Raw genomic sequence first — 72,089 nt, forward strand, 5'->3', positions numbered from 1 at the left:
TGATTGTAAAATCCATGCTCCTCCTGCTCCATTGCATCCTGTTGTCGTTATTGGTCCCTTTGCAAAATGGGGTATTGAATTTATGACATGTAAACCTCACTTGGTCAAGGGGCATGGTTATGTCATTGTTATTGTTGACTACTTTACCAAGTGGGTCGAAGTGATGCCTACATTTAACAACACTAGCAAAAGTTTTGCATACATTTTCTTAAACCACATTATTTCTAGGTTTGGTGTTCCACAAACAATAGTCACGGATCACGGGAAGCATTTTCAGAATCATATGATGACCGAATTAACTGCCAAATTGGGAATTTCACATGAAAATTCCACTCCCTATTATCCTCAAGCTAACAGACAAGTTGAGCCTATCAATAAAGTTCTTAATACTATGCTTCAATGGATGATAAGGGTTCATAAATAAGGCTGATACTTGTTGTTGTTTTTCCACAACCTTGAGTCTAGCATAAAGTCTTAAAATCTCTGACACTACCAAACCAAGAATCACAATGATACCACTTTGCATAGTGGAAAATAAACAACAGTAAATCACACATGCACAAAATATAGACAACTTTTTATAGTTTTTAACCCAACTTCGTTGTGAATTAGAATATAGAATATCCTAATTATGGATCACTAGAAAGTGGTTGGAGCATTACAAAGCCTAGAGGGTAGAACATGGTAAGAAAATGTTCCCTGAGGATAGGTGACCATAGTCTTGTCTTGGTCTTCTCGAGCAATTTGGATCCTTTCCAAAATATTTAGGACTTGGGCAATGAATGTAAATGGGAAACGGTCTTTATGTGTTTCTTTATTAATATTACGATAGTAAACATATATTCACCATTGACCATTCTTCTTTGGTACAATAAAAAGAGGGGATACCCAGTAATTGTTAGAAATGGGATAGATAAAGTTGGTTTGTAACAATTTTTCCATCTCCTCTTTAAATATATCCCTCAGTGTCAGATGCATTCATTGTTGAGGCTAGTGAATGGGTCTTGAACCTTATTTTATATAGATATGACAAGTGGATATTTCAAGATGGATTCCCTTCATATAAGTGTATTCCCAATTGAAATCATCAATATGCCTCTATAGGACTTCAATCAATCATTCCTTTTGTTGTTCGATTAGCCCTCAATTGATTTTGAAGGTATTTCCAGGGACAATTTCTATAGTCTCTAGGGTTAGTTTTGTCTCTTTGTTGGTTGAGATGTTCTACCGATGGTTCATTCGATGCAAAAATAGAAGCCTAGACTTTTGGGTCCGTGATGTGAGTAAGATCATGTGTGTCAGATGAAGGTGTGGACGCATCTACGAGGTAACTAATTTCCTCATCTTCAGTTTTATCTCATTTGGCTAGATATTGGTTAAGAGTGAGGAACGAATGGGCAACTGCCTCCTATTAGATTCTTCATTATTAGCCCGAAATGGCATCTCAAGATATATATCAGGCTTGGTGTGAGGACATATAGTAAGTTATTATATTGATGTCCCATGGGAAATGGCCATGTTACTTGACATAAGAGGATGCATACTTTTTTGTACCAACAAGCCTAGTAACATGAAACATGGCCTATATCATCCCTTACCTATACCCACTTGTCGTTAGGAAAGCATCCATGAACTTTATGGGAGGTTTATCAACAACCATGAAGGGACATGACTACCTATTCGTAGTAGTTTATAGGTTCTAAAATATGTGTTCTAATTCCCTATAAAAATACTATTAATGGACAAGAAGCAATTAAATTATTCTACAAATATATCTTAGTGCACTTTGGGATACCAAGGAGGATTTTTTTCAAATAGGGACACAATATTTATTAATGCAATTTGGACTACATTGTGGGAGAAGATGGACATAATTGAAGAGGTCTACAAAATTCCATCCATAGAAAAATGTGTAGAGAGAAGTAGTGAATAGGAACTTGATGCGGCTTTTGAGGGGTTACAATCCAAAGCATCTAAATACATGGTATATATACAACATTATTATAATAGATCAATCGACACTTCTACTAATAAGGCCCCATTTGAAACTTTTTTTGGATATTTTCCACCTTCACCTTTCGATATTACATATGGGCAGCAAGGAACAAGGAGGGAGGATCTTACAGGGGAGGCCTTGAGGGATGAAAAAAGTTCAGAGAAGATAAGGAAAATCCATATAAAAGTACATGAGACATTGTAGAAGTCACAACAAAAATACAAGGCTAGGCATGACCGACGTAGAACATGGAATTCATTCAAGGTGAGAGATTGAGTATAGTTATAGTAAAATAATGAGAGGCCTGAGGGTCTTGATAAGAAAATCAATGTTCTATGGTATGGTTCCTTTGAGATAGTGAAAAAGGTGGGAGATAATGCTTTTACTTTGTCTACCCCCATACATGCACATTTACCCAATTGTGAATGTAGAGAAGCTGAAACTCTATGACCCTTCCATGTTAGATAAAGAAGAGGAATAAGTATTGCATTCAATAGAAGATTTGGCATCAGATGCTTAGGTAGATTTGAAAGAAGATATACTTTTTCAAAGAGATATAAAAATATAAGACAAGGTAAACATGACCTTTGGTAGATTGGGTTAAAATAACAGCTTTCAGGCAAGACTAAATGGGGCACTCAAGAGAAGGTGGAGAAAAGAATCCATCACCTCATTTAGTAGAATATTTTGGGGATAAAAATCCTCCCAAAATGGGGGAGGTGTGATCCATATTGGATCATTATAAAAATTTTCATCCATATCAATTATTTTAGAGTGGAAAACGTGGATGAATTAGCTCACATGACCATTTTTACTAGCATAAGCTAGTTTGACAGATTAGGGTCTGAAAATTTCTAAGAGCATTTTGATGCATTAGAAGACATTTTTAGGGGTAAAAATTTTCCACTAAAATTTTCCAGCTTGTTTTCCTATTCTACACATAGATACATTTCCAATGGTACAATAATCACTTCAATCAGAGTTCGTATGCACAAGTTATACCACTTGGATGTTGGCCTTCTTGTTTTCATCATCGTAATTTGAGGGGATGCCACCTTAGCCCCCATTAGTCATGTAAAATGGGATAGCCATGTGATACTAATGAATAATACTCTGGAAGGGTCCATATTGTAACTCTAGTTAAGATTTGAAGGAGTCAAACCTAACCACTAGCAGGCTATAAAGTTGTGTTAAAACTGAGCCATTAGGAGGAAAAGGGGTTCCATTCTTGTCAAATGCATCGTGTTCCATAAACAAGAAGAGTAGTCAAGAAGGATAGGGAGAGAGAAAAATGAAATGATTTGTGCACTATAGTATCCCATGGGCCATAGGCCTTGCTTCTTTTTACTTGCAAACAATTTCTATTCAAAGAAAGAAAGCAAAGCAACCTCACTTTTCAGCTGGGTTTTCTCCTAAAAGTATTCTCAGGTTATATCTTGTGTCAATTATGGTTTGTAAGTTTCTATTTATTTTTTCTCTATGTTATACATAATTATAATTTGTATTCATATGCAATCAACAATAATTTATAGACCTAAAAATCTAAAGAGAAATAAACCCTCATAGTGTAGATTTTAGATATTTAAATACAATTATCATGTATGTTGTGAAAAACCATACAATGGAATATCCATGGATATTTATGGATCATATTGGTATTAGAGCATGTTTCTTTGGGTATAGTGTGGATATTTTTATGGGATCTACATTAGCTAAGAAAAAAGTTACAAAACCCCAATCACGAATGATGAATCTATGACTAACGTTCTTGATCATGTAGAGGACATGTTTTCATGGCTAGAAGCACAAGTTGTAGATATAAACTGTAAAATGAACCTCCTAATGGAAGCCATTACTAATAAGGGTTGGATATTTGAAGAGGATGGGGGTTCTAATGTAGAGATATGATTACAAGGGAGATCAAGAGATTAAGAAGAAATCAAGGAGTTGAAGAAAAAACTAGAAAAGGATAAACTTAGTTCAAGTGTCATGAACCATTCATAGTCACTATTAAAAATGAAAGGGAAGTTCTATATCAAGCCATATTGAGGTGATATAAACTCTCTAAAACTAAATTACTAGTTTCAACAATTAGAAGTTTATTTTAGTTTTCATCATAGAGAGGAAGGATGAAAGATTTCATTTATGTGATTGAAATTAGAGGACCATGCCTTGACCCAATAGAAAAGACACATAGAGACCTTGAGGTTGGTGGGGGGGGAATCCTCCAGTGGCTATGTGGGAGAAATTTAATACTATCATAAAGTCACAATTTTACCCTATTAGGTATGTAGAGGACCAATGGATTCAATGGCACTAGTTCAAGCATAAATGGGGGAAGAGTCTATAGGAGTACACCACAGAATTTAGAAAGATGGCCATAATCATGGATATATCCCTAAAGAACCCATATGTAATCCTCAAGTATATGGGTGGTATACAAAACCTTATGTGGAATTTGGTGATATTGTTTAAGTTTAGATCAACGAAAGAGGCTTTTGTATAGGCACAATAACTAGAGAATATAAGCCTGAAAAAAGGGCAATCAAGTGGATCAAAGAAAAATGAGCAAGAGCATGCAGCTAATGGGAGTTGACTATGAGGAAAAATTTTCCCACGTGGCAAGTTATTCCTCCATTATATCAATTCTTGCATTAGTTATGCAAATTGGGGTGGAAAATTCACCAGATGGATGTGAAGAACGCCTTTCTCAATGGTTTTGCTGAGGAGGAAATTTACATAGAGCATACAGAAGGATTTGAGACATATGATCAATAATCACATGTGTGTAGACTCAAGAGAGCATTATATGGTCTCAAATAGGAACCTCAAGCATGGTACACTCAGATCGATATTTATCTCAGTGGATTGGGCTTCATAAATATTGAAGCATATGTGAACCTCTATCACATTGTGGTATATGGTAGGTCATTTATTCTTGTTTTGTATGTTGATGATTTAATATTGACACGTGATGACCAACTAATCCACTCTTGAAAATAGGATATTGAAAGGGAATTTGAGATTAAATACATGGGCTTAATGCATTACTTCCTCAGGCTGGAAGTATTGCAAGGTGATGTTGAATTTTTTGTATCTTAGGGGAAGTATGCCTATGAAATACTTTAGATATTTCACATGGATAGTTGTAATCCTATGGAAACACCTCTAGCTACAAACTACAGGAAGGAGAATTCCACTTCAAGTGAAGAGATTAATGTTACCATTTAGAAGTAGCTTGTGGGGTCTTTGATGTATCTTGTGAAAATAATATCCGACATGTGCTATGCAGTAAACTGGCTTACTCAAGATATGGTGACGCCTACCAAGTTGTATTGGAAGGCATCAAAGCTTGTATTATGATACCTTAAAGGTACTACCGAGTATGGATTAAGGTACAAGAGGATAGAGGGAGTGAAGTTCCAAGGCTTTACCGATGCAGATTGGGTAGGGATTCCATCAGACAATAAATGTAGTTTAGGTGCTATCTTCAATGTTGGGTTTGTAGTTATTTCTTGGTATAGCAGGAAGCATAGGTCTATGGCACTCAACTAAGCAGAGGTTGAATACATGGCTGCAAGTCAAGAAACATGTGAGGTCATATGGATGAGGAAAATACTTGTGGGTATTTTCAGTTAGGAGACGGATCCAACATTGATATATTGTGATAATCAGAGTTACATTAAGCTCTCTTATAATCTGGTATATCATGATAGGTACAATCACATTGATATATGGTATCATCATTTGTGAGACTTTGTGTAGATGAGAATTATGTTGCTACAATACATTCCAACTGAGGAGCAAGATGTTGACATCTTGAAAAAGGCATTTTCAAGAGGTAAATTTCAATTCCACATGTGCATGATAGGGGTGGTGAAAAATCCCTTTCTTGCTAAGAGGGAGTGTTAAAAAATGTAGCTAGAAAGGCTCAATTTGACTTTAGCCTTAGTCAAATTGAGTAAATTGAATTTCCAAATCAATAAGACAACTTGGAGGTAACTAACTAGTGTGACATGGCTCCTATCACCCAGTTAGATCAGTAAATTCAAGTTAGGGGCTTGGAGTTCAGTCATGAATGTGTTGATTTCTAAATTTTAGCAATCTAGTTCAATTATTTTCAATTTTGTTCAGTTAACTGACCTCCAACTATTGATAGAGTCAATTGAAGGTCAATTGTGCAGTGGGACAAGAGCCTAACTCAAAGATTTGTCTGCTAACTGATCAATCAATCCAAAATAGCTCATGCATGCATAGAATTAAAATTTCTTAACTGAGGTGGAAGAGACAAGGCTAGTGTAACATGAGTTGTATACTAGTTGAGTCTATAGTTGTTGCATGCACCAAGAGATCAATTCCTTGGGACTTCCCTATTGTCAACTCCCATCAGCTACCACAAAAAACTAGTGCACATATCCCAACAACCACTACAATCATTGTAACATTGATAGTCATATAGAGGATAAGTGCTAGAAGCTGAATAGAGAACTTAACCCAAAGAAAAGGAAAAAAATATAATAAGAAGAAGAATCTCATGGCCACTGATTCGAGAAACTAGGTTGAAAGAAACTTAGACATGGATGAGAAGATCATTTGTATATCAATGAAGAAGGAGGTGAATCTGAGCACGCTTTATCAATAGGAAGAGAATGAAAAGACTAAGTTCTTCCATATGAAGGTATAGGTTAAAAATACCAAATTGATGCCATGTTTGACTTAGTATTGCAGGTGAATCTCATTGCACTAGATCTTGTTAAAAAATTTGGATTGGAAGATCAAGATCATCCAAGCCCATATTCTTTGCAATAACTAAATAAGGATGCACTGATAAAAGTAAAAAAACAATGCAAAATTAGATTTTCTACCAGTGTTGAATTTATTGATGAAGTAGAACTAGTTGTAGTTATTGATCTTGATGTATGTAAAGTGGTGTTAAGAACTCCCTACATGTACATGCAAGATGCAAGATGCAATCTTCATGTAGAGATCCAACCAATATCAACTTATCAAGGATGATAAATCATTGACCATCAACACACACAAATGCAAGTCAAGAACTTTGCTAGTAAGTTCTAACCAAGCCAAGACATTGATCAATTCAAGCATGAAGTATGTTTTACTATTTAAGAGAAAAATAGTCTATAGAAGTGTCATTAAGAGAAAAGGCATCCTTAGAGGGGTGCACTAATAAACATAAACAACAACTAAAATAATTTTCATAGGAATGAAAGGATGTGTTATAGGATCTTAGAGGGATACCACCTAAGAGGGAAGTGGAGCATGAGATCCGAATATTTCTAGACTCCCATTGCCAAATATTAGGCTATATAGACAATTTTATATAGAAGAAAGTGAGGTGAAGAATAGTTACAAAAGCTACCAGAATAGGGTGTGATTTGACCAAGTACATCACCATGTGGGTTACCCATCATAATTGTGCCAAAGAAGGATGGGACTTGGTGAATGTGTATATATTAGAAGGCATGGAACAAAATTACGCCCAAGAACAGGTACCACTGACCATAATAGATGACTTGTTGGATTAGTTTTAGCAAGAGAAATACTTCATATAGCTAAACTTAAATTCTTGATATCACTAAATTTGAGTGGGAGAAGAAAATACCTGGAAGACCTCAAAATTAGGTAAGTTTTGTGTGAGTGGTTATCCATGCCATTGGTCTATGTAATACACTAGCTATGTTTATGAGGTTAATGAATGATATAATGCACCCTTTTATAGATTCATTTGCCATTTTCTAATTGGATGATATAATGGCATATAATGCTTCTTGAGAGGAGCACATATCACATTTTATGCAAGTGTTGGAGACATTATAGAAGCACCAACTACTAGAAAATATCAAGAAGTGTAAGTTTGCACAATAGTTTTTGATGTATTTGGGGTATGTAATAGGTGGAGGAGAGATAAAAATAGATCCTACTTAGATGGAGGCCATCATGAAATGGATGATGCCTACTAATGTTTATGAGGTTAGGAGTTTCGTTTTGGAAACATAATAACTGAGGAAATCCATAGCCTCATTTTCAGCAGTAGTAGCACCACTCTAAGTAATAATGCAAGTGGTAAAATTTTATAATGGTAAAGGGTCAATAGAGGGCCTTTGAGGAGCTAAAGAAGAATATTATTCAAGCACCAATTCTGAAATCACTAAACTTGCAACAACCCTTCAAAATGGAGACATATGCGAGTGGGTATGCTATGGGAGAAATAATGATGCAAGGAGGAAGGCCTGTATGATACCATTCTGAAGTATTTCATGGGGAAATTCTTAAGTACCATACCTATAAAAAAGAACTCTATGCCCTGGTGAAATTTTTGAAGAAGTGGAAGAACTATTTGAGGGGAAAGGAGATAATAATCCATACATATCACTATGTAACCACCCCCTCCCACATTTACCCAAGTTAACTGGTCCACCGAGCTAAACATGTGACAAGAGGCTACTTTGATGTGATTAAACTCCCCATGTACAGTTAAGGAAGTGGAATCGAAAAAAATAAACCATTTTTACCTTCCACGCATGCTAAAAAACCTTCAGAATCCAGCCAACCAACCCTTCCAAGTGACAAATCCTGAGACAACTTGAAATTTCACTGATCTAAACACTCAGTCACTCCCATGACAAGCCATGCATGTGACTGAGGCCTTCCAGATTCTCCCACAACAAGGCATGCCAACAACTATGGACTTTTTCTAGCAGTTTTGAGCCAACGACGTCAAATTCTGAGCCACTTTTTCAGGGCTAGGTCTCAGGCCACTGCCCAAAACTTCATGAAACTCTCAAAAATGATATAAAAAATGGATAAGGCTAATAATGCAATCATTTGTACAAGTAATTGATCTGACCTCTATGAGCCATGACAAACATTTCGTCACATGTCACAAATATGCAATCTACAGGTCATAACAACATATATGAGCATAAGGGTCTCATACTTATATGAGAATCGTAAGGAAGCATTGATGCCTTATCACAATAACTGCATTATCATCTATTAGGTTATATATTCATTGTTTATTCATTTTCTAATCAAAACATGATGAGAGCCATACATCAAGTCTGTCATAAAACATACTCATAACGAGCATATAACAAACATAAATAAAAATGATTTAACAACCATAAAATCCACATATGAACAAGAATATTTACCCATCAAATACAAGAGGAAAGAATCTCTTATTAACATATGAAAAATGAAATCAGGTCTAGGACTTCCACATACCACCCTTCCATAGATTGGTTGAACCAAATCTTTCTTTCAGCCAATCACCCTCGTGCCATATTCCAAGCATGAGTGTGGGATCCCATGAAACAGCTCAAACAAACCAAACCAGGGCTTCCAGATGCCGACCCACCTAAACCCTCAACCAATGATTCTACCTCACGGTTGGACATCACTAACCATCACCATATTAGTCTCTACCAAAGTTGTCCAGCGCTCTAGAGAATTTGTTCCAACCAGATCTTCCAGGACTAGTAACTCAACCCACAACTGTTGTCGGGCTTCTAGAGTGTTTGTCTACCTAGGGCTTCTAGGACTAGTAACTCAATCCAAGTTGTTACAAGGCTTCCAAGGCTAATAACTCAACCCAAGTTGTTACAAGGCTTCCAGAACGTTTTTCCAACCAAGGCTTCTAGGAACTAGTAACTCAACCCACAACCATAAGGAACATGATAACCAACAAAAAAAAAGGAAAGATGTCCACAACACCATGGCTATCTAAGAAATGGCAAGGCTAGGCAAATCCACAATCAATCCAGGAAATCCTCCAGGATAATAACATATCATAACCAAGAAACCACATGCATGTGCCATGCATTCCAAAACTAGAAAGGAAATCATACATGCAACTTGGTACCTGAAAGAAAAACCCGTTGTAGTTGTTGATCCCAGTGTCCTCTTGCGCTTTCATGCTCTTCCTTTGTCTTCTTGTTCCAAATTCCCAAGTATTCCAAACTCCTCCAAGCATGCTCCAAGAAAAATCTAAGTGTCTAAGAGTATGAGAGAGAGTGTAGAAAATGAGAGCTCCAAAACTGAACTGACAAAAGCTAACACTAACAAAATCCATGAAATGGTCCTCAGAAGCCTTTTTATCATTGAGGCCTCTATTTTCTTCAATTTCCATTTTTTTCCCTTCATTTCCCTCCTCACATGCAACTTGGGACCTTTCACCTTCCTTTTCTCCTAATTTCCATTATTTTCATAAATAAATGCATGTTTTCTTTTTCAAAGCATTTTCCATTTCCTTTGCCAATTTCCTTTAGCCATAATAAACCAAATGAACACCCGCTAGGATGTTTTTCCCACCATTCATCTTGGAATACGTGTCCCATGACCTTGGTCTTATATTTTTTACATGGAAATTCAACCAGGGGTTGTTACACACTAGCCACGACAATACCTTCAAGACCAGAGTAAGCTACAGACATTACGAGTGGATGGGATTTTTACAATAGTTTCATTTAGTGATCAAGTATAATAATGGCACCATGAAAATTTTTTCCTACATACTTTCAAGGCCACCCACTTCAATGATTACAACCTCACGAACTCTGATGCACATGGATCCCTTCACCCATAAAGTATACATAGAGGCTAGTTTTTGGATGCATGATAGATGTATGTGATTCCTTAGTTATGAATTTTTATTAGCATGGATATTTTCTTGGATTGAAAGCGGTTTCAGTCCTTCCTTTCCATTTCTTTGATATCCATGGTGTAGTGAGTTCCCCATTTGGTTTTCCAATTGGTTATCACATTCCTTGTGGCTGTGGATTGGGAAAAATTCTTTGGAGCCCTGAAACAACTTGGGTTCCCTAGAGGTTGTGGGTTGAGATGGGAGATCTTTGGAGCCTTGTAAAAACCTGAGTTTCTATAAGTTCTGACATCTATTTTTCATAAAATTCTCTCAATCAAACTAGAAAGAAATGATAAATCAAAGAAATTATAAGTCTAAATCAAAATATTTTAGAAATTTTCCTAGAGGTATCTAAAATGATTCAATGAAGCCATGAGTTTGATTCCAAAGGATCTCATCTTATAATTAGATCATTCATCATACAAACTTGGATATTCGATTGAATTGAAAAATTAAGAACAAGGACTTACCCATTAGGCCCAATGTTAATCCATAGCAAATTTCATTAATAATATTGGGATCGCCCTTAAGAGAAACATGTGAGTGCGTAGGCTCTTTGTTATTTCACTGTGAATCTAAGTATGCACATATATCTCCCAACAACCATAAGACTGAGTGACTGAGTTGGGTACTGCCACTTACTGTCCAACTATAGATTAGGTTGTATTGTAAGATTTCTTGCGGCCCAATCACCCTCGTGCCAGACCCAAGAGCATGAGGAGGTTGCTTAAGGCCCAAAAAAGTGATGTTAGTCGATTCAAGAGTTCTTAATCCCAAATAGGTCATAGTGAATTTAAACAACCCCTTCGCTCTTGCCTCTACATTCTTCCTGCATTGCCTCAATGATTGAACCTCCACTCAGTTTGCATAGAACCTTCACCCTCAATTATGCACAACATTTGTGTTTCTTTCGGAAGGATCCCCTAGAACACGTACAGGGTTTGATATCTCTTATCGGAGTCTCTGTGTTGTTCAAGATCTCCCTCCTGGTGGTTAGAGTCTAGCTTGGTCCACATCTTCTGGACCGATAAAAAATGCCCCATCTATCCCTCAAATTCTATATTTTTATTAGTCATCCCTATTTGGTTTTTGGGTCTTCCTACCAATTCTTGTAGGCCAATCATATGAATTTCACATCATCTCTTGCCCCTTTGCTTGTCATCTATTCCAAGCATGTCCTCCTTAACTCTAGAATTTTGTGTCCCGAACTCCACCTTTTTATTTAATTAAATTTATAATGCTTAAAATAGGTGGGAAATGTAACTGGGTTATTACAACCATGGCTAGGAAGATTTAAGGGGGATCTTACATGGGATTCCTTGAGGGTTGAAAATTTTTGTGGAGAAGATCAGGAAAATCGATATATAGGTACAAGAGACACTGTAGAAGTCACATGATAAATACAAGCTAGGCATGATCAATACAAAATAGAGAATTTGTTCAAGGTAGGAGAAAAAGTATGGTTACAATTTAACAAGTGAAGCTAAAGGTTCCTGGTATGAAAATCAAGGATCTACGGTATCGTCCCTTTGAGATATTGGAAAAGGTGGGATATAATGCCCATAAACTCATTCTACCCCATACATGCACATTTACTCAATTGTAAATGTAGATCATTTGAAACTCTATTAGCCTTCCATGCTAGATCAGGAAGAGGAACATGTCCTACCTTCTGTAGAGGATTTGGCACGAGATGCTCATGCATAGTTGATAAAAGATATAATTTCGCAGAAAAGATACAAAACTACAAGATAGGGATAGCATGACCTTTGTAAGATTAGGTTGAAATGACAACTTCTAAGCAAGGCTAAATGGTAAACCCATAGAGAAGGAGGAGAAAAAATTTCCTCACCTCATTTAATAGAGGATTTTGGGGACCAAATGTTGAAAAATGTAGCAAGAAATTTACAGTTTGATTTTTCCTTGATTAAATTGAGAAAATTCAAATTTCCACATCAATAGACAACTTAAATGTAGCTAACTGATATCACATGGTTCTTGTCACTCAATTAGCTTAGCAAATTCGAGTTAGAGGAGTTAGAGTTAAGTTGAACATGTGTGATTGTTAATTTGTAGCAATCAAGGGAAGTTATTTCAAGTTGTTTTTAGTCAAAATATTTTTAATTGTTGGAGGAACTAGTGGAAGGTTAATTGTGCAGTGGGACTTCAGTCTAACTAAATGATCATCCAGTTAACTGAGCAATCAACCCAAAATAGCTAGTTCATGTAGATAATTCGAGTTCCCCAGTTGTGGTGGAGATTCCAAGGTATTGTAACATCAGTTATAGACTATTCTTGAGTGTACAAGTTTTTCATGCAGTCAAATGATCAACCTTGGTAATTGCGCAATCATTTGGAGGAATTTACTAAATAATAGAGGCCTAATTTCTCAAGGAATTGTGCAAAGAAATAGGGGCTCAAGCAAAGGCAGAAATTGACTAAGTCTAGGTCAGAGATTCTTAGTGAGCAAAGAGATAGGTTATTCACTTGTAGGTTGTGCTCATTTAGGTAAAGCAATTGTAATACATCACTATTCATCCAATTAATGCAAGCAGGAAAAGGGGTTTTCAGAAAATTGTTTTCCCTGAAAAAAATATTGTGTGCATGTGTGTTATTTCGCATTGCATGTTTGTGATTGATGGTCTAAATTGTGAACTGAATTTCATACAGCAATAGATTAGGTTTGTGTCTTGTGATTTTGATTAAAATTTCATGAGAATTTGCAAATCTACATCATAATTTCTACATGGTATCAGAGATGGATTCACATTAGAGCAGGAATTTCGAAGTTGTTTCTCATGAGAATCGAATTTGTAGTTCAATGTAGTAGGATCTCTTTAAGGCTGAGGATATGACCTTCAATAGGTTGAGGTTAGAGTATGCCTTGGAAGGCATCTATAATTTCATCGCATGGAAGGATCACATGGAGGAGGTATTAGATGACAATGGATTGTTAGAATACATCAAGACATATGTTGCAAAACCACAAGCATCTGATGCCCAGAACCTTGATTAATGGAAGAAATATGTAGCCAAGGCAAGGAGAATAATCTTGGAGGGAGTATGAGATCACACTGTCTCAAATATCCATGGGAAAGAAACTTCATTTACAATGTGGAAAGAACTGATGGAATTGTTCGAGAATAGTAATTACCACAGGAAGTTGGTGCTCAATGTTAAACTTTGAAATATCAAGATGATAAAGAATGACATTACTCCATAGTATTTGAGCAGGTTCACATAAGTTCATGATGAAATTGGCGGGGTTGGTGTAAATGTTGCAGAAGATGACTTGGTAATCCTATCCCTTCTAGGCCTTCCCAAGAGTTGGCATAGCTACCAAGATTCAGTGAAGGGGAGGGAGAAACTACCAAATTAAAAATGCTTATGGTACGATTTGGTATAGGAGGAAATAAGGTGGAATAACATAGGTGGGACTTCATCCAAGGGAGAGGATGAAGAAAAATTTACATTGGATGGAAAGGGAAAGAAGGGAAAAGGGAAGAAATATCAATCCAAACCAAAATCCAGCCAAGGGGACAAGAAGAAATATTTGTCCAAAATTAAATGCTTCAATTTTCATGAATTAGGGCACTATGCCATGAAGTGTCCACACAAAAATGCAAGCAAGAAGACCTTAAGAGGAACAACAAGTGAAGCCTTGGCTTCATAGTTCAAGCTTGAATTTACCCTTATCACATGGATGGAAAACACAGTGATGGGAAGCGTGTTGTACTTGCACTTAAGTGCATCATTCCATGATAGGGTGTAGAGATTTTTTCAGTGACCTAGAGGAGAAATATTTGCAGATGCGGATTGATTTGGGGGATGACAGAAGGTATGATGCGACCGGGGTTGGTATAGTCACTTTTCAGAGGGAGTCAATATCCCCTCTCAGACTCAAGGATGTCACGTTTGTTCGGGGCCTAAAGAAAAATCTCATCTTTGTTGTAGTTTTGGAAGACCGTGGTTATGATGTGATCTTCAACAAAGGAAAATAATTCCTGAGACACAGCAAATGAGGGTTCATGTGAAGAACCTATATAATCTAGATGTGGAATATTGTGTTTCACTAAGCATTAAGGTGGAGAAAGTGTAGGGTCGCCATGTCGGTGAACTTTGGAACATAAGAATTGGCCATTTTCATCATGGCACCCTATAGATTATGTATCAAATAACCAGAGGTATCCCTAAAGGAGCACTTGAGCAGCAGGATGTGTGCAAAGGATACACCTTGGGGAAGTACACAAAATACACATTCCATGATCGAGACAAAAAAGCACATGTAGTCTTGGAAAGGATTCACTTTGATGTCTATGGACCTTTCTCAATAGCCTCCACTGCCAGACACAAATATTTTTTCATTTTTATTGATGACCTCTCACAGAAGTGTTGGATCTTCTTCATGCAAAAGAACTATGAGACATTCTCCAAGATTGTAGAATTCAAGGCACTGGTTGAGAAAGAAACTAGAACGAAGGTGAAGACTCTCAGGAGCGATAATGGAGGTGAGTACATGTCGAATGAATTCAAAAAAATTTGTGCAAAAGAAGGTATTTCTACGAGAGCTGACAACACCTCATAACCCACAATAGAATGGGGTGGCTGAGAGAAAGAACCATAGCATTGTGGGAGTTGCAAGGGATATGTTGCATTACCAAGGCCTACCACTACACTTGTGGGCAAAGGCATGCAACACAACAGTCTATTTGTAGAACCAGATTCCTCATTAGATTCTACGCATGATTACACCAAAGGAGGCTTTCTCATGGAGGAAGTAAGATGTGTCATACTTTAGGATTTTTGAAGAATCTGTTTACTACCATGTCTCCAAAGAATCAAAGGAAGAAGCTTGAGCTAATAGTAGAGTTGGGGGTATTTGTAGGTTACACAGAAACTCCTCACAACTACCATGTGTACTTGTCATCCCTCAAAATGACAATTGTGGAAAGGGATGTAAAATTTGATGAGGAGAAAGTGATGTGGCACTCTCTTAAGATGGAGCTTCAGTTCCCACCAGAAGAGGAGCTTTTAGCTCCAAAGGAGGAGCCTTTAGCTCCAAAGGAGGAGCCTCAGGAAGTTGTGGAGCAACCAAAAATTGAGGAGTAGAGAGTGGAGACACCCACTTAAGCACAACCATCCAAAGAAGGCAGAAAAAGGACTAGGGAAGCTGATAGACTTGTGTAGGATGTGAGGGATAATGTGGTAGCTCCTTCAAATTTTCGTAGGAAGGGAAGGTCACTTAAACAATACACTAGCTACATGGCTCTAATAACTGTTCTTGTAGAGACTGGGCCATCTTCTTTTGAGGAAGTAGTAGAGAAACCTGTATGGGTTGATGCAAAGGTGGAAGAGTACGAATCCATTGTAAAGAAAAATGTTTGGGAAGTGGTCCCAAGACCAATAGATATATCAGTTTTGGGTTCGAGATGGATCTTCAAGGTTAAGCAGGCAATAGATGGAATCATAGAAAAATATAAGGCTAAATTTGTGGCCAAGGGATACACTCAAGTTTAGGGAATTGACTATGAGGAGACCTTTTCTCCTATAGCAAGGTACTCATCCATTGGATCAATTCTTGCTCTGGTTGCACAGATGGGGTGGAAGATCCACCAAATGGATGTAAAAACAACATTTCTTAATGGGGTTATTAAGGAGGGGTCTTACATTGAGAAACCATAAGGTTTTGAGACATTTGATCAAGATTCTGGTATGTGCAGACTCAAGCAAGCATTGTAAGGTCTCAAACAAGCGCCCCATGCTTGGTACACTAGGATCGACAGTTATCTCACTAGTTTGGGCTTCACCAAAAGTGACGTGGATACAAACCTCTATCACATATTGGTAGAAGGTAAATTGCTTATTATTGTCTTATATGTTGATGATTTTATTTTAACTCGTGATGAGAAACTGATCAAATATTGCAAGGAGGACCTTGCAAGGGAATTTGAAATGAAGGTCATGGGTCTCATGCACTACTTCCTCAGGTTGGAAGTATGGAAAGGCGATGGGGAACTATTTGTGTCTCAAGGCAAGTATGAAAATGAGATACCATATAGATTCTGCATAGAGAGTTGTAAACCCATGAAGACACCTATAGAAACCAACTAGAGGAAGAAGGATACCACTTTAGGTGAAGAAGTGGTTGCTACCATTTATCAATAGAGAGTGGGTTCACTGATGTATCTCATGAACATACAACCATATATGTTCTATCCAGTCAAGCAACTGAGCCAAGCTATGGTTAGGCCAACCAAATTATATTGGAAGGTAGCTAAGCACGGTTTACGGTACCTCATAGGCACCACCTAGTTTGAACTATGGTACACACAAACATAGGGAGTGAAGCTATGTGGATTCATAGATGTAGATTGGGCAGGGAGTCCATCAGAACGAAAGAGTACATCAAGTGGAATATTCAGTGTTGGGTCCGCAATTGTTTCCTGGTACAACAGGGAGTAAATATCATGGCGCTCATCTCGGTAAAAGAATAATACATGGCTGCAAGTTAATTATCATGTGAGGTGATATAAATGAGAAAGATATTTGTGGGATAGTTTACTCAGATGATGGATACAATTATGATCTACTATGATAATCATAGTTGCATCAAGCTCTCTGAGAATCCTGTTTTTCATGATCGATCCAAGCATATTGATCCGGATTTAAACAGGAACACAAAAAATTACAAAGATAACCATAAACACAGAGATGCAGCGGAAATAACACTTCATTTCATTAATGTGAAATATTGAAATATGCTTACAAACAAAAATGGAAATAAACCAGCTAGGGCGATGGTAGCTTATCTCTGAGAAGAGATGTGGCGGCTACATGCCTCTGAATTGTGTTACAATGAGGCTCAAAGGCCTATTTATTGTTGAGAAACAATGGAAAACCCTTAACATCCCAAAACCTAACCCTAGAAGATGAAACACCAAATTGTGGGCCACGTTTGCGTAAATTGGTACATCAATTTCCCAGTGTCGTAACTTTGGCACCCGATCTCCATTTGACGCGTACAATAGCTCGTTAGAAAGATCTATCCAAGAACTATAACTTTGGGAAGAGAAACATCAATCCATGGACCCATGTTGCTCCCAAATTTCCCAAAAACGTCATTTAGGGCCTCAAAACGGCTTCGGAAGTTCAGGACCCGAAAAACTACTAAAAATAGTAAATTGTGCTACAATTACGAAAACTAAAAAACTGAAAGAGATAGTTGTGGGGGTCCAAGTGGGATAGGTGGGTGGCCACCAACATCCACCTGGATCATTCCTCCCCCCTTAGGAAGCAATGGTCCCCATTGCGTTGAGTTCCTCCATCTGTTGAACTTGGTCCCTGGTGAGTTGTTCTGTAATCTCAGAAGTGTCCAGTAATGGTGGGAAGCATGATTGATGGCGGTACACATTAAACACTCAGTGCAATCAAAGGAATGGTGGAAGGCTATGCTTCAAAACATTATTTCCCATAGCCTTGGTACTGGTGTAAGGACCATGTCGGAGTGGTCTGAGTTTCTGATGAGCTCTTGTAAGACGTTCTTTTTACAGATGTAACCAAACTTTGTCTCCCACGTGGAACTTGTGTGGTACCCCTATGGGTGAGGAGAAGTTGTTCCTGTGTTCTGTCATGACTGTATCCCTCTGTTTCTACTGCTGCGTGGAGGAATCCTTCGTTGGGGTCATGGATGTGGTGACGATCTTCCCCTTACTTTGGGAGCGAACCAAACAGATGAATTTCCTAGTCTGGGAGATGAGCTTGCTGCCTTTCTTAGTAGTGATCAAAGAGGTGGCGGTAGGTGGGGCTACCTCCGGTATCCTGTATAATGAATTACACAAATAAATAATGACAGCACAAGGCCTTGACTCATACACAGCATGTCGCCTCCACAAGTATGGCTGGCCTAATAATACATCACAAACATCCAAAGGTGTAACATCACATAATACCTCGTCTGTGAAGGGCTTGATGCTATAGGGAAGGCGGCACTGCTGATGAACTTTGAGATCTTGTCCTTCATGAAGCCACTGATATTGTATGGCTGCAGGTGTGGTGTCGTCGGTAGGCCCAATGGCTTCACGACCTCTACTGAAATGAGATTCTTTTGGCTGCCACTATCGACAATGAATTGCAGCGGCGAACCCTTCACCCACATCTGTGAGTGGAAAAGACGCTCCCCCTCCTTTGGGTCTTCGGGTTCATTCTTTTGGATCTTGGTGGTGGCAACAGTGACACTAGACTCTGCATCAATGATCTGCTTCTCTTTGCCATTCCCCTTATCGGGTTCTGACTCAGGGTTGGAACATGCATCTGATGCTGAAGCCTTCAACTCGGCCACCAGTGACTGCTTGGTCCAACACTCACTTGTGTTATGAGTGGGACTCTTGTGGAACTCACACCACTTTCCTGTGTCCTTCTTTGACTTCGTAGTGTTTTTCTTTTCTTGCGGCTTCGACGGGTTGTCTTGGGTCACCCCGCCTTGGCTTTGTCCTTTAGTCTTCGGATTTGCAGATCCAAAGTCTCACTTCTTCTATTTGAAATTTTTCTCGATTTTGACAACGTATCGGTACATCATGCCAAGCGAGGAGATGTTCAGGAACTCCATCTCTTCCTGGATGTATCTATGTAGGCAGCCTTGGTATTTAAGTACCAAATGTAGCTCAGAGTCCTTGATACCCAATTGTGTGTGAAGGGTATGAAAAATGTTTGTGAACTCTAGCACATCTTGGTCCCTTCCCTGTCGTAGTGTGATCCATTTGATGTATTTTTCCTCATGGCTTTTGACAGGGTAGTACTACTCTTTAACGACATCCCGGAATGAATCCCAAGTGGGTGCGGCTAAAAATAGTGAGCCCGTACTTTCATTCTTCTGCTCGCAGTAGGTTTCCCACCAGTCCTTGATGTGGGGGGCTGATTTGAGAATATCGAAAACAATCTTTTCCCGACTCGAAAATTCATGAACAGAAAAATACCCATCTAGCATATTTAACCATTTATTTATGGCATCTTCATCTATTTGACCCTCGGAGATGGGGATTTCAAAATTAACTTGTACCTTAAAGAGTGTGGTGTTTCCAGAGTAGCTGTTGGAAGCCGATGCGTCGCCTCTGGGTAGCCGCTGAATGATTTGCAAAAAGCTATCCATCATCGCATTCCTTTGCCGCTCGAGGGCTTCTTCGAGCAAGATTTTGATAAGATCTCCTGCCCCCTCGTCTTTCTTCTCATCTTCCCTAGGAGGCCGTCGAGATTTGCGAGGCTGGTCTTGCAAAGGTTCGACCAGTTCAAGCCCTAACTCCTTATATCCCAACCTCGTTGGGGACATGCAAAGAAAAACAGAGAAAAAGAAGACCGCTCTGATACCACTGATATGGATTTAAACAAGAACACAACAAATTACAGAGATAACCATAAGCATATAGATGCAGCAGAAATAATACTTCATTTCATTAATGCGAAATACTGAAATATGCTTACAAAAAGAAATGGAAATAAACCAGCTAGGGCGATGGTAGCTTATCTCTGAGAAGAGATGTGGCAGCTACACGCCTCTGAACTGTGTTACAATGAGACTCGAAGGCCTATTTATTGTTGAGAAACAATGGAAAACCCTTAACATCCCAAAACCTAACCCTGCAAGATGAAACACCAAATTGTGGGCCCCATTTGGGTAAATTGGTACATCAATTTCCCAGGGTCGTAACTTTGGTACCCGATCTCCGTTTGACGCGTACAATAGCTCGTTAGAAAGATCTATCCGAGAACTATAACTTTGGGAAGAGCAACATCAGTCCATATGGACCCATGTTGCCCCCAGATTTCCCAAAAAATGTCGTTTAATGCCTCATAATGGCTTTGGAAGTTCAGGACCCAAAAAAACTGCTAAAAATAGTAAATTGTGCTACAATTACGAAAACTGAAAGAGACAGTTGTGGGGGTCCAAGTGGGATAGGTGGGTGGCCACCAACATCCACATGGATCACATATAGATATATGGTATCACCATTTATGGGATTGTGTGCAGAGGCGGATAATGTTGCTATAGTACATTCCAACAAAGGAACAAGATGCTGACATTTTGACAAAAGGCCTTGTCAAGGCGGAAGTTCAAGTTCCACAGGTGCAGGATAGGGGTGGTTGATAATCCCTTTCTTATTGAGAGGAAATGTTGAAACGCACACAATAAATTCTCAATTTGATTTTTCCTTGATTAAATTGAGAAAAATCGAATTTTCACATCAACAGACAAATTGGATGCAGTTAACTGAGGTGACATGGCTCTTGTCATCCATTTAGCTTAGTAAATTCGTGTTAGAGGAGTTATATTTCAATTGAGCATATGTGATTGCTAATTTGTAGTAATCAAGGTCAGTTATTTCAAGCTATTTTAAGTTAAACTAGTTCTAATTGTTGGAGGAACTGGTGGAAGGTCAGTTGTGTAATGAGACTCCAATCTAACTTAGTGATCATCCAGTTAACTGATCAATCAACCCAAAATAGCTAGTGCATGCAGAGAATTTGAGAACCCCAGCTGTGGTGGAGGTTCCGACACAGAGTAACATCAATTATAGACTAGTCTTGAGTGTACAGGTGTTGCATGTAGTCAAATGATCAACCTTGGGAATGGCGTAATCATTTTGGAGGAATTTACTAAATAATAGAGGCCTAATCTGTCAAGGAATTGCACAAGGAAATAGGGGCTGAAGCAGAGGCAAAAATTGACTAAGTCTGCGTCAAAGCTTCTCAGTGAGAAGAGAGATAGGTTATTCACTTGCAAGTTGTGCTCAGTTGATCAAAGAAATTGTAATACATCTCTATTCATTAGATTAATGCAAGTAGGAAAAGCAGTTTTAGCATATTTCTTTCCCCGAAAAAAATATTGTGTTCATGTGTGTTATTTCTCATTGCATGTTTTTTATTGGTGTTCTAAATTGTGAATTGAATTCCACTAAACAGTAGAGTAGGCATGTGTCTTGTGATTTTGATTAAATTTTCATGAGCATTTTCAAATCCACATTATAATTTATACACCAAAATATTCCTAAAACGGGGAGCTTTGATCTGTATTGGATCATTATATTGTTTTCCATACATCCAAATACTTTTAGAGTGGAAAAAATGGATGAATCAACTCACATAACCATTTTTTCTCGCAATACCCAGTTTGGTAGATTAGGATCTGAAACCTTCTAAGATCATTTTGAGATATAAAATGGAATTTTTGGGTAGTAAAATTTTTGTATTTAAGTGTGACACCTCATTTTCCTATCATAAACACAAAGGCCTTTCCAATGGCGCAAGAACGACCTCAATTGGAGTCCATATGCAAAACTTATGCCACTCAAAAGTTGACCTTTCTAATTTTACCACCATAATTTGATAGGGCATTGCGTTAGCCCCGAGTAATCATGTAAAAGGGGCTAGAAATGTGATGATGATGAAGAAGGCTCTATAAGTGTTCATATTGTAATTCTAGTTAGGAGTTGGAGGAGTCAAACCTAAACACTATCAGTCTATCATGATGTGTTATAACCAGGTCACTAGGAGGAAAAGGGATTCTATTCTTCTTTAGTGCATCTTGTTCCATAGATGACCATATTATTAGAGAGGGGTAGGGAGAGAGAAAACAAAGAGTATTTGTTTATTGTACTATCCCATGGCCAGCAAGCCTTATATATTTGTACTCACAACCATTTTCTATTTAGAGAAAGAGAGCAAAGGAACCTCACCTTCCAATTGGGTTATCTCCCAGAAGGGTTTCCAAGGTGATATCTTGTGTCAATCATGGTTTGTGAATTTTTATTTCATTGTTATCTATGTTCTACATAATCATATTTTGCATGCATATGCAATAAACAATAATTTACAGATCCAAAAATATAAAGATAAATAAACCCTCATAGGGTATATTTTGGTTTAAGTATAATTTATCATATTTGTTGTGACGAATTTCCCAGTAGAATATGTGCAACAATGTATCGATAAAAAATTATCCTTTGCACAAGAATGAATAAATACCTTCAATTTCATAGTTGGCATCTAGGATTTGGTTATCCAACCATGAGCTTTCAAGTTACACTTGATCCTTCTTGACACATGATAGCTTCAAAGTTAATACATATGTATGCTTTTAAAAAAAAAGTGAGTTTGAACTATGAGAAGATGTCTTAACAAAAGGAACCTAAAGACCAATTTAAGATGTATATTTCTTAAGTAAAAATATATTTTCATAACTTGATCATGGATATGTGGATGTAGGTAAGCGAAAAAATTATATTTCCCCTAGAAACCGCATTATCAAAATTCTACATGTTATAAGATGATTGCTAAAAAACATTGTAGGATTTCCTTGTGGTATTGGGATTATTCCAAGGTGATTGGGTTTTATCTTGTATATAAGAGGTAAGGATATTAAAATAGATATACTATTAAATGGATTTTAATAACAAGCTTTTACAAGTGACATGTAGCACGAATGTGTTAAAACCTTGTGAAGATATTACTTTGCCATTAGAGATGGGGAAACTCAAATGACCATCAGTGATAGCACATACTAAGTGAGCAACATATTCATGAACTCCAACCTATTGATTCTACCTCACCCATTTGTTTCACTAAAACTTTGCATCGGAAACATGGTGTATTTCACTGCCCTCAATCCAAGTCTTACCCTTTTGTACTTTAAATGACGGGGCTGTGTAAGATGTGAAGATAAAGAAGTCACATTAGCATTGTTTATCCATCTAGGAAAAAAGATAATCTTGCCTCTTCTATAAGGCCTCCTCATATTTAACATTTCTCTAGCAATATGCTAGTGTCTTCCATGATTTCTACCTATACTATCTTGCTACATTGTAATTTCACAAGTACATAAATGGATTAAGATGAAGAGACTTTTTGAATCCATAAAATTGTTGAAATTAGGCATGTCATTTTTGGTTGGTGATCAAAACAAAACTTATGCTATTGCAAATGGTTAGGCATATAATGAGATATGGAATAGAGCCCATAAACATACATAAATGCATCATGAAGATAAGTATAGTGAGGCTTTGAAAGAGTGTTTGTTGAGTTCCCATCGCTCAAGTAACATGGTCTCCTAAAAGAGGGCACAAATATTTGGATAAACAAAGAAATTGATTTTAAGGAAAATAACAGGTAGGCATGTGTTCATTATCTATAATTGTGGTGCATGACATGTATTCACATAAGGGTTTCACCTTGTTGACTAATAACTTTCATATCTATTCATAGAGGGTTTTTTTTAATAGTGATAAGTAAAGTCAAATATATTGTAGATATCGGAAGGGGGTATTGGAGGTACAAAAGAGTTTATAGGTACAAAGGGCTATAAAAAAAATGTATACTAAAATTGTGAGGATTTTTTAATTGGAAAAATGTATTTGGAAAATGGTTTAACAAAATGATTTTGGGAGATATTTATCCATATTTAATAAATTCAAAAATATTTTCTATTATTTAATATATATATATATATATATATAATATTTGTAAATATTTAGTAAAACAAAAAAATATTTTCTAATATTAAATGATACTTGCTATCTCACAAATTCAATGAGTAAAGACATCCTGTGCAATCAAGTCCACCACTCTTGCGTGACTGGTCCTCCTCAGCACTGGACCTCACAACAAAATTATGTGAAACCTAACTTCCTGTTCACAACAGATTTTATGGGAGAGTCGAGACCAACTGGCAACTTGCAAGTAACGGCTACAGCTAACATTCCAATACACCGAGAATGGTAAGCCGTGTCACGTGTCTAAAATTCTGAAAATTAAAATCGGTAACTGCTCAGTGAAAATATTCGAGTTTTCCTCCTCCAACGGCAAAATGATATCTATACTTTTACGTGGGCTCAAAATTTTTGTACCAACGAATATGATGTGATTTACTAAACTCACTAATGGATTAGAATGTTTTTTTTAATGAGCCTAGTATGTTTTCGTTTTTTCTAAATTATTGATCAATATTTTTAATAAATTGATATATTTTATTAAAATTAATTAGGAATATATCAATATAGTTTAATAAGGTTACAAATTAGCATTGAAAATAATGGAGATTTCAGTATGATTTTTGTTAAAAATTTGTAGAAAATTTGTGAAATTTGGGTTATAGCGATCAAATTTAAAGATTTTGAGTGCTCATAGAATTTTTTTTTATGGTATTGAATCTATTTCCATTAGTTTTTTTGGATGCATAAACCTTTTATTTATTATTCTCAACACCTTTTTCCTTAAACACCAAACAATGAGTTTCATAAGAGAATGAAATGGCAATATGTCCACTTCAAAGTTACAACTTGCCATCAATTTAAGCCGCCAATCTTCATTCAACTTAACTTTCTAATTTAAATTTTCTTCTTAGTAGCAGGATGTCCATGGTAAATAAAGGAATCTATGGAATAACTTTTAAATAAAAAACAATGTCATATATATATATATATATATATATATATATATATATTTTAATTAAAAGCGTTATAAAATATCAATTATCGCACTTTCATTATGTTTATTGGTCTTTTTTTGTTAAAAACAAAAATGAATATATCTATTTAATTAATTTTAAACAAAAGCATTATAAAATATCAATGATCATATTGCTATTGTTGTTGACATGTTAATCTAAAAGATATAAAAAAGAATATCTCACTCTTAACCATAAATTATTTAGATATTAATGTGGAATAACATAATGTATATCAACTTTTAAAATTACCATGAAAACCCCTCCAACAATATCATAAACATTTATTAAGAAATGCAAAAATGGTGTCCTCCTTTATGTAAATAGTACCTTTATTGGAGAAAGGTCATAAAAGAAAAACACTACAGGGTTTCTGCAGCCTTGAAGTGTTTAGTCAATGAGAACTGACTGAATGATGTTGCCCTGTCTCGGTATGGTGTAAACATTTTTCAAGAGGTTAGAATTTGCAAGGTCGTGCCATCACTCAAACCAAATTCAACGCAAAGATTGATGGTGAACTACAAATTCTTCAGAGATGCTGATCATGGTTATATTTCAATAAATCTATATATTTATGGTGATCATGGCATTTTTGTCTATATATTTCAATAAATCTTCTTGCCTCTTCTATAGGCACCGTGGAGACTCCAATGCATACTTTAACTCTTTCAAAAGGCCTTGATCCACGTTAGATACATCCCTGCATCCAGCTAAAACTCAATTTATATACTCTCTTGTGAATGTATTCTCCTCTTCCATCACTTTTTTCCTTGGGGAAAGCAATGAAGAAGCTCAAAATAAATTGAAAACACTTCTTGCTTCTAGTTTCTTCAAAGTTCTTTCTCAATAATAATATTATGCATTGTTGTCCCCACACATTCATCCAATCCCAAATCTTTTAAATACTTTGGTGGTCGTGGTGGAAAGACAGATTCAATTACTTTGCATTCTTTTGGAGATAGTGATTTGGAATTTGGAAACTCAATGTTAAAACATATATACAATCGACCTTTCATGGAAGGCCTGTCATAGTGAGGCACTCCTTCATTGTTTACGGATTTGTATCGACCATGCTTAATAATATCTCCTGGTATCGAGTTTAGGATCAATTTTCTGCCATCCGGTTGAGTTAATGGGAATCGAAATTCATAAAGAGCCTCTCTCAATGTGTGTGTGTTCTGCAAAGAGATTGTTATGACTTCTTTGAATATGGGCGTGTTTTTCCAATAATGGTGTACAATAATGGGAGTGTTTTTCCAATAATGGTGTATAACAAAAATGTCAGTAGCTATAGTGTTAGGCTCTTCATTAGTTTTTTTCGAAAAAAATTATCGTCTTTCCATGATGTATCCCCTTCTCATGATACACTTTTAAAATAGAAGACAATTCATCCCAACATTGAAGGGATTCAACATAATTCCCAAAAAAATTGACATCTATATATATATATATATATATATATATATATATATATAATAATAATTCCCAAAAAAATTGACATCTATATATATATGTGTGTGTGTGTGTGTGTGAATTTTTTTTTAATAATAAAATATGTAGCTAAAAACAAAAAAATTACAAAAATACTGGCTATTGAAATCAAAATTAATAGTTCCTTAAGTATTCACTACAAAACTAATAATGATAGATTGGATCGTGAGTCTAACTTGTCATTATTTGTTGTGAATATTTAGGTGGTTTTTTTTTTCTTTACTACTATTGCCCATGCCTCTTATGTCTTTGATGAGGTCTTTAGTACCCCACTCATTTCTTCTTAAGCATGATCTAGAGAATCATCCATCTGACTGAATGGGAGCTAGAAAAGACCTTTGATCCACGCCCCAAATTAGATGGAAGAATATCCTTAACATTTGGATTAGATTGTTTCATTTCCATATCTTCGATATGTTCTACTCCATCCTTAAATTCATTTGAAAGAAGATCCAAAACATAGGATACCTCTTTGGATGATGTTTCATTGGATTTTGAAGATACATGTAGGGGCCTATCTTTTGGAGATTTCATTTCAGGAGAAATTTATTTTCAATAACTTGATGTTCATGCTTGGAGCTAACCCACCAGGTTGACTTGTGTATGGGTTTGATGCCATTCCTTGGATTCTTTAGGAACTAGGTTATACCTATATCAAACCAAGATCTACATTGAAAATAATTTTTTCAGTCCAATTTTTTTCCATGAGTGATTTTTCTCGATAAGATTTATTTCTACCAAAAACCCTTTGCTGATATCCATTTCTACACAAGTTTTCACATATCTACAAATACTATAATCCTCTAATTCAAGATTGTTATAATGAAAATTTCTTGTAGCATTTCCAATGGCATGAAGAGAGCCTAAACCCTAGAGATGCAAAGTTAGATTTGGGAGCTTGCCCAAACTCGAGCCAAAGAAAGAGAATCAAAAGAGGGATCAAAGATTGAATTCTAAGTCATCGTGCATAGACTAGAACTTCCCCAAAGCCAAGGACCAAAACAAAATATCTTATCTCTATATTTAGAGAGATAAAATCAACAATAAAAACTCCTTTGCAAGTGAATACATAATTCTAATTTCATATCTGGCATCCAGGATTTGGATATCCAACCATGAACATCAAATTAGACTTAATCCCTCTCAATGCATGATAACTTCATAGTTGTTAAATATGTATGGTTTTTAAAATAAAATGAGTTTGAACTATGAGATGATGTCTTAAAAAAGGGAACCTAAAGGCCAAACGAAGATGTACATTTCTCAAGTAACAATATCTTTTCATAACTTGATCATGGATATGTGGGTGTAGGTAAGAGAAAGTTTTATATTTTCCCTAGAAGTGATGCTATCAAAATTCTACATATTATAAGATGATTTCTTTAAAACATTGTAGGTTTTCTTTATGGTATTAGGATTAGTCCAAGGTGCTTGAAATTTATCTTCCGTAAAAGAGGCAAGGGTATTAAATTAGACTTAGTATTAAGTGGATTTTAGTAATGAATGTTTACAGGTTACATGTAGCATGCATGTGTTAAAAACTTGTGAACATGTTACTTTGTCATTAGATATGGGACAAGTCAAATGACCATCAATTATAATACATATGTTAGTGAGAAACATATTTGATTTTTATGCATTCTAGCCTATTTATTCCATCTAATTTTTTCCTTTGAAAGTTTGAATTAGACACATGGTTTATTTCATTGCCTTTAATCCAAAGCCTACCATTTTATACTTTAAAGGATGAGATTGTGCAAGATGTGAAGATAAAGAAGTCACATTGGCAATGTTAATCCATCCAAACAAAAAAGATTGTATTTCCTCTTTCACAAGGCCTCCTCATATTTATTCCATTTAACACCTCTCTAGCATAATGTTAGTGTTTTCCAAGATTTCCACCCATAAGATCATGCTAAAATGTAATCTCACAAGTAAATAAATGGATTAAGATGAGAATTTTTTAATCTAGAAAATTGTTGAACCTAGGAGTGACATTTTTGGTTGGTGATTAAAATAATTAAACTTATGCTACTGTGCATGGTTAGGCTTATAATAATATAAGAAATAGAACCTCACAAACCTACATAGAACCACCATGAAGGCAAGTACACGAGGGCTTTGAAGAAGTGGTGTTTGTTGAGTTCTCATGGCTCAAGTAACTTGGTCTCCTAGAATAGGGTACCCATCTTTAGATAAGTAGAGAAGTTGATTTCAAGAAAAATAATAGGTGAGTTTGTAATTGTCGATAGTTGTGGTGCATGAAATGTATTCACGCGGACGTTTCACCTTGTTGACCAATAACTTATCATTTTTATTCATAGAGTGGCCTTTTAAAAAAAGGGGTTAATAGTTATTTGGGGTTATAAAAAAAGGCAGTTAGAATAAATAAGGGGTTTTTAAATTAGAAAGATGTATTTGGAAGGGGTTCAACAAAATTAGTTTATAAGATATTTATCAATATCTAGTGAAATCAAGGATTGCTACTTCACAAATTCAATTCATAAAAAAAACCATATGCATTCATTATTTACAATGCTAAATTGCAATTAAATAATTGATCTTTAATTCTTATTAAATTGTTTTATAATTACTATTTTATTAATTATTAATGAAATTTATATATATATATATATATATATATATATTATATTACTCATTCATTTATTTATTTATATATATATATATATATATATATATATATTCATTCATTCATTTATTTATTTATTATTTATATATATATATAAAATTTTATTGGTTTCAAAATAGGGATATAAGTGAACATCTTACATTTCATCGAAAACCATGCTAAGATATCCTTCATATTATTCACTACCATATAAATTGGGTCCCACAACAATGAACTCATGCAATACACGAGGTGCAAAAAGCAAAAATTTCATGTATGTTGTAAAAAGCTTTGACTCATTCGGATAGTTACAAATACACGTGGCATTACCAGAATGGATTCCAATTCGGTGGAAGGGACGGTGTCCACCACTGGTTAATGGCCATTGCTGCCAAAAAAACGCACTAAACATGTGAACGGTAAAGACGGAGTCCACAACTCTCGCGTGATTGGTACTCCTCAGAGTACTGGACCTCACAACAAAATTATGTGAAACCTAACTTCGTGTTCACCACAAATTTTATGGGAGAGTTGAGACCAAGTGGCAACTTGCAAGTAACGTACAGGTAACAATCCAATACATTGGGAAAATTAAAATCGGTAACTGTTTAGAAAAAAAATTTCACTTTTCCTCTTCCAATCATATATATATTTGAAAAATATGTAACAAGATTCTTAACTATGGTAATTTACTTCGCAGTTGTCTATAACGCGACTTTTTGAAAGGTTTTCCGGCGGGTTTTTCCGGTCGAAATCCGGCAGGAATTTATTGGAATCGCAAGTTTGATAGCTAGTTTCTGCACAATGAAAGCGTCTCAGGGGTTTTCGAGGGTGCTGAATCCAAATATGCAGTTAAAAAACCATTTTAACTACAACAAATCAAGATTTAACCTCAATTTCTTCCGCCGGATTCCGTCACCGGAATCTCCAAAAAGTCGCATTATAGACAACTCCATTTACTTCCACTTTACCATGCGATTTTTAACTAGGTTCAGTTACAATTCAGGGGCCAATACTATGGTTTATTGTAATGCTTCCTCCCCCCCTTTGTACTTCCTTGGCTGTAAAAGGTGTTACATTTAATTAACTTAACTTCCACAATCTCATTATGAAGATGGGGTTACAACATTTCCTTCTTCTCCAAAGCTTCTAGAATTAACTTCGGATAAGACCATCACATTCAGCGCATTGAGAGCTTTCCAGCAATATAAATTTTACCTCAATTTCTATTGGCATGCTCCATTTAAGATTATTTAATTAACCCTTGCCACATCAGGGCGTTACTGCCATGCGGCAACCAAGTGGTAGCCAACGTGGGTTTGCCACATCATCATGCTTTCACTACATCTTTTTGATGTCACAATGATTTCAAGGTGACATCATCCTGTCATGTGGCATCATTTGGCAGTATCATGTATCATCCAAAAACCATCCCCCCTGGCCCTCCAAAAAAGTTGTTCTTGCTTGCCATGTGTCAAGCTAATAGTGTGCTACATCAACATTCTAGCCACACCATATAATCCAGGTCATTTAGAATCCTCGCATGGCTTCCATGCGGCCCAAAGTCAAGTACTTGTGGCTCTTACCACCTCAGCCTAAGTCGTGGGTCACATAGAGCCCTACTTCTTCATGCAATGCGAAGAATTCATTTGCATTTGACCTTTGGGGTAATTTGGGTGTGCCCAAAATTTGTAAGTGACAACCACCCTAGGTCCCCAGATCACTCTCATACATCCCAATAGATTTGGCTCTGGTTCCACATCTGGCCCCATGCCAATCTTTCCCCAGTGGGGCCCATCTCAGATACACTTCTCTCAAATAACATCTAGCTTTACGGAATTTTCCACCATGCATTGACTCCCGGAGCTCTCAGACCCTAGATTTGCTTACCCATATGAATTAACAACCGACTCACTGAAGTATTTCCGTGAGCATTGATAACTTGACCGCCCAGATGTCTGAATGCAATTTTCACTTGGGGAATGTATTTGGCTCAAACACTTATCCAATGCTTCTCCCAACTAGCAAATCCGTTGATTACCTAGATGTCCATGCATATGGAGGAATCCATTAGACAATGATGTATCTGGCTTGTCCAACCTCATATACAAGTGTAGAACCCCTATTATACTTAACAACTAAGAAACTTTGGGAATTTTTCCAAAATCCCTTCAAAACAAGGCTTTGTTTAGAACACAAAACATTCAGTAACACCGTCTAGATCCAAAGGTAGATATTTTTAAGAGACTCTATCATACTCAAGGAAGGGTAATTGATGTCCACCACCAACAATAACAAGATCATAAAAAGGACTAAGCAAAAGCTCCTGCAAACATATTTCCTTTGGAAATCTCACACACCATGCTTCCTTTGAGCAACACTATACAACATAGCTTCATTGTAACACCTAATTACTTTCTCCTCCCAAGACAGAGGTTATAACCTTTAGCAAGACTATTATCCATGTCACTTATATCACATCAAATAGCTTAGTCATAGACCATAATTGGTTTAACTACAAACATATCATACAATTATACAACTCATGGATATATTTCATAATCTGCTAAGTGATTTACATTCTCAAACAGGGAAAAGAGGCATCAAACTTCACAAACACATTAGTTGATGAAATGACATGTTATATCATGCCACTTTGGACTATGAAAAAACATGTATATTCATGTAAATATTTTTGTATCTCATGCAAATAACAACAAACACAAAGGTCCATGAGCACCACATAACCATGAGAATATACCAGCAGACATTCCTCTATATAGAAGCAAGCATTCCTCATGGACATAAAATGTTATCAGTAGTTCCTTCAATGGTGGAGAAAGTCCACTCACACAAAATATAAACTAAACTACTCACGAGACAACCCACAAACATGCCAATAAGGATCTCCCTCAAATTCATAAACATAGGAGATAGCTAAAACATGCAAAATAATAGGTCAATTATGATTTCTTTAAGACCACCAATCATAGACACATCAGGTAACCTGCAAGTGAATTAATAAGGATGCAACCATATAGATCAAGAAACTCATATTGACCGTAGATACACAAGTTAGTTGATCAACCAAAACTATATAATAATTCAAACATTCTTTCATAAACATGACATGATTACTCATTAGTCATCCATGGCACAAATATATACAAGATGTAACAACCCTCGTGAAAATTCCATGTAATAAAAGTTAAAAACAATAACCAAGGTTGATGGGACACTTATTCCAAGCTGAATGTTGGGCAAGACATTCTAGGGGGTGTTCATTGGGTTATTTATCGCTAAGGAAATTGGCAAAGGCTTTGGAAAGACAAAATGGAATTTTTGGCACAATTGTTTATGAAAATAATGGAAATTAGGAGAAAATGAAGGTGAAAGGTCACAAGTTTCATGTGAGGAGAAAAATGAAAAAAAAAAAAATGAAAAATGGAGAAAATAGAGGCCTCATACATAAAAAGACTTATGAGGATCAATTGGTAACCTTTTTTGTCAGTTGAGTCTTGGAGCTCTCTTATTATTCTTTCTCTCTCTCTCTCTCTCTTGGACACTTAGAGTTTCTTGGAGTACTTGGGCATTGGAGCAAGAAAGGCAAAGAAAGCAAGAGGAAGCAAAGATCAAGCAGGGAAAGGCAAGATCAAGTAGCTACAACAGGCTTCATTGCAGGTATCGACTTGCATGTGTATTTTCCTTGCTAGATTTGGCATGCATGGGATTGCATGTGTTTCTTTTCTACCATGGCATGGGTTTTTCTAGGTGTGACAGTATTTTCAGCCTAGCCTTGCCATTTCCTGATAGCTTTGATGAGATGGGTTCTCTCATTCGGTCTATGTAAGATGGCCGGATTGGATTTGAAGTTGAGTGGGGTGGATCTCCGAATTGACAAACACATGGTCTGAGTGGTCCCTGAACTGGACTGAGGATCACAAAACCATTGGCCAAGTAACCCCTAAACTGAATTATGGGTTGTGGTAAAGTCATATTGTGTGCCTCAGTGGGCCTAGGAATGCTTGCTGGTGAATGGCAGGATATACAGTAAAGAAAAGAGGTGGATTTTCTCTCCATTGGGTCTAGTCATCCTGGGATGAGATGCACGATAGCCTAAAGAGTATGTCTTAGTGTAGGACCTAGTGATCCCTGGATTGAACTATGGATGCACAGTAAAGCCTGAGAGACTAGGAGGCACTCAAATTCCTCATGGTGTAGGCGAAGAACTCTAGTGGCATCCATGTTGATTGGTGTTTTTGATGTGTTCTATGAGTCTCATATTCATGCTTGGAATATGGCACAAGGGTGATTGGCTAAAGAGAGACTTGGCTCAGCCAATCTATTGTCGGGTGGAACGTGGTAGTCCCATCTCCGGTTGGTTCATTACATTCATTAATGAGAATTCATTCCCGTAATTTTCATGTGTAAATGTATTGATGTATATGTAGATTTTGATGATTGATATGTTTATGATATTTATGTTCCTATTATGCTAGTTATATGTACATTTTATGATAGCAACTATGTATGGCTCTCAACATGTTTTTACTTGTATATGAATGGCTAATGTGTTTATGACCTAATAGAGGATAATGCAAAAAATGACATAAGCGAACAATGGCTCATAGCAATTCTCAGATGAGATCCCTAGACTTAATTTTGTTGTTTACACCTGTAGGTTACATGTTGTTGATGTGTTTGATGAAATCCCTTTCATGGCTAGTGGGGGTCTGGTTATGGTCTTGATTAGTTTATTGCTTTTGCATCATTATTTCCCTGTATTTTGACTAATTCTAAGTTGTCACTGTATTTTGGGCAGTGGCCTGGGCTCTAAGCCTTAACAAGTGGCTTAAATCTTGGGGTCTCTAGCACAAAACTTGTAATTTTGGTCTCCGGTCACTGGCATGAAAGCCTGTGAGAGCGACTTTAGGTTGTCGGTCTCTCCCTTGCCCATAGCATGAGAGTGACTATGGCCTAAGAGATCCAGAACAACAGTGGGACCCAGGGACAGGCTATCTGGGTGGTTGACTTGTCTCATGAGGGTTCTTTTGATGATGATGGATGACTCCGTTGATTCCACTTCCTTAAGGTCACATAGGAGGTTGAATCTGATCATAGTAGCCTCTCGTCTCATGTTTACCCCGGTTGGCATGGTTAATCGGGTGGATGTGGGAGGAGGGTGTTACAAAGTTGTATCAAAGCATGGTTCAACTCTCGGACTAGATGGGTGGTGTGTGTTGGTCATGCATGTATGTTAGTTGCATGTGTGTCTCTTACACTTTCATTTCATGTGCTTGTTTCATGTCTTTGATGATTGATTATGATTGTAGGATGGTTGATATGGAGAATTTGATATTGATCTTTCGGAATGTATTTTTCATGAGTATGTGACTGGTTGCATATGGTTACATGTCGCTTACATCTTGATTTTATGTCGCCGACTTACATCCTTGTATGTTAAGTTACATTCTTGTATGTTTTGATTACATGTATCAGTCTTGTAGGTTGATTACAAGGATTGATTGCTTATGCTCGACTACATGCATTTATGCGTATGTGTAGTTGACTAGGCATTGCTTATGCATATTGTTGGTTTCATGTTGCAATGTGTATAATGGAGTAATGGTTGTTGTCATGCATGAAGTTATAGAATGCATTTTTGATATGGCCTTGCATTGATCACTGAACCCTAACTAGAGTGATGTTTATGTGTTGATACATTTATTTGCATATGTTTATATGTTGTTATGATTATGTTATACATGTATCACATTAATTTGTTGATCTTGTAGATAAGGCAAATTCCCCGAGCTATACTGAGGTACATCGATTTATTGTGATTTGGTTTATATAACACAGGAAGAAATATAAAATGGTTAGCAAGAGGGTTGACTATAAAGGCTCTCCCTATGAATCCAAAGAGCAGTATGGTGTTGGAAACCCTTCAGATTTGGTAGTTACATTGAGGAGCTTAAAGGAAGAGATAAGGAGTTGTAAGGTAGATAATGACCGGATCATGCAGACACAAGAGAAGCAAGCAAAGGTTAATGCTATACTTCTTCAGAGTTTGTCCGAATTGCAGCAACAAGGGCCACTTCGGATCAACCATGGATATGAGGATGGAACTAATGGGGCATATGGAAACAGGTCTCTTGATAGACACAGGTTGGATAGATCTGACACAGAGAGATATGGCAGGTTGTTGGACACTCCGGATAGGAGCGATGAGTATAGGTACTATTCTAGTTCTTTTTCTGATAGACATCATGATCGTCATCGCTATCATCCTTACAGAAGGAATGATAGGGGATACTTACTGGATTAATTCAAGAAATAAAAACCACCTACTTTTGATGGAGATGTGAAGAAGCCGGAAGAACTAGAGGCTTGGATACTTGGGATGAAAAAATTCTTTGAGTTGCATGAGTATACAGATAACGTGAAGGCCATAATAGCTATCTTCAATTTGAAAGGTAAAGTAGACATCTCGTGGGAAGATGTTAAGTGGTTCAGAGATATCAGGACGGATGACTTGAGTTGGTGGAACTTCAAGAGGCTTTTTAGGAAGAAGCACTTGTCAAAAAGGTACTACGACAGTAAGGCTAAAGAATTCTATGAGCTAAATATGGGATCAATGATATATGAAGAGTACATGACCAAGTTCCTGGAGCTATTGAGGTATGTACCATATCTTCTTGATGAGAAGGCTAAAGCTCAAAGATTTTTCAATCGTTTTCCATTAGCATTTAGAGATTAGATTGAGTATGATGAGCCTCAGTCACTTGAGGAATTCATTGGGAAATTGAAGCATTGTTATGAGTATTCAAAGTGTAAGAATGAATCTTAGCATGGATGGAAGGGAAAATACAAAGGTAGAGGTAAATGGAAGCCTAAGAGGACAAGGCCTCAGAATGAAAATGGGAAGGAAAATATGGCACTGCAAAAGAAGGTTGATGCAGTTAAATAGGGACACTGGTCACAACAACAACAACATAGAGGTGAGGGCATTGGTCAGTTGGAGTGTTGGACATGTGGTGAGGAACACCATAGGAGAGACTGTTTATAGCATCAGGGCTGAAGGCCTAAGATATACAGTGCATAGGAGGCACAGACTGTTGGGGATGTTGGTCAGAGTATTCCACGTATCTATGCTGCAGTGGACAATAAACAGGAAGAACACTAAGAATCTATCATTGAGATGGATGGTAAGCTTTTTGATCAGGTTATTTCTATTTTGATTGACCCTAGATCTAATTATAGCTATGTTAGTGTTGACTTGGTGGATAAGTGTGGTTTGAATTAGGAATTGCATGCAGAGTCTTGGTTAGTGAAGTTGGTTATAGGTAAAAAGAAGTGAGTTCATCATTGGGTAAGAGCTTGCACATTTTATTTGGATGGTATGCCTACAACATCACATTTAAATGTACTACCGTTGGTATCATACATTATGTTGTTGGGCATGGATTGGTTGTATCTTCTTAGAACCAAGGTAGACCACTATGACAAAGTCATTGAGTGTGTTGATGACAATGGGGAACCAAGAGTCTTGTAGGGTAAGAAGAAATCCATATCAGTTAGGATGGTGAAATCTATGCAAGAAAATCATAGACACAGGAAGGGGTGCAAGCTATTTCCAGTACACATTTCTAGTGATAAAGGTAAGGAGGTTGAGGATGCATATGTGTTGAACGGGTACCTAGTTTTGCAATAGTTTCAGGATGTATTTCCTGAAGACATTACAGAGTTGCCACCTCACAGGGAGGTAGAATTTTCTATTGAGTTAGTACCAAGGGTAGCTCCAGCATCAAAATGACCTTACAAGATGAGCACACCTGAGTTGGTTGAGTTAAAGTTGCAGTCGAAGGAAATGTTGGACAAGAGATACATTAGGCCAATTGTATCACCTTGGGGTGCACTGGTATTGTTCGTGAAGAAGAAATATCGGTACTCTCAAATTATGCATTGATTACATGTAGTTGAACAAGGTGACTATGAAGAACAGGTACCCTTTGCCAAGGATTGATGACTTGTTCGATCAACTGAAAGGGGAATCGGTGTTCTCCAAGATTGATCTGAGATATGGATACCATCAAGTATGCATCAAAGAGGAGGACATTTACAAGAATGTGTTCAGGACTAGGTATGGGCATTATGAGTTTGTTGTTGTTCCATTTGACTTAACTATTGCTCTGTTGGTTCCCTATAATACTAGTGATTACCCCATTACTATTGTAGTTATACCCCTTATTTATATTGTTGTGCCCCTATTACCCCCATATTGTTATTTCTGTGCCCCATAGAATCCCTCTATTGTTATTTTTGTGGCTTTATATTATTATTGTTAGGTCGGCTGGATTATATTGTGACTCCTTAGACTCCTATATATAGAAAGGAGGTTTTGTCATTTGTATCATCCAAGAATTGTTCATTTATGTAATGTAAAGGAGGTTGCCCCCTCGAAGAGGCTGAATTCTAAGGCGTTGATCTATCTTTTCTATCTTTTCTTGAGCTGGTTTCATAACATTTGGTATCAGAGCTTTGGATTCTAGGGTTTCGCTGCTCCAAACAGGTCATCGTGGCATTTTCGCTATAACTTTTTTTCTGTGACGTTTCAGAAGTCGCAAAAAAAAACCCATTTGAGAAGAAATCACGTTGAACCTTGGGTCCGAATTTCAGAGCTTTTCGCGTGATATTTGCGGAGATATGATCTGAGGAAGTTGGTCTTTTTGCAGACTCCTGAATTACATTCAAAACAGGTGACCTGGGGAAAATCGTCATAACTTTCTCTCTGGGGATCTGATTGAAATTTCGTAAGAAGGTACAGAAAGAGGACGGACTGTAGTTTCTTGTGTGTGTGTTTCAAATTCAAAGGTTGAAACAGTGACTCGTGGCACGTCGTACAAGTTCGCTCTACTGAACTAGTCTAAAAGCAAGTCACTGTGGGAGATTTCACATAACTCTTCCTTGGAGAATCCAATTTGGCTCAGACTTGTGGCATTGGAAAGAGGACGCAGAAGGCTACTACAGGTAGCAATTTCAGAACTAGATGATCCGAAATTATAGAGATACATCAGATTCAATATCATGCTTCTATAAAGTGAAAAAAGGTGTGTAGTTTTTTTTTAAATTTTTGTGTAAGCTTGGTTTAACGGAATTCAAAGGGCATAGTAAAGCATTATTATCGGTAACTGATGCCCCGAGGAAAGAAAATGCAAACACCTAGTAAGGAACCTGAAAGTTCTAGCATGACTCATGAAGAAGAGGAAGAAATGCTACATGATATATCAAAATTACAAGAACAAGTGCAACAAATGTCACGCTCACAAAAGTTAACAGATGCTAAGATAAATGGCGTGGAAGCTAAGATAAGTGGCGTGGAATCTAAGGTAAATGGCGTGGAATCTAAGATAAAGGGCATGGAAGCTAAGATGGATGAGTCGAAGACAGATTTGAAGAGAGACATGGCAGATTTGAAGATAGATTTGAAGACAGACATGGAAGAATTGAAGAAGTTGCTACAAGAAAGGGTCACTAATGGTGACAAGGTAGTAAAGGAAACTCATGATGAGAACAAAAGAAATGTTAATCATGATTCCATAGACGCGAATGTTGGATCGAAGAATCACCATATTCCAAAAATCGATATGAGGAAGTTTGATGGCAAGGATCCCGCCACATGGATATTACAAATGGAGCAATTCTTCGATCTCAATAATGTGCAAAACGCACAAAAGGTACGTATGGCAACTGTATATTTGGAACCAAATCATTTTGTATGGTATCAATGGCTTTGTTCTCGTAAACAATTTATTACTTGGGCAATTTTTACGGAAGAATTGATAGCACATTATGAAGATACAAAAAGCAACACTTTTTTTAGCCAATTGATAAGTCTCAAACAAAAGGGTTCAGTAATGGAGCACATTGAGGAGTTCCAAAAATTGAACATAAGGGTAAAAGATATTCGAGAGGAGCATAGGATTGATGTGTTCATAGGGTCTTTAAAGGATAATATCCAACATGATGTTCGCCTTTGGGAACCTGATTCATTAGAGAAGGCATTCAGGTTAGCAAGAAAAATGGAAAGCAAAATTATGGCAACCAGGAAGCATACCACTCAAAACTATAAAGACGGAAGTGTTGTTGCCCCTAGTCTTCCACAACCTATAAGGTTGACACCACAACAATTGGAAGAAAAAAGAGCAAAAGGGCTTTGTTACAGTTGTGATAGCAAATACACTAAAGGTCATAAGTGTGCTGAGAAGAAATTATTTTACATAGATTGTGAAGAGGAAGAAGAAAAGGAGCAAGAAAGGTCAAAAGAAGAAGATATACTCCAGGAACAAAGCCTAGATGAAGAACAAATAAATCCGACCATATCTTGTAATGCATTGGCAGGAATTACCACTCCTCAAACCATCAAGATAGAAGGACAAATCAAGAAGAAAAAGGTAATAGTGTTGATTGATTCAGGAAGCACCCACAATTTTATTCATTGTAGGGTAGCAAAAGAATTGAATTGCTTCTTATATCCAGCACCAGAGTGTCAAGTGATGATTGCAAATGGAGGAACAATAAATTGCTCTGGAAAGTGCCATAATATCAAGCTATCCATGGGAGAATATGTATTGACTAGCCCAATGCTTTCCATTCCAATGGGAGGTGCGGATGTTGTACTAGGAGTCCAATGGCTACAATCCTTGGGTACAATAGCTTTTAATTTTCAAGAACTTTTCATCAAATTTTCTATGGAAGGAAAGGAAGTTGAATTAAGGGGTATTGCAGGGAAACCAGGAAAGATAATCAGCTCTCATGGTATGACAAAGCTTCTAAAAAAGGAGCAAAGAGGTGTAATTGCACAATTATGCTCGCTAGATGTTTCCACATTGGAATCATCTATTTCTCCAGATCTCCAAAAAGTCCTGGACAATCATTCCAAGGTATTTGAGACTCCCAAGGTCTCCCACCTATGCGTGATCATGATCATGCTATTCATCTGATTCCAGGAAGTGTTCCTCCAAACATCAGGCCGTACAGATATCCCTATGTCCAAAAAAGTGAAATTGAACGTATGGTTGCAAAAATGCTAGAGGCTGGTATAATTCAACTGAGTCAAAGTTCTTTCTCAGCTCCAGTAGTATTGGTGCACAAGAAGGATGGATCATGGCGCATGTGTCCGGATTATAGGGAGCTCAACAAGCTCACTATTAAAGATAAGTTCCCCATTCCTGTTATTGATGAATTACTGGATGAATTGCATGGATCAATTTACTTCACCAAGTTGGATCTTCGTTCAGGATATCATCAAATCAGAATGAAGATTGAAGACATTCCGAAAACAACATTTAGAACTCATGAGGGTCATTATGAATTTTTGGTCATGCCTTTTGGCCTTACCAATGCACCTTCAACATTTCAAGGTTTGATGAATTCAATTTTCAAACCATTCCTTAGAAAATTTGTGTTAGTATTTTTTGATGATATACTAATCTACAACAAGTCTTGGAAGGATCATGTTGAACATGTTGACAGGGTGCTACAACTATTGGAAGAGAAACAATTATATGCAAAAAGATCCAAATGTTTCTTTGGAGTCCAGGAGGTGGAATATTTGGGTCATATTGTATCTCATGAAGGAGTTAAGGTAGACCCTAGCAAAATTAAAGCCATTAAGGAATGGAAAATCCCCACATCCATAAAGCATCTGCGAGGATTTCTTGGGTTGACAGGGTATTATCGCAAGTTTGTTAAGAATTATGGGAGAATAGCAGCACCTCTAACAACATTATTGAAGAAAGATTCATTTTCATGGACTCCGGAAGCAACAAAGGCCTTTGAACATCTTAAAGAGGCAATGTGCCAAGCACCGGTCTTAGCTACACCGGACTTCACAAAAACCTTTATTGTGGAATGTGATGCTTCAGGAAATGGAATTGGTGCTGTTCTAATGCAAGATGAAAGACCCATTGCTTTTGAAAGTCGTCCAATCAAGGGAAAGTTTTTAAGCAAAGCTATTTATGAGAAGGAAATGTTGGCAATACTCCATGCACTTAAGAAATGGCGACCCTACCTAATGGGAAGACACTTCAAGGTAAAAACGGATCATGATAGCCTTAAATACTTTTTAGAACAAAGATTATCCTCTGAAGAGCAACAAAAGTGGGTCACAAAGATGTTGGGTTATGACTTTGAAATCATCTACAAAAAAGGGAAGCAAAATGTGGTGGCAGATGCACTCTCAAGAAAGGATGAGGATGTGGAAGCATTGTTGTGTGCCATTTCTATTATCCAACCAGATTGGATAAACGAAGCAAGGGAGGAATGGAAGAATGACGAAGAAGTGTGGGCACTTATTCGAAAGCTACAACAAGATTCCAGTACTTCTGATACATTTAGCTGGCAAAATGATTCGTTATGGTACAAAGATCGCTTATACCTCTGTAAGAATTCCCAGCTAAAACAAAAGATTCTTATGGAATTGCACACTTCTCCCTTAGGAGGGCACTCAGGATTTTTAAAAACTTACCACAGGGTTAAGAAGGAATTTTTTTGGGATGGCCTTAAATCAGATATTCAAAAGTTTGTGGCGGAATGTTTGGTTTGCCAGCAAAATAAAGTTGAAACAATTAAGACACCGGGTCTATTACAACCTTTATCCATTCCAAGCCAACGTTGGGAGGAGGTTTCAATGGATTTTATCACAAGTTTACCCAAGTCTGAGGGAAAGAGTGTCATCATGGTGGTAGTTGACAGACTTACCAAGTATGCACACTTTTGTGCATTATCACATCCATTTAAAGCCAGTACAGTTTCTACTGCATTTATGGAAACAGTTCAAAAGCTACATGGAAACCCAAAGATTATTGTAAGTGACAGAGATCCCATTTTCACTGGAAATTTTTGGACAGAATTATTTTCTTGTCTTGGTACTCAGTTAGCTCATAGCTCATCTTATCATCCTCAATCTGATGGGCAAACTGAGATAGTAAACAAATGTTTGGAAGGATATCTTCGTTGCTTTGTATCTGATAAACAGACACAATGGGTCAAATGGTTGCCTCTAGCTGAATGGTGGTATAACACTTCCTTCCATACAGCAACAAAAATGACCCCATTTATGGCACTTTATGGGTATCAACCACCATCCATCACATCATATTTAAGAGAAAATTCTAAGGTTCAGGCAGTGGAACATCACATCGAACATCAACAACAAGTCCTCCAACTCTTAAAGGATAACCTCGTGTTGGCACAAAATAGAATGAAACAACAGGCAGATCAACATCGCAGTGAAAGAAGTTTTGATGTAGGTGATTGGGTATTCCTACGGCTACAACCATATAAGCAAATGTCCCTAAAGCAAGCTAAGAAGGATAATAAATTATCACCAAAGTATTATGGTTCGTACAAGGTGTTGCAAAAGATTGGTACTATGGCATACAAATTGGAGCTTCCTGCAGCTTCTCGATTGCACCCAGTTTTCCATGTTTCATGTTTAAAGAAGGTTATAGGTGACAAGCTCCCAATTCAAACAATATTGCCAGAACTTGATGAGGAAGGATAAATTATATTGGAACCGTAAGCAGTCATAGAAACAAGAACTCGACAGCTACGAAATCGATCAATTTCAGAGTATCTTATCAAGTGGAAGAACTTATCCGCTGAAGATTCCACATGGGAGGATGAGAATTTTATGCAGAAGTATCCAGAACTACTCAAGCGTTGAGGACAACACTTTTTTGAAGGAGAGGGGCATGTTGGGTCCCTATAATACTAGTGATTACCCCATTACTATTGTAGTTATACCCCTTATTTATATTGTTGTGCCCCTATTACCCCCATATTGTTATTTCTGTGCCCCATAGAATCCCTCTATTGTTATTTTTGTGGCTTTATATTATTATTGTTAGGTCGGCTTGATTATATTGTGACTCCTTAGACTCCTATATATAGAAAGGAGGTTTTGTCATTTGTATCATCCAAGAATTGTTCATTTATGTAATTTAAAGGAGGTTGCCCCCTCGAAGAGGCTGAATTCTAAGGCGTTGATCTATCTTTTCTATCTTTTCTTGAGCTGGTTTCATAACATGCTCCAAATAAATTCATGTGTTTGATGAATAGTGTGTTGTGTCCATATTTGGATAAGTTCGTTATTGTGTTCATTAATCATATACTGGTATATTCTAAAAATAAGGAAGATCATGTCGAGCATTTAGCCCCACATTCAATCCATACATTTAATTAAAAGGATCAATCACATATTGAATTGAGATAAAATTAAGATAAAGAAATGAATTTTTTAATATAAAATTACAATGAATTCATACTTCTTCCAACTCTTGATATAAGTGAACATCTTACATTTAACTAAAAACCATGGCAACGTATCCTTTATATTATCACTACCATATAAATTAGGTATCTCAACAATCCTATTTGCTATGTCACAAGTTCAATGAGTAAAAACCTCATGTGCAATCATTACTTACAATGCTAAATTACAATTAAGTTGTCTATATTTAATTTTTATACAATTTTTTTGTAATTAGAGATCATTGTTTTATTAAGTTCACAATTTAAAAAAGTAGGGAAAGAATTTTTGCTCCTAAAAAATCAGATCTGAGAATTTTTTGGGAGGAAAAATGGAGGACGCATACGCTAGATCTATAGCCGAGGTCCTTGAAGCTTTCAGCGTCGACACTGCCAATGGCCTCACAGATTCGCAGGTTGCTAAACATGCAAGAATTTATGGTAGAAAGGCCATGGGAAAGAAGAAAAGTTCCTAGAACAAAAAGAACTCTCCAACTTCCCGATTGGGTTGCAGGGTTTCACCGTCAACTTTATCTAATCCTTTTGGGGTTTTAAACGATGGTGAGAGGGATTTAATGCGGGTCAATGATGGCATAAGTTACGCTCCGGGATTCACAGGCGATGACCCTCGTGCCAAGAAGAGGGAGAAACTGGCTTCATTTTAGTAGACGTCGATGAAGATTCAAGCGAGGAAGCCAACATCAAGCCAAAGAAAAATAAATATAAGAGCGCTCATCCGAGCCCCCATGGACCGAACAATGAGAAAGAGCAGGGGAAAGGTCCTCTACCTGATCACATCAGGAAAGAAATCATAGAGCTCATTTTTCCTGACGATGGCTAAAGTTGTCTCATGCATTTGCAGGAAAACAAGTTTTTTGGAGGGGTTTAAGCTTTAGTTATTTGCAGGAAACCTAGGTTGGAATCCATACCACCAGATGTCAAGAAGGTTTTTTCGAGGGTGGATGGGCCTTACCATTTACCCAACAAAGGACTAGAGCTGCATGCAAGGCCATTCGGCTTTTTCACCAGGGTCGGGAACAGAGCGAGGGGAAAACATAAGAAGAAAATAGGTGGGATTTATGAAGAATAAGATCACGACATCATCCACCAAGTGAGGAAAGCAAAGAATTAACCCCAGATCCAGAGGACTTATATTAGATCTTCATCAAAACCATATATGGGAAATCGATAATGATATGGGTTGGGGGAAAAGAGCTGGTGAGCAATCTAAAGCGAAAAGCCCAAGAAGCTACAGGTATTCCTATTTTATCACAAAGTTTGATTTCCTCCGGGAAAGTGTTGCAGGAAGAGATCCAGCTGGAATATTATGAGATTAAATGAGACTGCACCATTATCATGAATCTAAGATTACAAGGCAAGGCCATAGGAGGAAGCACAACAACTGGAGAAAATTCGATCGACAAGGTTCAAGCCTCTATCAAAGATGCATTAAGAGGGAAACCTGCAACAAGGGACAAACAAGCCCCAAATCTAACAATTCCAGGACCATACATTGTAGAAAAGATGGAAAAAGCGCCATATCTTTCCATTGAATTACCAGAAGTAAGTGATCTCTTCACTATTTTACACACGAATGCCATCATTTGTCACTTTAATGGATTTTGGCCAAAATCTGAAGAGCTTAATGAATGGATCTACCAAAACTGGACTAGAGAATGTGATATTTATCTGTGCACAAAAGGTTTTTTTTGTGGTTCAATGTGATACCCAAAAGATTACAACTCCATCATAAATGATGGGCCATGGTTCTGGGGAAGTGTGATCCAGGTGGACTTGGCAGGTGGCCACCAATATCCACCTAGATCCTCCTTTTCGTCTCCCATCTCATGAGAGTCTTGTTGTTTTTTTGTCTCCTGTTGTTGCTGGGTTTCATCTTGTTCTTCTTCATCATCATTTGATGAGGAGGGTTCTGGAAATTGCCATCCTTTTTGCTTTTTCATTCTCTTCTTTGTTTTTCTCTTTGCTTGTTTGCATGTATTTCCACGTGCCCTGTTTGATGGCAAACCCTGCATGTAAAAGCTGTATTTTCAAAATGTAGACACTATATCCACTTAAAATATTTTTGTGCCAAATTTATACAATCAGGGAGGGCCTTACTCAAGTCCATCTCCACACAAATGCGTGCAAAGGTGAAGATCCTTTTTCCATTCTTTCTCAATTTGTCTTTAGGTACCTTCCGAGAGAGTTCCATATGCCTTCTAGAACTTGATGGTGCCAAAAAGGAAGTGGAAGGTTATGAAGCCTAACCAATACCGGCATTTTTGTGACCATCGTTGTATTTTCATCAAAACCAGAGAACCATGGGGTAATGAAAAGGCTGACACTTTGATCTAGGTGGACTTGCCAGGTGGCCACTAATATCCACCTGGGTCCAGGTGGATATTGGTGGCCACCTGCCAAGTCCACCTGGATCAAAGTGTCGGCCTTTTCATTACCCCATGGTTCTCTGGTTTTGACGCAAATACAACGATGGTCACAAAAATGCCGGTATTGGTTAGGCTTCATAACCTTCCACTTCCTTTTTGGCACCATCAAGTTCTAGAAGGCATAGGGAACTCTCTCGGAAGGTACCTAAAGACAGATTGTGAAAGAATGGAAAAAGGATCTTCACCTTTGCACGCATTTGTGTGGAGATGGACTTGAGTAAGGCCCTCCCTGATTGTATAAATTTGGTACAAAAATATTTTAAGTGGATATAGTGGCTACATTTTGAAAATACAGCTTTTACATGCAGGGTTTGCCACCAAACAGGGCACTTGGAAATGCATGCAAACAAGCAAAGAGAAAAACAAAGAAGAGAATGAAAAAGCAAAAAGGATGGCAATTTCTAGAACCCTCCTCATCAAATGATGATGAAGAAGAACAAGATGAAACCCAACAACAACAGGAGACAGAAAAACAACAAGACTCTCATGAGATGGGAGACAAAAAGGAAAATAACAACAACCAAGGTGTTGGTGGAAATAAGAAACCACATGTATTTGAAAGCTCTAATTCAGACAAAGAAACCTCAAATCTTACAAGCAGTAATTAGGTGGAGATTGTCACTACCTCTCCACCTCTGGGGTGTGGCAAAAAGTTCAAAAGAAAAAAGGCAAGAAAGACAAGTCCATCTTGGCTGGCAATGTGTAATTTTTTCTTTTTTTTGGGTAGCTATGCTATTATGTGTGTATCATGCACACGGTCCTTTGGGACAACCTCCGGAACGCTTCAATGCATCTACTACAATGTAACTTTTTGTTTTAATTAATAAAAAGTTGCTGATTTTTTCTTTGGGAAAAAAAAGTTCACAATTTTCATTTTTTTTAATATTTGTATTTGAATTTTTCCCAACTTATTTATTTTCTTTTGGGTTTACAAAATTCATATATATATATATAAATTGAAAGTTTATTTATTTCCTCCCTACATATTCATATTCACATAATATGACTTAATCGCCTTATAAAATAAAATAAAAAATGTACCTAACCATATGTTTTTATTAAATGATTTTTTTTTTACTTTTTTTTTCACTTTTACTCCTTTAATCTAATTAAATGCATGAACCTTTTATTTGTGATTCACAACACTTTTTCCCTGGACACCAAACAATGAGTTTCCTAGGAAAATGAAGTGGCAATATGTCCACTTCATAGTTACAACTTGCAATCAATTTAAGCGGGAAATCTTCATTCAACTTAACTTTCCAAATTACTTTTTCTTCTTGGTAGCACAATGTCCATGGTAAATAAATGAATCTATGATACTAGAAACCATGAAAATCCTTCTAACAATAGCACAAACATTGGTTAAGAAATGAAAAAATGGTCTCATCCATTATGTAAATAATACCATTATTGGAGAAAGGTCATAAAAGAAAAACACTACAGGGAGAGTGAATCCAATTTCTACAGCCTTGAAGTGTTTAGTCAGTAAGAACTGACTGAATGATGTTGGCCTGTCTCAGTATGGTGTAAAAAAATTTCAAGAGGTTAGAATTTGCAAGGTTGTGCCATCACTCGAACCAAATTTGACTCAAAGATTGATGGTGAACTACAAGTTCCTCAGAGAATTTGATCATGGTTCTATCTGACTTGAGCCATGGGTGATTTTGTCCATATATATAGGCACCATGGAGACTCCAATGCATACTTTAAATCTTTCAAAATAACTTGATCCACGTTAGACACATCCATGCATCCAGCTAAAACTCGATTTATATATTCACTTGTGAATGCATTCTCCTCTTCCATCACTTTTTTCCTCAGGGAAAGCAATGAAGAAGCTCAAAATAAATTGAAAACACTTCTTGCTTCTAGTTTCTTCAAAGTTCTTTCTCAATATTAATAGTATGCATTGTTGTCCCAACACATTCATCTGATCCCAAATCTTTTAAATACTTTGGTGGCCATGGTGGAAAAATATATTCAAATACTTCGCATTATGTTGGAGATAGTGATCTGGAATCTGGAAACTCAATGTTAAAATATGCATACAATTGACCTTTCATGGAAGGCTTGTTAGAGTGAGGTACTCCATTGTTTACGGATTTGTATCAATCATGCTTAATAATTTCCCCCTGGTATGGACTTCAGGAGCGATTTTCTGCCATCTAGTTGAGTTAATGGGAAACAAAATCCATAAAGAGCCTCTCTCAATCTAAGTGCATGTTCTGTAAAGAGATTGTTACGACTTCTCTCAATATGGGAGAGTTTTTCCAATAATGGTGTACAACAAAAATGTCTCTAGATATAGAGTTAGGATCTTCATGAGCTTCTCCCTAAAAAAATATCGTCTTGCCATGATGCATCCCCTTCTCATGATACAATTTTAAAATTGAAGACAAATCATCCAAGCATTTTAGGGATTCAACATAATTCTCAGAAATTTTCCCCAGGGCACACACACACACACACACACACACACACACACATATATATATATATTCCAATAATGGTGTACAATAAAAATGTCTCTATCTATAGTGTTAGGATCTTCATGAGCTTCTCCCTAAAAAAAATATTGTCTTGCCATGATGCATCCCCTTCTCATGATACACTTTTAAAATCGAAGACAAATCATCCAAACACTGAAGGGATTCAACATAATTCTCAGAAATTTTCCCCAAGGCATTCTTATATATATATATATATATATATATATATATATATATATATATATATATATATATATATATATATATATATATATATATATGGGAAATTTTATTAATAATAAAATATGTAGCTAAGGCTACAAATTTTTTACAAAAATACCGGGTTTTAAAATCAAAATTATGTTGGGTGTGGACCCTAATTATCTTCTTTATTCAGAGGTATCACCGCATTGGACCCCATTTCGTAATGTGGCGGCAATATCGCCCATAAAATGTACGCCGCCAGGGGGGAAACGACAATTATTTGGAGCCCCCTGGTAGGGGATTGGGGGCAATGCCCCCGAAGCTAAAAATAGATGTAAAACTGTCTTGTAAAATGTTGTAATTTCATAGTCAATCTAGGTCATTCATTAGGCGAAGATCTGACAGTAGAAGTTATGTTTAATTTATGGTTTTTTCCCTAGAAGGTAACCCCTCGCTATATATGATAGAATTGTATTGCATCTATGTAGATTTGTATTCTGAGTGAGAAAGAGAGAGGAGATTGTGTTAGAGCGAAGAGGGAATTACGGGGGATCTATTGTAGGTTGTATCTCTTCAGTTTGTTGGATAATATAAAAGGAAGGACTGGCTGTTTCTCCATGGACATAGCCCAAATTGGGTGAACCACGTATATCTATGTCTCTCTTGTTTTATGTGTTTTCTATGTTTATATTTCTGCAATATATTTTATGTGTTCCATTGCTCTGTAATATATAATTTTCTAACAACTGGTATCAGAGCCAAAGGTCTATTTGGATGATAAACTCACAGGAGAGAAGGGTTCCTAGTTTGAGTGGGAGCAATGGCAGAAGATGGTAGGTTTAGGGTCGAAAAATTTAACGACCAAAACTACCAGCTATGGAAGATGCAGATGGAAGATTAATTGTATCTACGATCCAGATTTAAACAGGAATGCAACAAATTATAGATATAACCATAAATACAGAGATGCAATAGAAATAATGCTTCATTTCATTAATGTTAAATATTGAAATATGCTTATAAACAGAAATGGAAATAAACCAACTAGGGTGATGGTAGCTTATCTCTGAGAAGAGATGTGGCGGCTACATGCCTCTAAATTATCTTACAATGAGGCTCGAAGGGCTATTTATTGTTGAGAAACAATGGAAAACCCTAAACATCCAAAACCCTAACCCTAGGAGATGAAGCACCAAACTATGGGCCCCGTTTTGGGTAAATTGGTACATCAACTTCCCAAGGTCATAACATTGGCATACGATCTTCGTTTGACACGCACAATACCTCGTTAGAAAGATCTATCTAAGGACTACAACTTTGGAAAGAGAAACATCGATCCACGAATCCATATTTCTCCCAGTTTTCCAAAAAAAACGTCATTTAGGGCCTCAAAACGACTCTGGAAGTTCAGGACCTGAAAAACTGCTAAAGATAGTAAATTGTGCTACAATTAAGGAAATCGAAAAACTGAAAGAGATAGTTGTGGGAGTCCAAGTGGGATATGTGGGTGGCCACCAACATCCACCTGGATCATTCCTCCCCCCTTAGGAAGCAATGGTCCCTATTGCGTTGAGTTTCTCCATGAGATGAAGAAACTTTTGCTGAACTTGGTCCCTGGTGAGCTGTTTTGCAACCTCTGATGTGTCTAGTAATGGTGGGAAGCATGGTCGAGGGCAGTCCACATTGAACACTCAGTGCAAGCGAAGGAATGGGGGAATGTTGTGCTCCAAAGCATTGTTTCCCACAGCCTTGGTACTGGTGTAAGGACCATATCAGAGTGGTCTGAGCTTCTGATGGGCTCTTGTAAGGCGTTCTTTCTACAGATGCAACCAGACTTTGTCACCCACTTGAAACTTGTGTGGTACCTGATGCTGATCATGTCACTGCTTGTACTTGGAATTTTCCAGAATGGAGTGGCGATAGATCAGCCCATTGGGTAGAGGTGCTCCGGAAGTCAGATCAGACGAATGCTTGACCTGACAGTGCAACGATACCCCTAGTGGGTGAGGAGAAGATGTCCATGTCTTATTTCATGACCGTATCCCTCTGCTTCTTTTGCGTAGAGGAACCCTTCCCAGGGGCCATGGATGTGGCTACAATCTTCCCCTTACTTTAGGAGCGATCCAGAAGAAAATGAATTTCCTAGTCTGGGAGATGAGCTTGCTGCATTTCTTAGCAGTGATCAAAGAGGTGGTGGTAGGTGGGGCTACCTCTGATATCCTGTATAATGAATTACTTAAAGAAATAATAACAGCATGAGGCCTTGACTCATACACAACATGTCTCTTCCATAAGTATGGTTGGCCTAATAGTACATCACAAACATCAAGAGGTGCAACATCACACAATACCTCATCTGTGAAGGGCTTGATGTTGTAGGGAAGGCGGCATTGTTGGCGAACTCGGAGATCTCATCCTTGGTGAAGCCACCCAATACTGTGTGGCTACGGGTGTGGTGTAGTCCATAGGCCCAACTGCTTCACGACCTCTGCTGAAATGATGTTCTTTTGACTTCCACTGTCAACAATGAATTGCAGTGGCGAACCCTTCACCCACATCTGTGAGTAGAAAAGACACTCCCCCTCCTTTGGATCTTTGGGCTCATTCTTCTGGACCTTAGTGGTGGCAATAGTGGTGCTAGGCTCCACATCAATGATTTGATTCTCTTTGTCATTCCCCTTGTCAGGTTCTGACTCAGGGTCGAAACATGCATCTGATTCTGAAGCCTTCAACTTGACCACCAACGATTGATTGGTCTGACACTCACTTGTGTTATGAGTGGGGCTCTTATGGAACTCACACCACTTTCATGTGTCCTTCTTTAACTTTTTGGTGTTGCTCTTTTCTTGCGGCTTCGACAAGTTGTCTTGGGTCACCCCGCCTTGGCTTAGTCCTTTGGTCTTCAGATTCGCAGATCCAAATTCTTGCTTCTTCTGTTTAAACTTTTTCTCGATCTTGACAGTGTATCGGTATGCTGTGCCGAGCGAGGAGATGTTCAAGAACTCCATCTCGTCCTGGATGTATCTATGTAGGCAGCCGCGGTATTTGAGTACCAAATGCATCTCAGAATCCTTGATACCAAACTTTGTGCAAAGGGTATGAAAATATTTGTGAACTCTGGCACATCTTGGTCCCTTCCCTGCCGCAGTGTGGTCCACTTTATGTATTTATCCTCATAAATTTTGACAGGGTAGTACTGCTCCTTGATGGCATCTCGGAATGAATTCCAAGTGGGTGTGGCTGAAAATAGTGAGCCCGTACTTTCATCCTTCTACTTGCAGTAGGTTTCCCACTAGTCCTTAACGTGGGGGGCTGCTTTGAGAAGTGAAAAAGTAATCTTTTCCCGGCTGGAAAAATCATGAACAAAAAAATACCCTTCTAGCAGATTTAACCATTTATCTATGACATATGCATCTGTTTGACCCTCGAATATGGGGATTTCAAAGTTAACTTGTACCTTAAATGGTGTGGCGTTTCAAGAGTAGCTGTTGGAAGTAGATGTGTTGCCCATGGGTAGTTGTTGAAGGATCTGGGCAAAGTTTTCCATCAACGTGTTCCTTTGTCACTTGAGGGCTTCTTCGAGCAAGATTTTGATAGGATCTCCTTCCCCCTCATCTTTCTTTTCATCTGCCATGGGAGGCCGTTGGGATTTGCGAGGGTGGCCTTGCAAAGATTTGACCAGTTCCAGCCCTAACTCCTTATATCCCAACCTCGTTAGGGACATGCAAAGAAAAACAGAGAAAGAGCAGACCGCTCTAACACCATTGATCCAGATTTAAACAGGAATGCAAAAAATTATAGATATAACCATAAATACAGAGATGCAACAGAAATAATGCTTCATTTCATTAATGTAAAATATTAAAATATGCTTACAAACAAAAATGGAAATAAACCAACTAAGGCGATGGTAGCTTATCTCTCAGAAGAGATGTGGCAGCTACATGCCTCTAAACTATCTTACAATGAGGCTCGAAGGCCTATTTATATTGAGAAACAATGGAAAACCCTAAACATCCAAAACCCTAACCCTAGGAGATGAAGCGCCAAACTATGGGCCCCGTTTTGGGTAAATTGGTACATCAACTTCCTGGGTCGTAACTTTGGCATACGATCTTCGTTTGACGTGCACAATACCTCGTTAGAAAGATCTATCTGAAGACTACAACTTTGGGAAAGAAACATCAATCCATGGACCCATGTTGCTCCCATTTTCCCCAAAAAACGTCGTTTAGGGCCTCAAAACGGCTTCAGAAGTTCATGACCCGAAAAACTGCTAAAAATTATAGTAAATTGTGATATAATTAAGGAAACTAAAAAAATAAAAGAGACAGTTGTGGGAGTCCAAGTGGGATAGGTGGGTGGCCACCAACATCCACATGGATCAACCATAAATATCTCTACCTAACATTGAGCAGAAAGACAAAGAAGTTGACGAGTATGACAGACACAGAATGGGATATTATTGACAGAAAGGCACTTGGAACAATACGACTACACCTAGCGGGGTCAGTAGCCTTTAATATTTCAAAGGAAATGACAACAGTGGGTTTAATGTTGGCATTGGCCAAACTATATGAAAACCTTCGGCCTCAAATAAGGTATTTCTTATGAAGCATTTATTTAATATGAAGATGTCAGAAGGTGGATCTAATGTTGATCATTTAAATGAATTTAATACAGTTACCAATCAATTAAGTTCTGTAGGGGTAACTTTTGATGATGAAGTTAGGGCTCTGTTATTTTTGTGCTCATTTCCAAAAATTTGAAATGGTTTAGTTATGGTCATTAGTAACTCTATCTCTGGATCTAGTACTTTAAAGTTTAATGATGTTTTTGATGCAATCCTTAGCGATGAAATGCGACAAAAAAGCTCTGGTGAGACATCAGGCAATGCTTTGACTGAAGAGACTAGAGGAAGAAAAATGGAAAGAGGAAAGAGCCCAAGATATCGCAGTAAGTCAAGGAACGTAGATCCAAGTCTAGATTGGGGATACTGTGCTGGAAATGCGGGAAGAAAGGACACCTAAAGAAAGACTGCAAATCTCGGAAGGGAAAAGAAGGGGACACGTAGCAAGAAAACAATCATGAAATGAATGTGATAGGTGATGTGTTGCAAGATGCTTTGATTCTTTTATTAGAAAATATTATTGATGCCTGGGTGGTAGATTCAGGGGCCTCATTCCATGCCACACCTGATAGGAAACATTTTCATGATTATGTTCAAGGAGATTTTGGACAGGTTCAATTGGGTGATGATAAACCCTATAAAATCATTGGAATGGGTACAATTTTCATAAAACAATAGAATGGAAATCAATGGCTATTGAAGGAGGTAAGGCATGCTCTATATCTAAATAGAAATCTAATCTCAATAGGGCAGTTGGGAGGTGAAGGCTGTGTGACTAGTTTTATAGATAAAACCTGGAAAGTCACTAAAGGAGCCCTGGTAATAGAAAAATGAGAAAAGTTTGGTACATTGTATTTATGCAATGGTATTTCTAATTCTGTTAATGTTTTAACCTCTACAGGAGAAGACATGACATTGTGGCATCATAGGCTCCAGCACATGAGCGAGAAGGGGATGCAGATTCTTCTCTCAAGAAATTTGTTGTCAGGTTTGAAGCATGTTGATTTAAAATTATGTGAGAATTGTGTTTACGGAAAACAAAAGAGAGTTAGATTCCTCGGAGTTTGGAAATAAAAAAAGAGCGAAAAATTAGAGCTTGTGCATACAGATGTATGGGGACCTTGTAGTATACCTAGGGGGGATAATATGGAGTACAGAGGGAGGTACCCAAGGGAATAATATAATAATGGGATGGGCCATAGTAATAAATAAGGTGGTTAACCTGTATCATGTAAGGGACCACAAGTAGTTAGCAACAATGTAATAAGCCCATGGTATTAGATAGATGGTATTGATGGAACCATGGTAATGACCCATGGTATTGTATGTATGAGGCCTATATAGAGGCTAGAGACTTCCCATTGAGAGATGTCAAGGATTATTGTATGAACAGGCATATGGTTTGTGGAGTGCTCTCCTTCCTTAAGGAGTGAATGTATGGTATTGCCCTACCTTAAGGGTTTTATTAATAAAGTGAAGCATTTATATCTATATTCAAATCTTGTTATTTCTTGGGTTTATTTCTATTATCATATATTTTCAGGTTAGATCTATAACAAGTGGTATCGGAGCACTTTCTTAGGCAAAATGGAGTATTTTCTTTAATTTTTTGCAGGAATTTTTTGGGCGGTGATTTTGCATATTAGATTTGTACGTTTTGGTGCAAAATCTTCAGAATCTAATTGCAGATCTGAGTTTTTGGTGAAAAAATACTCAATTTGAAAAAAAAAATCAGCCAAATCAAAGTCTGGATAAGGGAGATATCGTTGATTTAAAAATCAGCTATGTTGTAGACATTTTTTGGGGCAGCAAGTTTGCAAATCAGATCTGTACGTTCTGGTGCAAAATCTGTAGAATATAATTGCATACCTGAGTTTTTGGCGAAAAATACCCAATTTCAAAAAAAAATCAGTCGAAACGGAGTCTCGATGAGGGAAATATCGCTGATTTAAAAACAACGCTTTTTTCAAAAAAAATTGTGACAGCGGGACAAGTGCAACGCGAATCTGAAATTCCAGTGCCTAGATCGAGATTTCTATCACATGGGCAGAAGCAGAAGGGTTGTTCCATTTCAAAAAACAGGTCATAAGAGGGATTCTGAGCAATATTGACTAAATTGTGGCCATTTCAAATTTTCGCCAAGTAAGTGAATTTTCAAAACACTCTTCATGGCGGTTCTATATTTTACAGGAAAAGATGATGGTCCCACTATTGAAGAACACATAAAAGCACAAAAGTCATTATGGGAAAAACATTGGAAATTCTGGGTAGTAGCTAAATTTAAAGATGAGGCTGCGAGATGGTGGACCTCACTTTACAACAAAGAGTTGTCTGAACTTTCGAATAAAAATTTTGAAAAAATCTTTTTGGACAAATGGTCTCATGCTAGAAAATAGGGGAATGAGACATGTAAGGGGTTATTTGCTACTGGTATCTCCTTATTGCAGGGTCATGGATGTATTCAAAAGGAGAAAATCATTGTGTCTATAAATCCTAATTGCAAGCAAAATCTTATAAATGTCAATTTGGCAAAAAAAAAATGCAAGTTCCAGCAAAACACATTGAAAACACACATGTTGATAATGAGGATGTTCAAGTTTATAAAGATTTGAAGCTTTCTATGGATAAGTATGTGTTGCATTGTGATTTTCATGCTTCAAATATGGCTAATGTGGATGTGGTTTTAGGATACCCTTGGATGGAATCTGTGGATACTATCAATATTAATGTGCAGAAGAAATTCCTGAAACTCTGGTATAAAAAGAAGAAAATTACATTACCAGATATTTCCATCAATAAACAGGTAGAGTCCACGGAGGTTGAAGCAGAAGATGTTCCAGGGACTGACACATCAGATGATGAGCCCCTGATGGTCGACAACCAAACACAAACATCAAACTAGGTACACGAAAAACAGGTAGATTCCAAGGAGGCTGAAGCATAAACTGTTACAGGTACGGATACATCAGATGAGGACTCAGTGATTGAAGTAATATTGGAAGATAAGAAAAAACAATAAGCACCACAACATGTACCAGCTACCAATCAGGCTCCATTAGGTGGTGAATTAAAGAAAAAGACATCGTTGGTTAAAACTTCAGCATATCACCACCCACATCACCTCGCAAGAAAATAACCAACAAGATGGCAACAAATTAGCCACAAGGACAACAACCCCCACATGACAGATAGAAAGGGGTGACACTCCACTTACTACACACCAACACAGAAAAGCCGCTAGGGTCAACTTCCATCTTAAGCGAGTGAGGTACCAGCTAGATCGAGGGTTCACCTTTCTCTGGGATGGCTAAATGCACGTGCATGGTACCAGTGGACTACTCTTTTAAGTAGATCTTATTATTTGTGTTCTTCTTATGTTTTGGGAACGAAACATGTTTAGGGGGGGTGGAATGTAGTATACCTAGGGGGGATAATATATGGTACAAAGGGAGATACCCAAGGAATAATGTAATAATGGGATGGGCCATAGTAATAAATAAGGTGGTTAACCTGTATTATGTAAGGGACCACAAGTAGTTAGCAATAATGTAATAAGCCCATGGTATTAGATAGATGGTATTGAGGGAACCATGGTAATGACCCATGGTATTGTATGTATGAGGCCTATATAGAGGCTAGAGACTCCCCATTGAGGGATGTCAAGGATTATTGTATGAACATGCATATGGCTTGTGGAGTGTTCTCCTTCCTTAAGGAGTGAATGTATGGTTTTGCCCTACCTTAAGGGTTTGATCAATAAAGAAGAATTTCTATATTGAGATCTTGTTATTTTTTAGGTTTATTTCTATTTTCATATATTCTCATATCAGATCTATAACATCTTACCCAATGGTGAACTCACTTCTTTGTACTTGTAGACAATTGTACCAACCAAGATTATGCATGCACTTCTTTTCTCAAACCACACTTATCCACCAGGTCAGGATTAATATAACTATAGTTAGATCCAGGATCAATCAAAATATAAATAACTTGATCACAAAGCTTACCGTCCATCTCAATGATTGATGCCTGATGATCTGCCTGCCTGTTGTCCACAGCTCCATAGATCCGAGGAATGCTATGACCAACATCACCAACTGTATATGCCTCCCGAGAATTGTAGATCTGGGATCTACCACCACTCTGATGTTACGAACAATCCCTCTTACGATGATCCTTACCACATATCCAACACTGCAATGATTCCTTACCACCACCTCTAGCCTGCTGCTCTCCATGTCCCTTCTTAGTTGTATTGAATATCTTGTAAGTAACTGTGCTTTCTTTCTAACTTTCATGTTGAGGTCTTCCTCTCTTTGGTGGCCATTTTCCTTTAGCTCTGTCATTTCTTTTCAAGTCATGCTTTGGCTCAACTTTGCACTTCGATTGCTCATAGAAATGCTTCAACTTTTAGATGGCCTCCTCTAACGATATAGGCTCATCGAATTCAATATGTTCTCTGTATGCAACTAGAAATCCACTGATGAATCTTTGAACCTTGGCCTTCTCCTCTCTGAGGTAAGGCACATATCTCAACAACTCCAAAAATCTGCTAGTATACTCCTCATCTGTCATAGAGCCCATCTGCAAGTCATAAAACTCCTTAGATATATCATCATAATACCTCTCAGATAAGTACTTCTTCTTGAAGAGCCTTTCGAACGCATGCCAAGTCAAATCATTCTCATGTATGTCCTTGACATTTTTCATGTATTCCCACCAAATATCTGCTTTACCTTTGAGACTGAAAATGGCTATCCTTGCTTTCATATTTTCAAGTAATCATGCAATCTAAAGAATTTATGCATGCCAAGCAACCAAGCCTCTACATCCCGTGATTTCTTCATCTCTCCATCAAAGATAGGTGGATTTTACTTTTTGAACTCATCCATCAAGTATCCCCTATCATTCCTCCTGTACATATGGTAATGATGACGATCATGATGTCTATAAGAACCAGAACTAGAGTAATACCTGTGTCGAGTACCTCTCTTATCCAGAGTGTCCAACTACCTGCCATCTATGATAGTGTCAGATATATTTGACATGTGTTTACTATGATACCTTCTTCCATATGCCCCATTATTTCTATCCTCATGTCCATGGCTGATCCAAAGAGGTCCCTGTCACTGCAAATCTAAAAAAAAATAAAAAAAAATAAAAAAAATAAAAAAATAAAAAATAAAATAAAATAAAAATAAAAAATAAATAAATAAATAAATAAAATAAAAAATAAATAATAAAATAAAATAAAATAAAATAAAAATAAAATAAAATAAAAAATAATAAATAAAAATAAAAAATAAATAAATAAATAAAATAAAATAAAATTCTGAAGTATTATCGCAATCATCTCTGCTTGTTTCTCTTGTGATTGCATGATTTTGTCATTGTCTGCTTTGCAACTCCTTATTTTTTCCTTCATGCTTCTCAATGTGTCTGCCAAGTCAGAAGAGTGCCCCACACCATGCTTCCCATCTGATTCATAGGGATATTCTATGTAGTCTACCACCTTGTTGGCCATCTAATCTCTTTCCTACAAGGGATACCATGTCAGCTAAACCAAATCCCCATAAATCAACGTACCTTAGCATACTCGGGGAGGATATCTTGTCTTCAATATCATCAAATCAACGTGATGCATGTACAATCATAGCCATAATAACATATAACATATATTAATAAATGCATCAATGCATAACCATAATACTAACTAGGGTCCAGTTATCTATGTAAGGCCATATCAACAATGCATGCCATAACCTCATGCATGACAACAACCATTACTCTAGTATACACATTTCCTCGTGCAACTATCAACGTACATAAGCAATGCCTAATCAACTACACATACACATAACCGCATGTAGTCGAGCATAAGTGATCAATTCTTGTAATCAACCTACAAGACTGATGCATGTAATCAAATAACCAAGAATGAAACCTAATGTACAAGGACGTAATCAAGCTGCATATAATTTTGTAACCAGTCATATACCCATCACGATGCATTCCATAAAATCGACATCAAGTTCCTCATGATAACCTTACTACTACCATGATCAATATGATGCAGTGCAACAAGCACATGGAACACAAGTGTAAGAGCCACACACGCAACTGACATGCATGCATGACCAACACATTCACCATATCTCTAGCACCATATATGACCTAAAGAGATTTTAACCATGCTCTGATACCAATATGTAACATCCCCCTCTCAGGTCTACTCAAATAAACCATGCCAACTGGGGTAAACATGAGGAGAGATGATATTATGATCAGATTCAACCTCTGATGTCACCTTAGGGAAATGGAATCAATGAAACATCACCTATAGCCATCCAACATCATCAACGGACCCTTCAAAAGACAAGTCATCCACTTATAAAACCTTTCCCTGGGTCCCACTGCTATTCTGCAGCTCTTAGCCCTGAGTCACTCTCATGCTATGGGCAAGGGAGCGACCAACAACTCAAAGTTGCTCTCACAGGCCTGCCTGCCAGCAATTGTGGTTCCTAATTGCCAATTTTGTGCCAGTGACCCTGGGATTTGAACCACTTTTATAGCCCAAAATCCTAGCATCTGCCCAGAACTTTTTGTGACTTTTAGAGATCATTAAAAACACAATAAAAATGTTGATCAATCAAAATCACCCTCAGGACTAGACCTGAGCATCCCCAACCGGGACTAACATTATGTCAAACACTTGGCATCAATGCAACCTACAAGTTTAGGATACAAAACAAAGTATAAATGACTCAAACAACTTATGAAACATCATCAGAAGGATCACCTCCTTCTCCATTGAGCTACTAGATCATCAATTAGGTCTTACATCCATCCATTTAATAGTTACAAGTAAATACATGAAATAACCATGACATAAACCAGTCACATAACCATGCTTATAACCAGCATTAAACCATGTAAATAGTAGAGATAGGACAACCATTAAATCCATATATAAATCGATGAAAAAGTAAGATAACTTAGCTTTTATTAATCATAGGAAAATTCGACCAAGTTTGGGACTTCCACGTACCACCTGACCATAGACGTGGTTGAACCAAATCTCTCTTTCATCCAGTCACCCCCATGCCATATTCCAAGCATGAATGTGGGATCCCATAGAAGAACCAATCCAAGAACAACTAAGGGAATCCAGAGGTTAAACCACCTCCACCCTCACCAAATCGTGATCACACCAAAACCAGTGCTCCAATCACAATCGAACAGAACTTGGAATGCCAACCTGAATCCATCACTATCCTTGAGGAATTTTCTATATCCTTATCTCTCAGGCTTTACCGCAATCCAAACTCGAATCACTAAGCCCTAAACCGATACTTCTCCCTAAGGCTTTACGTGTATCCCTCCAAAATCGATCAATGGATTCCTAGGCCTTCGGGAATGAACCTTGATACCACCTCCACCCCAGATTTCGAAATCCATCTGGAAATTCCAAAGTTCCAAAACCAAAATAAACATCCCAACCTACCGTGGCATCCAGAAAAAGGCTAGGCTAGGCTGAAAACCACTGTGATAACCCAGCAAGACCATGCCACCGACATCAAGAGAACCATACACCAACATGCAAAGCCATGCATGTCCAAACCAGCTAGGAAATCACACATGAAAAAGGTTACCTGCAAGTATTCCTACTGAAGTTGCTTGATCTTGCTTTCCTTTATTTGTTCCTTGCTTGCCTTCCTTTCCTTTGCTTGATTTTCCTTTCCTTGCTCCAAACTAGAGTGCACTAAGAAAACTCTAAGTGACCAAGAGAGTGAGAGAGAGAGAATAATGAGAGAGATCCAAACTTGAACTTGAAAAAAGTCATGAACTGATCCTCAAAAGCCTTTTTATGCATGAGGCCTCTAATTTCTTCATTTTCCATTATTTTCCTTCAATTTCCTCCTCACATGCAACCTGTGACCTTTTACCTTCATTTTCTCCTAATTTCCTTTATTTTCATAAATAAATGTTCTAAAAATGCATTTTTTCCTTTTAATGCCTTTACCTTAAATTTTTCCTTTTTTCCTTAGCCAAAACACACATCCAGTGATGCCCACTAGGATATTTTTTCCAAACATTCAGCTTAGAATAAATGTCCCTTAACTGTGGTCTTATTTTTCCTTTATTAACTTTTGTTACATGAAATTTTCCACCAGGGCTATTACAACGCATAGATATGCAACAAGAAAAACCACAAGTACGCAGTGATTTCTAGGGGAACCCAACTTGGAAAAACCCTCCGTTGCTTTACATTAGTTCAAATGAAAAGAGAAACTATTAAAATGACTTGGTTCAAATATGAAGCACACCCTAAACTGCAATCTTGTTCTCCTACATCTTGACCTGCTCTGGCCAACACATATCCAATTCAAGCCTCAGCAAATCCCTTATTTCCTTGCACTATCCTAGAGGAATTGGCCCCTAAAAAATAAGATAAATTACGTATTTCCTTGCGCAATAGCTTAAGTAATTGATCACCTACTTAGTGCAAAATCATTGTACACTCAACAATATACAAATATAAATACAAACATGCCTTTTCCTCCACCTCAACTAGGAAATTCGAATTCCATGCATGCCTGTGTCTATTTTTAGTTGATTGACTAGTTAACTGAGTGATCAGTGACTTAACAATAGTTTTAACTACTCAATTGACCTTCAAATGAATCAACTAATTACTAGATCATAGTTAACTTAGTTCAACTAATAATAACTCAACTAGATTACTAAATCTTAGCAATCACTACTTGCACAACTCTACTTCTAGCATATAACTCAAATTTACTAAGTAAACTAGTAGACAAGGCCATGTCACACAAGTTAACTGCCTCCAAGTTTCCCTATTGATGTAGAAATTCGATTTACTCAATTTGACTAATGCACAAGTCAAAATTAAGCCTTTTTCTTTCTACAATTTCAATAGCTCTGGTGATGAGGATTGTAAGTCCCTTCAAATAGCCAAATGCCCTAGAAACCCTTGAGAGGTTCCAAAGATTCATTTGCAAGCTCGTTCTAAAACAGCAATCCCCTGGTGTGTGGTAACGGAGGTGGAGCCCTTCTATAGCTCACAACAAGTCCTTGGTAGAGAGTGGCTACAGGAGAACCTACACCCACATGCCCGAGATTCCCCTGCTTTGATCCGGGGAAAGTTTGAGGGTCAAGAACTCGTTTGAGTGGATTTCCCAAAACCTAAGGTGGGGTAGCACCTTAGCGCACCTTAATAATCCATAAATGTTGGTATTGAACACTGGTGATGATTTGGAGGTCTGCAAGACCTATGAGGCAGAATCATGGCTAAAATGACTAGCAAAAGTTGATAGGTGCAGAGTAGGAACAAGCTCTCATGACGACCATTGAAATTTTGAATCAGATGCATCGCATTAGGTTGGGAAATTTTTCCCTTGGTTGAGCCATGATAGAGTTCAAGTGTAATATCTTATGTGACGCTAGAAGGTTTGAGCCCTGAACTTATAAGTTAACTTGAGAAATATTATCCATTACTATGTGGAACCCTAAATTTGGAGGCTTCCCATTAGCGTGGCCTAATTCCTCTTCATCATGATTGGAAAAATAAATGTCAACGTGGTCCAGAGGTGAGAGTCGGGAAGGTAAAACCCAGAAGTTAGTTTTGTGCACCAATGGGATCTACGAGATGATGTCATTCAGGATGAGTTGGCTGACACGCCAGCCCGGCGGTCATATTATTCGTCGGTATGGTCCCCTTGGTAGGTCATCTCGTTGGAATCACCCTGGAACATTTATGAGAGTGCAGGAGGAAGTGAGTGGGGTGAAAGGAGCAGTATGACGTGGCTGAATTTCCATGTGTACCAAACGGGAGCAAGGAACGCATGAGGGAGCGGCCCCACCTAGGCTAACAAATGAAACGACAGCAAAAGGTGTCAGGTTGGTGTTCTGGGATGAAGGGGCATTAAGACGTGTGCACAGCCATCACCTCATTGGCTAGAATGGTGGCCCACTAGCAAGGTGACCTAGAAGCCCCATCTCGAAAGAAAAATGGATGCATTGAGAGTAAGAATCAAGATGCAAATCGCAGAATAACATCATCTGACATCACCCTTAAAGTCTCACCCCGAAGGTATTAAGGGTGAGGAAAGTGAAGGCATTGGGAAGGGTTTAGTGGGGTGACGTAAGCGGGCTACAGTGGTGGGACACGCAAGTCCAGAAATATTTTCATTAACGGAAGAAGGACCCATGGTCAGGTCATCCCACACACGCTAGCTCGGAGCAGCAAGCAGAGGAATGTCGGGATAATTGAGTCGGGGTGATGTGGCATGGGTCATGGTGCCGGTCGATGGTGGAGAAGAAAACCAATAAGAAGAGGTTATGTGGCCCCACCTCACATGTAATCTTGATGTTGAGGACCTAATTGTTAACGAGGTATGTTTCCTAAGAGCGTCAGGCAGGTGGGAGTGAGATGACATAAGCGAAGTGTGCGACAGGGCCCACATCATAGAGGGTAGCCTATTGGTGGAAAGAGGCCCTGCTAGATAGGTCAACCCACTAAAAGAAGCTCAGAAGTAAAAAGAAGCGTTAAAAGGGATACACTGGGTGAGAAAGTAGGGGAACAAACCTGACTGGTTTAAGAGCCCGATTGGCCACATGAACTAGTGGTAAACTGCCACATGGAATGAGGATGAGGTGGCAGGACTGGTTCATCGAGAAGCCTTATCATTCAATCCAGAGGGTGGAATGAAGAAAAATTATATCAACGAATTTGATGCAATGAAGAGAATATGATGGTGAGGATTATTGTGAGTTTAGTGGAGTTGAAGAAAAATAAAAAATATTACACTCCATTTTCATAACAATACTTTGAAGATTGGGTATGCATAGTTACCACCTCCTACTCTAGATATTGGGTAGGGGGTGTTGTTAGAGAGTAGTATCAGAGAATCGAGGTTCAACACTTGGACTGGATGGGCTCTATCATCAGTAAGTAATAGCAAAATTCTCATCAAAAGGGGTTTCGTAATAAATCTTTAGTAAATTATCTAAGTTAAGGTTTAGATGTTAAAATTCGACCTGTAATTAATCTTCTAGTTGCATGGTAATGATGCATGGTTCCCTGGTTTTGGGATGAAGCTCAAATGACTTGATGTGAGTAGGTTGGTATCCTTCTCATAGTGTCAATTGGAATTGCATATTAACTGCATGGATGTTCAGCATGTTACTATCAAAGATGCCTTGGAAATGCATGTGATCATTGGTTGGCATCACGAGGGTTGTTTTCATTATTAATGCCTTGCTTGTTTAATGAATGAGGTTGATAATAGTTAAGGTTGAGTTTAATTCCTATGAAGGCATGGTTGTAAACAAACTGGTATATATATATATATATATTGAACATTATGTTGGGATGTAAAATGCATTCGTGTAGGTCCTAGATTTAGATATATGTGATTAACATTTAAATTGAAATTTGTGTGCATGTGAATGTGTAATAGCCCTGGTGAAAATTCCATGTAATAAAAGTAAATAAGGAAAAATAATAACCACAGTTGATGGGACGCTTATTCCAAGCTGAATGTTGGGAAATGAACATAGTGATGGGGATAACTAGTGATTTATTAATGGAAAAGGCAATGGCAAAGGCTTTGGAAAGGAAAAATGGAATTTTGGCACATTTATTTATGAAAATAATGGAAATTAGGAGAAAAGGGAGGTGAAAGGTCACAAGTTGCATGTGAGGAGGGAAATGAAGGAAAATAATGGAAAATGAAGAAAATAGAGGCCTCATTAATAAAAAGGCTTCTAAGGATTAGTTCACAGACTTTTGCCAGTTCAGTTTTGGAGCTCTCTCTCTACTCTCTCTCTTATACTCTTGGACACTTAGATTTTTCTTTGAGCACCCTTGGAGGAGTTTGACTTACTTCAATATTTGGAGAAAGAAGAAAAATGAAGAGCAAGAAAGTGCAAGAGGACATCAGGATCAACAGCTACATCAGGCTTTGCTTGTAGGTACCGAGTTGCATGTATATTTTCCTCACTAGTTTTGGCATGCATGGCATACACATGTGGTTTATTGGTCATGATCTGTCACTAGCATGGAGGATTGCCTAGATTGACAGTAGATTTGCATATCCTTGCCATTTTATGGATAGCCATGGTGTTGTGGCTTCCTTTCTTTATTTTTGTGGTTGTTTCTCATGTTTCCTTTAGCTTGTGTGGAGTTATTAATTCCTGGAAGCCTTGGTTGGACAAACACTCTAGAAGCCTTGTAACATATTGGGTTGAGTTATTAGTCCTAGAAGCCTTTGTTGGACAAACGCTCTGGAATCCCTTTGTGGGTTGAGTTATTAGTCTTGGAATCCCTAGTTGGACAAACACTCTAGAAGCCTGGAGTAAGTTGTGGGTTGAGTTACTAGTCTTGGAAGCCTTGGTTGGAACAACACTTTGGAGCCCTAGAAGGCTTGGGTAGAGACCAATCTAGTGATGTTTTTGTGATGTTCGACCGTGAGGTGGAATCACTGTTTGATGGGTTGAGGTGGTTTCGCCTCTGGAAGCCCTGGATGGTTTTGATTGATGTGTTTTATGAGATCCCACATTCATGCTTGGAATATGGTACAGGAGTGACTGGTTGAAGAGAGATTTGGCTCAGCCATGTTTATGGTTGGGTGGTTCGTGGAAGTCCCATAACTGGTTGGAATTTTCATCATTAATATGAGGTTATATATCCTTTTTATTTCATGAGTATTATACTAGTTTATATGTGGATGATATGGTTGTGATTTCCTTGGTATTTTTGTTGTTATTACGCTAGTTATGAATATGTATTATGACAGGGGATATGAATGGTTATCATCATGTTTTTACTTTGAAATGAATGAAAAATGTATCTATGGCCTAATTTATGAAACTGTAGCTAATGTGTTGAGGAATCAATTCTTCTTAGCTATTCTCAGATGAGTATGAGACCCCTATCCTCATATCTTTTGTTCAAACCTGTAGATTACATAATTGTGACATGTTTTATGGAATTCATGTCATGGCTAGTAGAGGTCCAGTCAAGTCCTTGTTCAAGTAATTGCATTTGTTTCCTTATTATGTTATTATCTTTCAGTTTTGAAAGTGTCATTGAGTTCTGGGCAGTGACCAGGGATCTAGGCCTGAAAAAGTGGCTCAAATACCGGAGATGCATGCATAGCACTAGGCATAAAAGTCGCTATATGCATGTATATCCATGTTGTTGGATTGTCTATAGCCTCCTGAATGCATGCTTGTCCATATCAAGGGTGCGTTCGAGGGTTTAATGGTCTAAAAACTGAGTGGGACCCAAGGGCTGGTTTCCTGAGTGGCTGGGATGATCCTGGCAGTCATGTTGCTGATGTGGAAGGTTTGTATCGTGTGTTTCTATCAGTTCCACATCCTTAAGGTGAATTAGAAGATCGAATCATATCATAGTAATTTCTCGTCACATGTTTACCCCGGTTGGCTGGTTACTTGGGTAGATGTCAGAGGAGGGTGTTACAGAGTGGTATTAGAGCATGGTTCACCCCTCGGACTGGATGGGTTGTGTGTTGGTCATGCATTCATGTCGATTGCATATGTGTTTCTTGTGTTGTGAGACCATGTGCTTGTTACATTTGTATGGTATGGGTTATGGTTGTAGTGAGGTCACCATGGGAAGTTGATGGTGTTGTTGTGGAGTGTGTCTTCATGAGTGTATGGTTGATCATGCATTATTTATGCATGTTAGTATTCACATGTGGTCAAGTGTACAGTGATGTGGTGGTTGTTTTCATGCATGAGGTCATGGTATGTGCAGTTGATATGGTCATGCATTGATGACTGGACTCTAGCTAGAATGATGGTTATATGCTCATGTTATATTTCTATATGTTGTCATGATTATGTTATACATATATTACGTGATTTTTTGATCTTGTAGATGAAGTATCCTCCCTGAATTATGCTAAGTTACGTTGTCTTATTATGATTTGGTTTAGCTGACATGATATACCTTGCAGGAATAATATCAAAGATGACTAGCAAGATGGTATACTATAGTTGTGAAGACTCTCCCTATGGATCTGATGAGAAGCGTGGTGTTAGGCACTCTTCTTATTTGGCAGACACACTGAGAAGCTTAAATGGAGAAATAAGGAGTTGTAAGGAAGACAATGACAGAATCATATAGGCACAAGAGAAATAAGTAGAGGTAAATGTAGTGATACTTCAGAGTTTATCAGAATTGTAGTGACAAGGACCACTTCAGATTAGCCATGGGCAGGAGGAAAAAACTAATGGGGCATATGGAAGTAGGTCTCATGGTGAGTACAGGTTAGATAGAGATCACATGATTAGAGATGGCAGGTCCTTGGATACTCTGGATAGGAGAGGTGATGGGTGCAGGTACTACTAGCACTCCTCAATGTCCCAAGGTTGAGAAAGGAAGCTAAGGAGGTAACCTCAAACCAATATTTAGACTTGGCAGCTAGCCCTACCAAATCATAGAGGGCTCTCTCAAGGATCTCACAGCCAATGAAGTGACTGGAGAGGGAATTCAGATGTTAGGCTAGATATTAAGCTCAATGGTGTTTGATTTTAGGGTTTGTTGGATGAAGCTCATAGATCTAGGAACTAGGCTAAGGTTTCTAATGATCAATTACAGAGATATAATGGGGCAAGGTAGGCATGATCAGTGATAGAAATAGTTTGTCGTGGTGGTGCAGAGATGAAAAGGTAGAGGATCAGAATGAGCATGTAACCATGAATTCATTCATCAAGAAGAAAGAACACTAGCATGAAAATCTCATCAAAACAAAGCATATACCTTATGGATTTTGTTTAAAACTCATGAAATGATCACAAGAAAGCATAGATATGGTAGCAAAAATAAATATCAGAGAAAACATTGTCACAAAAACATACCACAAGAATCCCAAGATAATAATTGAAACTACCTGTTATATTACTGCAAAATGTACACTAGCTCCAAGTTATGATTCACAAACGGCAGCTCCGAGTATCTGCGGTTTGTTTGTGAGGAACTTAATTGGATTTATCTCTTCAGATCTGCGCAGCTCCGAATGCTTGGGTATTTTTGATTTATCTCTCCAGATCTGCACAGCCCCTTGCGATATCTCAGCTCTGCGGCGGTGTTAGATCTCTTCAGATCTGCGGTATTTTTGATTTATCTTATAAAGAGCACACCATTTAAACTTGGGTATTTATCTCCTCACGGCAGCTCTGAATGCTTGGGTATTTTTGATTTATCTCTTCAGATCTGCGCAGCTCCTTGCGATATCTCAGCTCTGCGGCGGTGGCGGTGTTAGATCTCTTCAGATCTGCGGTATTTTTTTATTTATCTTATAAAGAGCACACCATTTAAACTTGGGTATTTATCTCTTCAGATCTGCGGTTTGAGCTACGGATCGTATCTTTTCAGTATCTGCGGTTGAGTGGGACGTTCGTATCTCTTCAGATCTGCGGTTTGGCTTTCATCTGGTGCAGATCTGCGTAAAATATGGCCCCGAGCTTCGCAAAAATAACTGGTGGCTCATCCGCCTCTGGAGGGCAATCTCCTGCCCATATCGTGAGTGAAGCCCCAGCTCCCACTATCCAAGTGGTCCAGGACTCACTCGATGAAGCTTTGAAGTTCTCCGAAAGTGCTCTAATTTGCCGGTTCAATGGTTTTTGGCCGCCGCTGATAGCACTCCACAATTGGATCTCGGAGGTATGGAAGCCTATCATTTATGATGAAATTAATATCTACCCCTGTGCTAGAGGTTTCTTTATAGTAGATTTTGAAAATCCTGAAAGCAGACAATGTATTCTAGATTCCGGCCCTTGGTTTTGGGAAAAATCAGGCCTATTCATGAAGCCATGGAACCCATCATTCGATCCCTCTACAGCAGTGATAACCTCAGCACCAGTTTAGGTGAGATTGCCAAGCCTACCCTTGCATCTCTGGAATCTCTCCTCGCTAAAAGCCATCGGAAATGCAATTGGGAAATTTTACTGCAGGTGCCCAGAAACAGAGGAATATGCCAGAACCACCTATGCACGCATCTGTGTGGAAATGGATCTCAGCGCCGGATTCCCAGCTGAAATAAAACTAACAAGTAAAGACTATGTGTGGAACCAGAAACTTGATTATGAAAGTGTCCTCTTCAGATGTCGATCGTGCTTTGAGACGGGGCATCTAGCCAAAAATTGCCCAAAAGCCTCTGAGAAAAATTTTGCTAGAAAAAACCACCACAGATCTACATGGTGGGAAGGAGCACAAAAAGAACACTACACTGTCATCAAAGAAGAATATTCTAGAGAAAACTCTGAGTCGCAAGAAATCAAGGAAGAAGGAAACAACTCTCAAAGTAAGCAAGGAGAAAGCCCGCCCCAACAAATCAATAGTTATGAGGATTTGAATACCGCAGAAAATAAACCTTCATTTAACATCAAAGCAGATCTCCTAAACCAAACTTCTCTGACTATAGATCGCGAAGCTAAGACACCAATGTCCCAAGAACCAGAAGAGATGAAGGAGATGCAAGACAAAGGAAGTTGGAAGACCGTAGAGAAAAGAAAGAAAGCTACAACACCAATCTCGCCAAGAAAGACGAGGAGTCAGACAAGTAAAAATTAAGAAAATTGTAGGTCTGATAGACCAATTTGGTCTCAGTGGACGTTAACCACCATCATCATCATCATCATCATCACTTTGAAACCTGAAGTATTTATACAATCATTTACATAAATAAATATCTTGAAACGGAATTCAATATTTGTTACAAAAAGTTATAAAAATAGTTTCAAACTGCTAATAAAATCGGTCAGCTGAGCTCTGGTGCGATTCTAGGCATTCTGGTAGTAACTGAGCCTCAAATAGATAGTGTTGTTAGTACTGCTAGCAGATGAGTTGCACTGTTTTCCATGTTCTTCTTCATTCTTTTTGAGTAGAGGCGAAATGGGTATGTGTTGAGAATGTCCCCGTTGTCCTCTGAGCGGAGGAAAAATGGATGATTTAGTGCTCTGTGAATGGAGGAAATTACATGAAAACAGTGACCGGGAGCGTGAAAATGAACTGATTTTGACCATCTGGGGGAGGGTAACGGGAGGATTACTAACCATCGATCTAGGCCTACTGATCCAGGCTAATTAAATCTGGGCCATTGTATTATCGCAATCGCAATAGGGAGAGGGACCTTTACCATGTTCCATATTGTTTTGTCGACGAGTTGGACCTAAAACTTTATCAAGCACAACTTATAAAATATCGCATCCGGGAGGGTGGTTTGTTGTATCGTTATCGCAAAGTAGAGGAGGGGATTTTACGCTAATTTTTCATGTTTTGGAGATGGGGCGAACTTAAAAATTCAAAAACTACAATATATAAAATATCGCGTCTAGAAGGGATCTCGCATATCACCATTGGGGAATCGGAAGGGGCTTGGCAGAGGAGGGACTTAAGACTTGTGTGATCCCTGATTGTGATATCGCAATCGGTGAGGGAGGACTTATCACAATCGGTGATTGGAATGGTTATTGCAATCGACAAGTGGGACGATATCGCAATTGGCAGGTGGGAAAGAAATTTGTGATATCGGCGGAAGAGGGACTTTGCGACATGCAATATTACAATCACAATCACGAAGGGGATATGGGCGGTTGTTTTATTGTTTCATGTGATATGCTAACAGCGATATGTTTTGTGGGTCCCAACCTTTAAAAAGGGACTTCGACATGGTTTCTTAGTGTTAAATGGAATGCGGCTAGAGTTGGAATATCAAATGGATTTCGGCTAGAGTTTCAATATATAAACAAAATGGAAATGTGGCTAGAGGGATATACAAAATGGATTTTAGGATAAGGCTAGAGTTTGAGAATTTCAATATGGAATAAGGCTAGAGTTAAAAATGAGTTTTTCCAAAGGAGAAAAATGGGTTTTGGCTAGGATTTAAGGATTTTCCCAAGGAAAAAGGGGTTTTAGAGGGAATGAGGGGATTTATGAGGGAAGGTTGAGGGAGGTATATGAAATATGAATGAGGATGTTGAAACAAGTTGAAATCTCCTTGAAAATTTTTCCCTAATTACTACTCCCATAATGGTGACATAAAGTGATGACATGACCCCTATATAACTCATTGATGATGTGACCAAGATACTCTTTATTGACAAGGAATGATGACAAGACCATGATGGCATTAATTGACCTTGAGAATGGAGAGAGTAGTAATGACCTAGAACTGACCAATGATCAAATTTTATTTGAAAATATAACAATTTGACCTAATAACCCTTTCAACCACATGGAAAGAGTACATTTGTTTACTGGTGACTGACATGAGTGACAGAAACTAATTGGTATGATTCAAGTTTTGGTTGTGATAGGAATTATGATCGGCACCATTGTCATCCTTATAGGAGTAGTGACAGGGGATATTTTCCAAGATTAATCTAAGAAGAAAAGCCACCTACATTTGATGGAGAGATGAATATATCAAAATATGCAGAGGCATGGTTTCTTGGTATGAGGAAGTTCTTCAGATTTCATGATTACTCAAAGAACATGAAAGCCAGAATAGCTACATTCAGTGTCAAAGGTAAAGAAAATATGTGGTGGGAAGATGTGAATAATTTCATAGGTATTCATGAGGAGGACTTAACTTGGAATGAGTTCGAGAGACTATTCAAGAAGAAGTACCTATCGAAGAGATATTTTGATGACAAGGAAAAAGAATTATATGAGC

Source organism: Pinus tabuliformis, chromosome 6, assembly GCF_031772625.1.
Source record: "Pinus tabuliformis cultivar Carrire ecotype Pingquan chromosome 6, CPIR1, whole genome shotgun sequence".
Classification (NCBI taxonomy): Eukaryota; Viridiplantae; Streptophyta; class Pinopsida; order Pinales; family Pinaceae; genus Pinus; species Pinus tabuliformis.